At 36.3% G+C, this 69051-nt stretch overlaps 4 protein-coding genes across 6 annotated transcripts in view; 2 read left to right on the top strand and 2 right to left on the bottom strand.

The window, feature by feature from the left end:
- LOC110113383 (SCARECROW-LIKE protein 7-like) overlaps positions 1–4 on the top strand; it is a 2153-nt gene extending 2149 nt beyond the window's left edge. Inside the window, exon 1 of the mRNA XM_020845944.2 lies at positions 1–4. This exon is cut by the window's left edge and continues 2149 nt beyond it. The gene's annotated coding sequence lies outside the window, so the exon portion shown is untranslated.
- Positions 5–13019: 13015 nt separating this feature from the next.
- LOC110113380 (uncharacterized protein At1g01500) lies at positions 13020–17052 on the bottom strand. 3 transcript variants are annotated; one of them, XM_020845938.2, is made up of 3 exons: positions 16887–17052; positions 15040–15834; positions 13020–13518 (listed from the first exon to the last, which is right to left on the bottom strand). In XM_020845938.2, exons 2-3 carry the CDS (start codon positions 15733–15735, stop codon positions 13282–13284), a joined length of 933 nt encoding a protein of 310 aa, XP_020701597.1. In that variant the 5' UTR covers positions 15736–15834; positions 16887–17052; the 3' UTR covers positions 13020–13281. The 3 variants fall into 3 exon arrangements, with proteins under 3 accessions (XP_020701597.1, XP_020701598.1, XP_020701596.1); XM_020845939.2 differs by lacking the exon at positions 16887–17052 and adding an exon at positions 16731–16870; XM_020845937.2 differs by lacking the exon at positions 16887–17052 and adding an exon at positions 16709–16864.
- A 14401-nt stretch (positions 17053–31453) lies between these two features.
- LOC110113376 lies at positions 31454–48403 on the bottom strand. The gene is made up of 3 exons (XM_020845934.2): positions 48164–48403; positions 47956–48077; positions 31454–31766 (listed from the first exon to the last, which is right to left on the bottom strand). The coding sequence occupies exons 1-3, from the start codon at positions 48277–48279 to the stop codon at positions 31747–31749; spliced, it is 258 nt and encodes an 85-aa protein (XP_020701593.1). The 5' UTR covers positions 48280–48403; the 3' UTR covers positions 31454–31746.
- Positions 48404–49689: 1286 nt separating this feature from the next.
- Positions 49690–57390, top strand: LOC110113381 (AP-3 complex subunit sigma). The gene is made up of 5 exons (XM_020845942.2): positions 49690–49835; positions 49995–50037; positions 50130–50191; positions 56738–56834; positions 57236–57390. The coding sequence occupies exons 1-5, from the start codon at positions 49767–49769 to the stop codon at positions 57373–57375; spliced, it is 411 nt and encodes a 136-aa protein (XP_020701601.1). The 5' UTR covers positions 49690–49766; the 3' UTR covers positions 57376–57390.
- Positions 57391–69051: the final 11661 nt, after the last annotated feature.

Raw genomic sequence — 69051 nt, forward strand, 5'->3', positions numbered from 1 at the left:
AGTATACGTTTCTTTTTCTTTTTCTTTTTCTTTTTTCCTAAATAGTTTTCTTTTACCCCTTTTTTTTTGCTTTTATTTAGCGGAAAAGAATACTCCCGCTCTGTTTATTTGAAGTTTTTCTTGTTATAGCCAGCTGAGAATCACTGGTGAGTTTGACTTCATTTGGACAGTTTTCTTTAACAGTTTTTATATAACAGCTTTTAAAAAATCTATTTTCACATCCCTCATCTTGATATGTTGGTTGAAAATTTTTTGCTATTAATTAAGGCTTTATTTGGGATTTTTTTTTTCTTCTTAAAATAACTTTTCAGTTTAAAAATTAAAATTTTTATATTAGAAAGCTGCTTTAAGAAGCAATAAGAAAGTCGTTCCAAACAAAGCCTAAAATGTCTTGGATTTGAAACATGAGTATGTGATGTGTGTGTTAATTTGATTTAAATAAGCAAAGAATGTACAATTAAGACTTTGTTTGGGACGATTTTTTATTATTTCTTAAAACAGATTTCTATTTTAAAAATTAAAATTTCTTTACTATAAAGTTGTTTTAAGAAGTAATAAGAAAATCATCCCAAATAAAACCTAAATATAATTTAAAGTGTTAAAAATAAGAAAGTTTTGTTAGTATAGCTTGTTTAGTTGATAAAAGTTTTAAATTTTCAAATTTGTTTTTAAGAACTTAATTACGATACTTTTTGTTCAGATCAAATTTGTGGTTTGGTGCTCTCAAATTTCCAAAAATAAAAAAGGACAAATTATTAGGCATAATTTGATTGCATAATTAATCTCCGTTGTGTAATCATTCGGAATATTTTCGCCTATATATTCATCTTAGTATACTCATCAGTGTAACACTCAACTTAATTTTATTATTCTCTTTTAATTGCTAATATTAGCACCATAAAGTATTATAGATTTTACCGTCATCTTATAGAATTTTTTCTTGATTCTCTGACAATTTAATTAAAAAAATATTTTTTTAACAAACAAACAATAATTGAATGAGAAAATTTTGAGATAAACAAGATGGTAATAGAGATTACAAAGTCGTCTTTATTAGTTGTGGAAAATCTAAATAATGTGGAAATGGAAAATCTAATTATTTGGAACTTATCTTTGGCTTATAGAACTGCTGTGTATGATTGTAAGTTAGATTAATGAAGTTCTTTTGAGAAAAAAAAAATTTACATAGGGGGTCAAATCCTGCAGCAAGGTAAATTTTTAGTAAGTTGGTGGTCCATTACGAATTGAAGGAACTTTCGTTTTCCAGACTTGCAGGAAAATGAAAACCGGAAATGGAACAACTTAACAAAAAAGGCTTTACAGGTGCGCAGAAGCTTAGAATGGGAAGTCACTTCCGCGATTTCAGCTAAGAAAAATGTCATCTAACTCGGCCTGGCAAGTGGACTGGACGTCTCATTTTTCCCTGTTTGGTGAAAACACCGAACAAAGGCACATTACTGTTTGGTTTTTTTTTTTTGGACCAGTAAGCCACCATGTGAAAATTCCGTCGATCTTGCATGGCAACCGCATCAATTTACACGGCCAACACTTAAGGCTTTCACTGCTTGCCAAGGGATTCGAACTAGGGACATAGGCTTTAGCCAACTGGCTCTTCACCATCCAAACAGGCAGCGGTGGATACTTGTTTGGTTTGGAAACCAACATTTTATTATTATTATTAAATTTTGGTTATATGGAGTAGAGGCTTAAATTAAATTACATTAATTACATTTTTATAAATAAATTAAAATTTTATTTTATGATTCTCCTGGAGCAATATCTATAGATCAGCTTAATATATTCACCAACTTAACTTTTTTAAGAATATCACCAAACATAAATTATTATTTAGTAAATGATTGGATGATCTTAAAATGTTATATGATTAAATTGATAATACCCAAAAAATAATGGATCTATAAGTTTAGCATTTATAAAGCAGTGGCGGAGCCAGCAAGTTCCTGTAGCGGGTGCAAAATAATTTTTACTGTTTCAGCGTTGTGATCAGTGTTAAGGAGACCATTATTGTAAATATTTGAGTTATGTTTTTTCCCGCTTTTACTTCATCTCTGTAATTATATATATGTCTGGTTATCATCTGAATAAGACAACAATTCTATTCTTCTCATTTTCGGCTTCTCTCCTCTTCTTTCCCGTTCATCCTCTTCCAAGAGTTCTTTTCCAAGAACTCTAACTTGGTATCAGAGCTCTTCGCTCCACAGCAATTCTTCTTCGTCTTCTCCCCATGGCAGAAGAAGATTCGGCCGTGTCTCGCCGGGCCACTCAGAGCTCCACCGGTCAAGAAGCCGAGCTCATCATTCCTCCTCATCTCAAATTCTTGATCTCCAACATCAAGAATCTGGTTCCCACTCAGTTAACAACTGAAAATTATGCAATCTGGCGTCTGCAGCTGTATCAACATTTTTCTGCGAACGGGTTCGAAACGCATCTCACCGGTCTCTCGGTTTGTCCACCGGAAATCGACATCAGCGCACACAACCGATGGAAACTGATCGATAGGAATCTCACCTCCGCAATCCTATCGACAATCTCTGCAACCATCCTTCCATATGTTCTAACTCTTACTACCACTCAAGAAGTTTGGGAAACTCTCGAACGTCGTCTTCAACCAACGAACCGATCAAGAGTGATACAATTGAAAAGCGAACTTCACCAAATCCAAATGAGAGATCAGACAATGCAGCAATACCTTGATCAGATCAAGAAAATCGTTGATAGCATAGCAGCCGCTGGATCCAAGGTAGATACCGAAGACATAGTGCTGTACATCCTAAACGGATTACCGGCGACATACAACTCGTTCAAGACGGCCATTCGCACGTCTTTACAGCCCATCAGTTTAGACGATCTTTACTCCCTACTCTGCAGTGAAGAAATAAATCTTCACAACCAAAGAAATCAAGAACTGCAGCAATCTGAGAATGTTGCTATGTTTTCAAATCGAAGCAACAGTTACCGACCCAAGAACCAGAAGTTCAGAGGAAAATCCTCTGTTCCTAAACCGCAGAACTCAGCTGACAATTCCGTCCCCTCAAGAAATACCGCCGCCCGCCCACAATGTCAAATCTGTGGGAAGTCCGGCCACTCGGCGCTCAACTGCTGGCACCGATGTAATCTTACATACGCGCCTCCGTCGAATTCTCGAGCCCTCATAGCGCAACAGCAAAGTTCTTCCGCAAACGAGTGGATCATTGATTCCGGTGCCTCGTCGCACTTAACGCCGGACGTGGCTAATCTCCAACATGCTTCTCCATACAATGGCATGGATTCCGTCTCTACAGCTAACGGAAGCACTCTTCCGATTCATAATACGGGTCAAGGAATCTTGCCTATACCTGATTCCCACCGTAAGCTTTATCTCCCAAATATTCTACATGTGCCCTCTGCTTCCCATAATCTCTTATCTGTTGCGAAATTGACTGCAGACAATAACGTCTCAGTCTCGTTTAACGCTAACGAATTTGTTGTGAAGGATTTACAGGACAACCGCCCTCTTCTCCGCGGTCGCAAACGCAATGGACTGTATCGTCTCAAAGCTCCTACCCCAACTAAGCACATGGTGCTTGCGGCGGCGAAACCTTCGAGCTCGCTATGGCACGCACGGCTTGGACATCCAAACTTTCGAACGCTGCAGAAATTAGCTCGTCTTGATTCTGAGATTAAATCTAGTTCTTGTTCTTCTTTATGCATTTCTTGTAACATTTCCAAGAGTCATAAGCAACCCTTCTCCTCTAGCACGTCAGTCTGTACAAAACCGTTTCAACTTGTACATTCGGACGTCTGGGGACCAGCTCCGGTTGCTTCCATGAACGGTTTTCGTTATTACGTTCTTTTCTTAGATGATTTTACTCATTTTTCGTGGATTTATCTGCTGCATTCTAAAAATGAAGTTTTCTCTAAATACCAAAACTTCTGTGCAATGGTTAAGAACGTTTTTCAAACAAACATACAACATTTTCGATCGGATGGTGGCGGGGAATTTACAAGCAACGATTTTCGGACATTTCTTCTACAACAGGGGACTACTCACCAACTGTGCTGCCCGCACACGCCGGAGCAAAACGGCACTGCCGAGCGAATGCATCGGCAGCTCATTGAGCTCACCCGCACTCTTCTTCATGCGGCCTTTCTTCCCTCGAAATTTTGGGCAGAAGCCGTCTCTACCGCCACGTATCTCACTAATAGGCTGCCGTCTTCTGCCATATCTCACACCACTCCTTATTTCCGCCTTCACGGTCACAATGCGTCCTACAAACATCTTCGCACCTTCGGGTGCCTGTGTTTTCCTTGGACTCGCCCTTACGCGGACAACAAATTGGCTCCCCGCTCTCATTCGTGTGTGTTCCTTGGCTACTCAACGCAGCACAAAGGCTATAGATGCCTCGACTTAAATCAGAATCGAATGTACATCTCTCGTCACGTTGTTTTCCATGAAACAACGTTTCCCTACCAACAACCTGAATTGAATCTTTCCTCTGCTCCCGCTACCAGACCGTGCCCTCCTCTACTGCTCATTCCCAGCTCCACGATCACACCTTCCACATCCATCATCGTCACTCCAACGCCCTCGGCTTCTGCTCCCGCGCCTTCTATTTCAAATAAGGCTTCTACTCCGTCGTCTTCAGATCAGCATTCACATCAACCTGAGTCGTCCTCGTCCACAGCTCTCAGCCGTCAGAACCAGATCCCGGTCTCTTGTCATCCAATGCAAACGCGACTTCGATCTGGAATTGTGAAACCAAAACAGGTGTTCGATCTATCTGCTGTTCAAGAATCACCACCAACACCAACTTCCTACAATGAGGCAGTCAAGCACGCTAACTGGCGTTTAGCAATGTCCGCCGAATATTCTGCTTTACAAAAACTAGGCACCTGGTCACTGGTTCCTGCTCCTATAAATAAACCGGTGCTTGGTAGTAAGTGGACGTTTAAAACAAAACAGCTACCAAACGGAAACATCGGTCAATACAAAGCCCGTCTGGTAGCTCTGGGATGTTCGCAAGAATTTGGTATTAACTTCACGGACACCTTCAGTCCAGTCGCGAAAATGGTAACCATTCGCATGCTCCTTACCATTGCCTTGCATCACAACTGGACGGTGTCACAGCTGGACATCTCTAATGCATTTCTCCATGGCGACTTACAAGATGAAGTGTACATGAAGCAACCTCGTGGTTTTGAGGATTCTCAGCATCCTCAATATGTTTGCAAGCTGCATAAGTCCATATATGGACTTAAACAATCACCTCGTTTATGGTATCACAAATTAACTCAATCTCTCATACAGATCGGGTTCGCCTTCAGCAAAGCGGACCCTTCTCTTCTTCTACACAGCCAGGCGGATGCTCGGGTATTTGTTCTCATCTACGTTGATGACATTCTCATCACCGGTAACAACAAGTCGCAAATTCAGATAACTCTACAGCACCTCCAGTCCAACTTTCGCCTAAAACAACTTGGCGATATTTCGGTCTTTCTCGGTATTCAGGTGACTCACACCACTCATGGCTACTTCTTGAATCAAACACACTACGCCAATGAAATTCTTTCAAATGCAGGTTTTGCAAATTGCAAGCCCTCCAAAACTCCGGCAATAACCAAAACGACGAAGGCGCCAGACGATGCACCTTTCTCCGATCCTCAATTGTTCCGGAAATTAGCAGGATCTTTACAATATCTAACCATCACTCGGCCAGATATCGCCTTCACCGTCAATTCCATTTGCCAGTTCATGCATCAACCAAGAAACTGTGATTTCCTCGCCTTAAAGCACCTTCTCCGCTATATCAAGGGAACATCTGAATTTGGACTGCCTATCACGCGTGGATCCCTGCACTTGCGAAGTTTTTCGGATGCAGATTGGGCCACTGATCCTATTGAACAGAAGTCAATGTCCGGGTACTGCACCTTTCTCGGTCCTAATCTTGTTTCCTGGTCGGTCAAGAAACAAACAACAACTGCCCGGTCATCAACAGAAGCCGAGTACAGGTCTTTGTCCTCTGCTATTGCCGAAGTCCTATGGATCCGACGCCTTGCAGCTGAGCTACTCATTCCACCGTCCACTCCCACCATAATTCACTGCGACAACACTTCGGCTATAGCCCTTGCGAACAACCCGGTTCTACACGCTCGCACAAAACATATCGAAATCGATCATCATTTCATCCGTGATCATATCAAGAACGGCAATATCGACATTGTTCACATTAGTACAACGGATCAAGTTGCCGACATCCTTACAAAATCCCTTCCTAGCAGTCGCTTTTCTTTTCTCCGATCCAAACTAACCATTTGCTCACCAAATGATTAGTTTGAGGGGGGCTGTTAAGGAGACCATTATTGTAAATATTTGAGTTATGTTTTTCCCGCTTTTACTTCATCTCTGTAATTATATATATGTCCGGTTATTATCTGAATAAGACAACAATTCTATTCTTCTCATTTTCGGCTTCTCTCTTCTTCTTTCCTGTTCATCCTCTTCCAAGAGTTCTTTTCCAAGAACTCTAACTTGGTATCAGAGCTCTTCGCTCCACAGCAATTCTTCTTCGTCTTCTCCCCATGGCAGAAGAAGATTCGGCCGTTTCTCGCCGGACCACTCAGAGCTCCACCGGTCAAGAAGCCGAGCTCATCATTCCTCCTCATCTCAAATTCTTGATCTCCAACATCAAGAATCTGGTTCCCACTCAGTTAACAACTGAAAATTATGCAATCTGGCGTCTGCAGCTGTATCAACATTTTTCTGCGAATGGGTTCGAAACGCATCTCACCGGTCTCTCGGTTTGTCCACCGGAAATCGACATCAGCGCACACAACCGATGGAAACTGATCGATAGGAATCTCACCTCCGCAATCCTATCGACAATCTCTGCAACCATCCTTCCATATGTTCTAACTCTTACTACCACTCAAGAAGTTTGGGAAACTCTCGAACGTCGTCTTCAACCAACGAACCGATCAAGAGTGATACAATTGAAAAGCGAACTTCACCAAATCCAAATGAGAGATCAGACAATGCAGCAATACCTTGATCAGATCAAGAAAATCGTTGATAGCATAGCAGCCGCTGGATCCAAGGTAGATACCGAAGACATAGTGCTGTACATCCTAAACGGATTACCGGCGACATACAACTCGTTCAAGACGGCCATTCGCACGTCTTTACAGCCCATCAGTTTAGACGATCTTTACTCCCTACTCTGCAGTGAAGAAATAAATCTTCACAACCAAAGAAATCAAGAACTGCAGCAATCTGAGAATGTTGCTATGTTTTCAAATCGAAGCAACAGTTACCGACCCAAGAACCAGAAGTTCAGAGGAAAATCCTCTGTTCCTAAACCGCAGAACTCAGCTGACAATTCCGTCCCCTCAAGAAATACCGCCGCCCGCCCACAATGTCAAATCTGTGGGAAGTCCGGCCACTCGGCGCTCAACTGCTGGCACCGATGTAATCTTACATACGCGCCTCCGTCGAATTCTCGAGCCCTCATAGCGCAACAGCAAAGTTCTTCCGCAAACGAGTGGATCATTGATTCCGGTGCCTCGTCGCACTTAACGCCGGACGTGGCTAATCTCCAACATGCTTCTCCATACAATGGCATGGATTCCGTCTCTACAGCTAACGGAAGCACTCTTCCGATTCATAATACGGGTCAAGGAATCTTGCCTATACCTGATTCCCACCGTAAGCTTTATCTCCCAAATATTCTACATGTGCCCTCTGCTTCCCATAATCTCTTATCTGTTGCGAAATTGACTGCAGACAATAACGTCTCAGTCTCGTTTAACGCTAACGAATTTGTTGTGAAGGATTTACAGGACAACCGCCCTCTTCTCCGCGGTCGCAAACGCAATGGACTGTATCGTCTCAAAGCTCCTACCCCAACTAAGCACATGGTGCTTGCGGCGGCGAAACCTTCGAGCTCGCTATGGCACGCACGGCTTGGACATCCAAACTTTCGAACGCTGCAGAAATTAGCTCGTCTTGATTCTGAGATTAAATCTAGTTCTTGTTCTTCTTTATGCGTTTCTTGTATATAATGGCAAAATTAAAATACATTTAATTATTTGTGCTCAGTAGGCACGTGATGTAGCAAGGAACGGCGCGCAACGACAGGAAAAGGACGCTGAATATGCACCCTAAAATACGACCGCACGCTGCCCGATCAGCTCTCGTTTCTGGACCACGCACCCCAAGACGGACTTCTGACGTCATCTGGTCCCTTAAGCTCAGTGGTCCCCATATTAAGCTGCTACAGTCCTGGTCAGCATTCTTTTGACTAACTTTCCACATGCTTGCCTTATATATATTATGCAATGCCTAATTTTTTTTTTTTTTTTGGTAAACCCGGGACAAGAAGTTCATATATTAAAAAACAGTGTTCAAAGTACAATAAATCTGTGGGAAGGAAAGAAACTAATCAACAAAAAACTATCAAAATTTACACAAAGATAATAACAACCAAATGGCATCAAAGGGAAAAAGACAATCCGAAGACTCAGAAATAAGGCCAACTCACAATCATCTAGAAAAAAAAAAAAACAGATGAGATCACATAATGCCCAGGCTGAAGCACCGATTGCTCGTTATAATCGAGAGAGACCCATGCAAATTGAATTAGAAACTGGCCATCACAGCACCTCCAGCCTGCATAAAGAAAAATCACACGAACGAGCCAGGTTGCCCCATAGGCCATCCATGGCTCAAAGAGACTGGCCTTGGTCATCATCGTCTGAATGTCCAGCAACCCCCAGCAATGCCAACTGTTGTCTTTGTAGTATACCCGACAAATGATAGGATGATAATCCACAAACATACTAGATCGGGGCATAAGGAAAAAATGGCCAAAATCCCAAAAAACATCTTCCTAGGTCTGAAGAGTAAAGAAGAACAAAAAATGGGCCAAAAAAAGTACAGTCCCGAAGATAGAGAACACATCCAGCCAAAAAAGAACTACATGCGGCCTTGAAGCTGTAAATAAACCACTAGCACAACAGGTATACCAGTAGAACTAAATGCCCGGGAACCTCTGCAGTATTAAATTTCTATTTTTCCATTTTGATACTTTGAATCCGATAGCCTCCTTAATATTACAAATGATCTTAAGCACATTGTTTCTCACAGAAGAGAAACGTCGTTTGTTTCTTTCTCTCCAGATATGGTAAATAGTACAACTTATAATAAAAAAAACAAAGATCCTTTTTTGTTTTACTATAACACACAGAATTCTCATAGAATTCAAATAACTGAAGTAAATTGGGTCTAAGCAAAAAAGCCATTAAGATCCGATAAAACAGACTTGAGTATATAAAAGGAAAGATCACATGCAAAATATAAATGGGAATGAGTCTCCATATTACCAGAGCACAAAGAGCAGTTCATAGGCACCTGGATCCCTATAAAAATTAGGTTATAAGCAGTTTTTAGTTCGCCAATCACAGCCATCTAGGTGAAACAAGCAAATTTGAGCGCATGATTTTTGTGACAGATAGAGGAATGCCAATCTACCTTAGGTATAGTAGAATGAAATAGCTCGGTAAAGTTTTTAAATTTCCACATTGAAGAATCATTCCAAAGTATCTCATTTTTTTCTGTAAAGTTCATAGCCACAATGGAGTTAGACATAATCGTTGGAATAGAGGTTGGCAAAGGCCAAATGCCATTGATAATGAAATCTCCAACCTGCTTATCATCAAATCCTTGGTAGTTAAAAGCCTCAGAAATCGATCTCCCATTGTACCAAGGATCCCACAAGAAGGAAAAATCACTTAATTGAGACACAAAGAAAGAGATCACCTCCTTAATCCTGAAGGCAGCATTAGAAATTCTATGCCAGAACTTGGAGGCAGTAGGAGAGGGAGGTTTCCAAGGGGTGGTGTATTTGGCTTTGTACCAGCAACTTAAGAGATTTTGAGAGTTATAAAATCTGTCAATAATGGAACAACAAACACCAAAATAAAGAGCATCTAAAGAAGGTATACCGAGCCCACCAACAGCTTTAGGTAGGGTAACTTTGGACCAATAAATAAGATGCAACTTTCTATCCACCAGATTGTTGTGGAATAAGAATCTCGAACATAGCTTATTAATAGTCGCACAACAACCCTTGGGTATAATAGAACCTCTGATCCAGCAAGCTATGGTGTTGGAGATGGTAAATTTAAGGAATTGGACCCTACCTGCAAAAAGAAAGAAACTTGTTTTTCCAACCAGCAAGTAGAGCAGTAATTTTACTCAGTAGTGGTTGGAAGTGAGAAGATTTAAGTCTTTTTGGGGAGATGGGGAGACCCAAATAGGTGAGGTAATAATTGACATGTTGGATACCAAGCTCGTCACAAATAACTTAATTTTCAATATCACTTTTAGAGAAGATAATAGCACTTTTATTGGCATTAATGTGGAGGCCAGATAAAGAGCCAAAAAAGTGTAAATATCTTTTAAGATGAACACATTATCTCTAGAAGAATCTCCAACTATCAAAAGATCATCAGCATACATCAAATGATTGATGTAAAAGTCTTTGCAATTGATACCTTGAAAGCTGAAGGAGTCAGAATTGTTGGTGAGAATATTGGATAAGCCATCCATAACAATGCAGAATAACAAAGGAGAAAGGGGGCAACCTTGTCGTAGACCAGTAGTAGATTTAAAGAAGCCCTTAAGAGAACCATTAAGACAAACAGAGAAATAAACATTAGTAATGCAACCTTTGATCCAAGCCACAAAAACTTTCGGGAATCCCTTTTGAAGCAATCTATCAATAAGGAAATCCCTAGAAACAGAGTCAAATGCCTTTTTAATGTCCAACTTAGCACATAATTTTTTATTGGAACCCTTGAAATCTCTAAGAATTTCGGATGCAATGATGATGTTATTCGTAGAGCATCTATTTGCAATAAAATCAGATTGGCTTTCATGAACAATAAAGGGAAGAACCAGTTTCATTATATTAGCAATGATTTTAGCCACTATTTTGCTTGCAAAGTGATAATGGCCTAAAATCATTGATGTTTGAAGCATGAGAGCACTTAGGGATTAAAGCAATAGACGTCGCCTTAACCCCTTTAGGAAGAGAACCAGTAGTAAAAAAATTGTTTACCGCATTGAAGGCTTGCATCCCAAGAAGATGCCAAGATTTTCTATAAAACGCATAGGTAAACCCGTCATGACCAGGTGTTGTGTTCTCATTCCCATCAAAAACCGTTGTTTTCACTTCCCCAAAAGTTAAAGGAGCCACCAATATGTCATTAAAATGAGAAGGAACCAAATTTCCAAGAGGAATTTCCAAAGGCAAAACAAGATTGGAGTGGGTAGTGTTAAACAAGCCCTCAAAATGTTTAACAATAGCATTAGAAATGTCACTAAAATTGGTAAAATGCCCATCAGTAGTAGTAATCTGGCCCATATAAAACGACAACTTCTCTTTAGCTCCATATAAAATATATAAGGCAGCAAGACGATAAATATTATAGAGTTTAGGGTCTCAGCCATGAGAATAAGGCTTTCTTTGGGATGACTTTCTTGTTGCTTCTTAAATCAATTTTTTAGTCCAAAATTTTTAATTTTTATACTAAAAACTATTTTAACAAACAATAAAAAAAGCTGTACCAAACCAAGCCTAAATGATTAATTGATTCTGGATGAGAATTGCAGAAAAAATAAACCTTTTGGACATAAATATTAAAGCATTTAAGCACAATAGCAATTTTTTAATATTATGGCATTCAAATAGAAATGTATGTTTTTTTTTCTCCCAGCAGTAGCCAAGCAAAAGCTATCCAGCCTATCCTCTTATATAATTTATATTATAATTTATTTGAAATAATTTTTATTCAGGTAAATTGATTAGTTTCGTTCAAATTTTAATTTGATTTTATCTAAATTTGAGAATTTGTACTAAATATATTATATATTGTTTAATTTAGAATTGAGATTTGAAATTAAATAGTTTATCATCTATTTAATTTTTAATAATACAGCTCATTAGTCCACACACCATAAGAAAAAGGAATGCTAATAAAAATATCAACAGTTATGGGGTTGATAACCATAACTATTGACTTCGATATGATACAAAAAAAAACTAACAAAAAATATATTCATGTTTACAGTTAACCAAAATCAAGCATTCTCTTATTTTCTTAGGCTTCTTTTCGAACGGCTTTCTTAAACATTCCCTAAAACTCGTATCAAAATCTATTGATTCACACAGCTCACCTTGGCTTGTTAGTTGAGAGCTTATACTTCCAACTAAGAGATTTTGGGTTCAATTTTTTGTGTATGCGTTGTGTGTGTGCGTTTGTCTTAAATGACCTAAATGTCTCAAAAAAAAAAATCTATTGATTCTCTTTATATGACCACAAACATAGATGAACATAGCTAAATCAAAGTTATTCTTTCTTAATTTTTTATTCTTTTTCTTGTTAATTCTCTTACTCTGGTTTTTTATTGCTCTCAAGCTTACACCTTTTACCAACATTTTTTTTTTTTACTTCTTTTGCTCCAACACAAATCACAATCATTCCTTGACTGTTCCCTCCAAAAGTTTTATCAAACACAATGAAATTATCCAAAAAATCTCCCTTTCCAAACCCTCGACCATCTGAACTTACTGGATCTTACCTGCATTAGTAACAGCTTTCAGAGAATATATATAATCTAATGTAGAACAAACTCATTTTCATCCAAAGATAAAAAAGAAAGAAAGAAAGAACATCAAAAGCTGGAAAAATTATTCTGTGCAGATCTCAAATGGGGTTCAAAGACCAACTAAAATATGTCACATTACTTTTTTGTTCGGTACTGATACTCGGTACCACTGTGTACCAAATGATGTGACATGTTCGGTCTCCGAATGCTGAGACAAAAGGATGGTCCTTGGCCAAAATTGTTAACTCCACAAAAAACAGTTGAAACTGTACCAAATTGGCCAAAACTCAACCATTATTATAACTTATAACAAAAGAATGAAAGTGGACATCAAAGGTGAACGCAGAGACTATTAAAGCTACAAAAAAGTGGAGAAATCTGAATTTCTATGACAGGGCCGAAGCGAGTTTGAAAACCTTCATTTCATGAACCATTAATACCAATGAAAAACAACTCTATATTACAGAAAGAAGGTGCAAAAGGCAAGCAAGCAGTTAGCAGTGGGAGCTAAAGCAAATGGACAAATACACACGTAGATGGAGGACAAGTGAACATTCAAAATTTTGAGTCATAAAAAGAAATGCAGGTGAAGGAGTGAAACTGAAGGACGATTGTCAAAGAAGCCTACTTCTGAAATTTCTGGTGGTGGCTTTGTACGTCCTTACAAGCAAACCAACTCCTATGCCAACGCCAAGACAGATACCAAGGCCAAGTCCTACACCCACTCTAACACCAGCATTGAACCATGTTAGTTCCCCATCCTCTCCTTCCATGTATTCTGATCCTGTGAATATACTGTTGTAGTCAATGTCCACATCATTTTCTGGTGCAAAGCCTTCATATTCAACCAACTGCAGAAAAAACTCGTAATATTAGAAGAAAGAAAATTTTACATGTGCTACGTTTAAACAAAATTAAGGTTTCATTTGGGACTACTTTTTTACTGGTCCTTGAAGCAGCTTTTTAGTATAAAAATTAAATTTTTTTTACTAGAAAATTGTTTTAAAAAGCAGTAAAAAGGCGTCCCAAACGAAGCTTAAGATCTTCTTCAAGTCCTATAATCCATTATTTTTAAATCAACAACAGCAGTTTCTTAAGCTGAAATTCTTTGGAGGGTAAGTTGCATCAATTTTTTTTATATATTTTATGTGCACTGTAGGCCTCTTGCATCCTTTTCATGAATGCTTAATAACAGCAGACCATGGCGTAGGAACTTGTGAGGAATCTCATTAAACATTTTGGAGAATAGGTAAAACTTAATTCATACACTAAAAGAGAAAAAAATAATAATAAAGCATAAACGAAGATCAACACAAAAAAATAATTTTTTTTATAGGCTCACCCAATTGATAACTACAACATATTACCACCATTGCAAATGTCGCTATGATTTTTATTGTGAAGAATTACAACACAAATTCTTTTGATATAAACAAAAGACGGTGCCCCCTCTTTATAAAGAAAAATCTAAGACTCACAATTTAATAAAATTCCCAAAACTTCGTTTAAGTCGATAAGTGACTAAATCTATGCAGCATATTTTATTCGTTAGCGCATCAAACCCAACTTTTGTCCACTTTGATCCATAAACCCAAACAAAATGTATTTAGAGCATAGGGCTTAAGATCAAGTAGTTCATGAAACTTGTGGCTCTCATGCTCCATGGTTGCTTCCATCATGGTTGAGCAAAGTTCAAGAATGTAACTCTCAACAAAAAACAGCTTTAATTTGATGGATGGTGATGTGAACTATGGAAAGCTTTTATGTGATGGTAAGATTATTTAAAAATGTAGAAGTTATGTGTTTAGTTTAGTCTTACAACATATAGTTTAGTATTACATCAAATATATATATATATATATATATATTCAAAAAATACCAATTGTTTGGCCTTCTCCCATATATTTAAACTTATTGGGTCCAAAATGGTTTTGATCATTGCTGTAGTGACCCCAACTTTAACTCACCTTTGATCCCTAATTCCCTACTTCCAAATACATGCTAAGAAAATGTGTAAGAGAATCATTACACTCAACAAAGAATTCAATGCTTGGGTAGGTCACATCGCATCTATGGCTTTTTGACCCAGGTTGTGAAATTGAACCCAAAAAAAAAAAAAAAAATCCATTGGTTAAGTTTGCAAGCATGCTCATTTATTGAGCAAGTTGATTGATTAGAGACAGATAACATGCTTGTTTTATTATCTATTTAGTAAATTAATGGCTATCTTGACTAAGGCACATTTGTGCAGATATAAAGGTAATGGAAATTTCCAGTTAGTTCCAGATCTTCAGGACATCTAATTATAGAAAAATCATCTAAGCAAAACATGAAAAGCATGCCCATAGCCATAGAAGTTGGGTATGAAGTACCTGTTGGGCTTCTTTATGCAACTCTTCTTTCACCACTCCAGGGGCCTCATTCTCTGGAATTGAATCAAGAGCCAATCTCATCTGTTTTCTCTTCCGAATGCCAAGCTGTAATGTTTTGGTCAAAATAATAGCAGAGCCCGAGAAACTACCTGCAACATAGACCTCAATTGTCGGCAATGTCGCCTCTGGACTCATATACTGCTTACCCTTCAAAAAGAATGATCCATCAGACATTACAGGCTGGCACTTCATACTCCACTTCATTGCCCCCTTTTTGGGCTCTCCTGTTGAGTAAGTGCTCTTCAATAGCTCCAAAACCCCTGACAACAACAGATTTTCACTATCATGGACCTCAAATCTTACATTTCCTGACATCCTTATACTATCTGTGCTCACAAAAATAATTTCTTCTGCTTTCTTATCGACTCTGTCCCTTCTAAGGATTGATGAAACAAATTCAGTGCTGATGCCACTTCTTCTGCCATTAACTTCAAGAACGGTGTCCGGAGTAAGTGGGATATGATAAAGTGTGAGATGCTCTGGAGCTGATTCACTTGCAAAACAATTGCTCAATCTCACATAGAAAACCTTCAAATCAAGCCATGCTGATGACCTGGGAATGTATAGAGGGTGCATGATGATGTTTCGTCCAGGACTAGTTGAACTCTCCTGATCTGTGGGATTACAAGAGCCCATCGAAGGAAAGGAATTCACTAGCAATTAATCTTCTTACTGGTCAATTGATGAGTAGAAAGATTGAAGTTGATAGGGAAGAACTACAGTGGGAGTAGAGTTCTGCATAAAATGTTGGAAACAGTTAGTAATCTCCAACAAGCAAACTAGAGCTTCTAAACTGATAAGTAGAAAAGATTTTGCATAAATATGTTTGTATAGTACGCATTAGAGGCCCTAACATCAAATATAAATCAGCAGCAGAAAGTAAATGAAAATTTTGAACTAGTTGTACAGCAAGCTCTCATCATCGGCCTTATCGGAAAACTACAAGGATTTGGCAAGAAAACATCAAGAAGACAACTTTTTTTGGAATTTCTTTCCTATGAAAACTGTTAGCCATACGAAAATCTAGAATCCGAATAGATCACTACCACTAAGCTTCTGTATATGAGAACCTAGCACTAGAAACGCCGTTTTTAATCGAAGCAAATAGCATCTTTTTCCAAACCTTCATCCAACAAGAAGCCTAATTCGATAAGAAAAACTGAAAAAAAAATAAATAAAATATAAAAAAATTAGGTTATAACAGTAGGGCTGCCAAAGAATAGAACCGAGAAAAGTGGAAAGAAAGCCCTACAAAATCCCAAATTGAGCATAACAGGCAATCATACACACAGGGAAAGGCTTATTCTCCCCCAATACCATAATCAAAACAAAGCCTCGTTTCCATTTCGAAATCTCAATAAAGAAACCCTAGCTGCAGGAAGGTACTTCACACCTCCAGAAGATTAGAAGAAAGCAAAAACCTACTACCAGGAAGGTTCGCACTTCCAGAAGACAAACAAAACGCAAATTTTGAAGACAACCAATCGATCCACAAGGAACCGCATCAACAAAACACTACAGAATATGCTAAACAACAGTGAAATATCAAAGACAAAATTCCCCAGCTAAAAAATTGAAAGAAAAAAACAGCATAAGTGCTAAGAAGAACCTCCACAAGCCACCGTCCTTACAGTTGCATTGGGTAAACTCGGTCGCCATAAAATGCAGACCACCAAAGATCATGTTCTTCGTCGACTACTAATCAAAATAAATATGGTCTAGAAAAAAAACGAGCATAAAATATTCGACGAAATACCGCAGCCACAAAGTACAAAACAACGGCTCACCGGACAAATTACTCTCTGTTACAAGGTGGCGCTGGCTCCGCCCGTCGCTTTCTCCCCGCGTAGAGATGAGCTGAAAGCTAGCTATAAAATAATGCGAACTGAATCTCTTGGCCACGTTTGTTGATCTAACTCTTACAATCACCCTCCGTCGCTCCTCCCTCCCTCGTTCTTATCGTCGGAAAAAGAAGATGAGGAAACACCCACCGGGTCCTCCTACACACGCTTTAACTTATATAATTAATACACAAAATTTTATTATTTAATATTTATACCATCTAACACTTCATTAATTTTATTACTAAGATTTTATTTGAAATAATTTTTTTGGTGCAGATATTTTTTTAAAAATGGCAACAAAAAAAAATGATAAAAAAATGTACCAAAAGGAACCTAACTTTGAAGACCTAGCATCATTATCCCACCAATTAGGGGTGTCAATATTGGACGCCATCCAAAAATCCGACCTGTTTGCCAAATTGGGTCGAGTTCGGGTTGACCCGGCAACTCGGGAATGACCCGGAATGACCCTGAAATCTGCCTTGCCCGCTCTGCTTGAGACTGCCCGCCTGCCCAGCGGCCGCGCCTACCCCGGCTGCCCTGCGGCCCCGCCTACCCCAGCTGCCCCGCGACCTCTTGCCCTGGCTGTCCCGCCTGCTCCACATCCCACCATCGAGTTACGTCGCGTGACTGCTCGGGTTAGCGGGTCGCATCATGCCCTCGAGTCGACGCTTGCATCAAGCTCGTTGCCTCGCCGGCACTGCCGTTGCTGCACCGCTACTACTGTCGCATTGCGTGCACCGTGCTGGAACTCAGAAAAATCAAATTGAAACGGGTCGGATTCGGGTCTGAAAAATCGACATGTTAGCAAAAACGGGTCGAGTTGACCCGAACCCGAATAATATCGGGTCAGTACTAACCCGACCCGTGACCCGAAATTGACACCCCTACCACCAACACCATCTCCTAGCAAGCTAGATCGCACCTTTGAGCTCTCGCACGAGAAATTATTCTGTGCGGAGTCCGAACGGGAAGAATCGTTCAGACATTTGTACAAAGTGTGTATCAAATTCAGTGTACACACTGTTTGTACACAGTATGTATACTCACAATCTGGATGATTCTTCACGTCCAGACTCCGCACAACTTAATTTCTCCTCTCGCACACACCGTTGACGTAATTTCTCTACCCTCTACACCACTTAGATTCATCGATGTTGTCGGTCGACAGAGTGTGTCGAAGCCTCGAAGGTGATGGAACTAACAAGCATGACCATGAGGTTTAAGGATTTTAACGAAATGTTTTTTATTTTTATTTTAAATGCTATATATGTAAATATAAAAAAAAAAATTAGGTGTTTCATATGAATAAGTCCAACCCGAAAAATTGCGGAAAAGGATTAAAATTTTAATGGCAATTTCTCCGATAAATAAATAAAATTAAAAGGGATTAATTTCAATAACTAAATAAAATGTCTGTTTTTTTTTACTTTTTTTTAATTAAATTATAAAGGGGATTTATCTCAAATTTTCCTTCCATGGCAAATATTCTATAAGTAAATTATCAGCCCTAGACAAGAAACTTGGTTCTTTTTGGCTTTATTTAACATTCAATTTTTCTAAATATGAATACATTTCTATAAGAAATTGAAAAATTTTTAGTGGTAAAAAAGGTTTTATGTAATGATATTTTATTAATATTTAAATGTTTTTGGAAATAAACATCAACAAATAATAAACATTTAACCACAACTGATTTTTTTTAAAAAAAAATTATTAAATGTGTAATAAATTATTCTTTGAATACCAAATATCTATTAGCCGCGGAATAAAAATTTATGATGTGAGGAGGCGAAACAAAACATAAAAATGTATCGACGTATTTGCCCGAGACATGCTTGCTATATCATCCAAAATTGAATTTCATCGACAAGAATCTCGATGCATAGTTGAGTTGAATACTTTCATATCCAAATTCAGAAGTATCATAAATCTGATTTCAACAAACTTATAGTTGAAATAAATATATCAATAAGATAAACCTAACGACAAAAAAAATGATCCAATTTAAATTCCGAATGAATCCAAATGGTGCATTTAAAGCATTAAAAAAACTTTTAGATATTAATTGTATGACCAAATGATCTTCAAATCTCACATGCATATAATCAAATCTAGTGTTTCAACAAAATGAATAAAAGAAACCCTGACGTAATTAAGGCATCTAAATGTTGAAAGAATAGTATATGATCAAATGAATCAATATGAGTCATCTGATGAAGTGCCCTTGATTTTAACTATATGAGCATACCACTATCAAAATTTTGTCCTTTCACTCTCTACATGAAAGGTGGCTTGGTGGCCTTGATAATAGCTTGAGATTAAAGAGAGCTGAGAGACCTGAAGAAAATCGGAGCTCCACTTGAGCACCATCGCTCAACCACAGTTATCAAAAACCTCTCGCTCCAATTTGACTATAAATTTGTTGAAATCAAAGTTTGAATAGTTCCAAATTTAATTCTAAAAGCTTTCCATTGATATTTGCATCAAAATTCGTGCCCAAACAAGATAATTTCTCAATATGTAAATTTCTTGGACTTTAAAACTTGTGAAAATAATTGTAAAAGTCTGCATATAAGACTAAAGGTGTAACTTTATAAATGGCCAATAAACTAACCAGTCAAATCTGAACTAGCCTCAAATCATCAACTTGACTAATTTAAAAAATATTGATTGAAATATAAAATTATAAAAAATATTTAAAATTCTAATTTTCTTTTTATTTCAAATGATTTTTTATTTGATGTCTTATTCATTATATCATATTATTATAATTTATAATAAGTACTTGAATAAACATGAACTCCTCTCTTCCATTATAAATGAGAATCTTCAAATTAGTATAATTAATCATGAACTTAGACTCAATTAGTTAATCAAACACATGCTCAAGACAAAGGTAGCTCAAGCTCAAGCTCAAATCAACAATTAATTATTCAGTGCGGACACCGGACGGCTGGAGACGAATTAGAGCATATCATATCACTTTTTTGTTGTTTGCCAGTGCTATATACTGTTGTGTACAGAGTAACATGGCAGGCCCTCATTCATCTTCTGACGGTCCGACATTTGCACAGAATAATTTCTTCAACTCAACACATGTCTACCTCTAGCTAGGGTAAAATATTTAGTGGGTGCATGAAAATATGGTGATAAGATTTCTTTTGTTTTCTGTGGTCCATCTATATAACTATATTTTGAAATGTGTCCCGTCATTTTCAAACAGATTTTAGGCAATTTTGCTCGGCACATTTAATTTATGCCTTTCAACCACCACGGGTTGTCTTGGTGGTGAAGAACTGGCTGGCCATAGGCCAGGTACCGAGTTCGAATCCCATGGCAATTCGTGAAAAGCCTTAAGTGTTGGCCCGGATGTGTATGGGGTGGGTTGTCCGCTAGGTCGACTGGAGAGATTAGTGGCCGAAGGCCGATACTCCCTGTCCCAAAAAAAAAAAAAAAATTTATGCCTTTCATTGCCATATCAACCGTTGAACAACATATAAAGATATTTCAATTTTTTTTTTAAAAAAGCAGAACAATAATAATTAAATTATTGATAATGTTAATATATAGAACCACTTGACAAAAGTAATACAAGTTGGATTTTTATTTATTGTTCAATGCGTTATGAATATTCATTGCCTCAGATGCTGTAATATTTGACCTACTTTAGAAAAGCCAGTTTATGAAAGCGATGCGATCCTCATCCTTTTCTTTCATATCTTCATTTTAATTTTCAAAAAATATTTAGAATTTCATCAATACCGCTAATCAGTATTCTGTTTTCTGTATTTCTGCTGATTTGGGGAAGAATAATATTTCTCATATCCTAAAGCATTACAAGAAAAGGAAAAATTATTAGGGAGAAGAGTTTGCGGACAATTTTGTTACTGATTTATTTTTTATTTTGCCACAATTTTTTAAATTAATTTCAGAACATTTTTATTACAACTTAAAAAAAAATTCTTTTTCCACAATTTTACAACCACTTTTATAAAAGTTGCGACCATTACAAACATGATAAAAATTTCTTGAAAACAATGCAAAACACAATATCCAAAAAGTTGTTCCAAACAATGCCTAATTTAAAAAGAGCTCAAAATTAAATAAAGAAATAGGTTCAAGAGATCGAGATACATTAAAACCCATTAAGGTGTAAATGAGTCGAGTTAAACTGAGTTGTGGATTAACCGAACTCGACTTGTCAGTCAGAAAATCAGCTCGAACTCGAGCTCAAAAGGCAAGCTTGAACTCGAGCTCATCCCACTATAAAAGAGCTCGAGCTGCTCGCGAGCGACCGACAATCTGTGCCGCCTTCTGCAAACAAGCGAGCCTCCGCAAATCTCCGCCTTCCGAGTTCCGAGGTCCAACAGCTACAATTCGCCTCATTCCGCAAATTCACAAGCAGGAATTTAAAAACCATAGGCAATATTTTTTATAGTGCATGCGAGATTTTTAAGTTTAATAAAAAAATAAAAATTATTTCAAAAATATTAATAATGATTCAAGATGGCTCGTGAGCTCACGAGCCGAGCCTCATCAAGCTCGAGCTCGAGCCGGCTCAGGCCCACTTACACCCCTAAACCCCATAATCCCTCTTATCAGCACAACTAAATATTTACTTACGAATCAACCAATAATTAATTCATTTATACTACCTACCCATCAGATATATACAGAAATATAGAAAAATAGCTAACTGTAAGCTCAACAATCAACAAGCCTGGAGTCCATTTCAAACAAACTCTTTTTTTTTTTTCTTTTTTTCAAGAGTTCAAATCTAGAAATAAATAAATACGAAGCTTCATACAAAGTTCAAAAGCATGTGAAATATTCGGTAATTAGTCCAATCTCCACTGGTTTCAGACGGCAAGATCAATATTTTGTTCTCCAAAGTCAATAAAAACAAGCCCGAGGAATATGGTTAAAAAATAGAGTAATCTATGGGAACTTAGTTAGTAGGCCACCAACCTTACAAGTAGTTTTATTTGAGGGAAAAAAATACTACCACTTGAATAAAATGATATCTAAAAAATCTAAATGAAAGAAGAGAAGACATAATCGAAGCAAATATGATACACTTAGCTGGAAAAATGAGAGAGAGAACATAAAATTGAGCTTAAATAACTGGAGAGATTATTACGTGTGGAGACTGGATACAGAAACCATTCGGTTGTCTCTGTGAACTTTTTTAGAGATAAAACCGAACTGTTCTCTATGTCCGGTCTCTGCACGTAATAATTTCTCAAATAATTGTGACAAGTTGAATAATGATGAAGATGATAATGCTTAAGAACAATAAAAATATAATTAGTCATATTAACATTATAAAAAACTACAAACTATTAAGTATATGTTTAAAAAAAGTATGAAAGATTTTGTCTCTCCTCATCAGGACTTACTACTCTTTCTAATGGAAGGTTTTCAGAATTTTCCACCATGAAACAACACTATGCTTATTGAGCACAGGTTTTATGGGTCCAACTATCGATCCAAAAAAACTACTATCATTTTCCTTCAGATGAAGAAAGTTGCCATTCTTATCGACTTTGCAAAAAGAAAACATCTAACTTCATTAAGCATTGGACAGGACAGGAATACAAAATGGAAGATTAGGGTTAAATTTGCAAAGAGAACCAGCAATGAACAAGATGTAGTTGGTAAAGGTAATATAATTAGTATTTTGTGTGTGTGTGGTGGGGGAGAAATTATTCTGTGCAGAGTTCATGCAGGAAGAACCATCCGGATTGATACATATTTGCTGAGTATTTATAAATAATACTAAGCAAAAACTTAATAAATACGCAATAAATTAGCAAATATTCAACAAATACTTAACGAATACTCACAAAATACTCATCAAATACTTAGTAATACTCACAATTGAGTATTTATTGAGTATTTATAAATATGCAGCAAATTCAGACGGTTCTCACTATTTAGATTCCGCACGTAATAATTTCTCGTTTGGGGGAGGGGGGTTGGGGTTGATAAAAGATATCTCATATAATACTCATTTTCATCATCATTAGCCCTATCCCGACTATCCCAAATATTTAATTAATGATAAGGTGGGTAAAATGTTTGTTAGATATTGATCCTAGATTTAGGTTTGTATTTTTTGTTTAGGTTTCTTGTATGGCATGTATGTCGTGTAGATAGACACTTCTTGAGAAGGGAACAGGGAACAGAGTAGAAATGGAGAAGAAGGTAAAGTAAATGAATTCTATTAAATTGTATTTTCAGTACAGCAGGTAGGTATATATAGAAGCAATTACAAGTAACGGTAATAAAAGATAGTACATAAAGAAAGTACAATGTAACGATCTAATCTAAGCCGTCCACGTGTATATAGCTAACACCCCCCCTCAAACTGATGTCTTCACCGAAGAGATGAGTTTGCTGGAGAGAGTTTGAAACCTTGCTGAAGTGAGCGGCTTGGTGAATATATCGGCCAGTTGGTCGTTGGTACAGATGTGATGTACTGATAGTATCTTTTTGGAGATGCAATCGCGTATAAAATGGCAATCGACGTCGATGTGTTTGGTTCGGGAATGAAATATTGGGTTGTTTGCAAGAGCGATTGCTGATGTGTTGTCGCAATAGATCAACGTTGGTGATTGTTGCGGAATGTTGAAGTCTTCAAGTAGTCGTCGAAGCCACAATATTTCTGAAGCTTCGGATGCGAGAGCACAATATTCGGCTTCAGTGGAGGAGCGAGCTATGGTGGTTTGTTTCTTTACTTGCCAAGATATGAGGGAGTCACCAAGGAGATTGCAATATCCTGAAATGGACTTTCGGTCTTGAGTGTCGCTTGCCCAGTCGGCATCGACGTATCCCCGAAGAGTGAGATTGGTTTGATTGAGCTTGATTCCGATGTTGGTAGTGCCTTGAATGTATCTAAGTAGGCGCTTGAGAGATTCATTATGTATGTTGAGGGGTTGCTGCATATGCTGAGACAACTGATGAACCGCAAACTGGATATCAGGTCTGGTCAGCGTGAGATATTGGAGTGAACCAATGAGTTGCCGGTATAGATTCGGATTGATGAAGACAGCGTTCGAGTTTTCCCGAATCGTGTATTTGCATGCTAGCGGCGTGGAGACGGGTTTGGAGCTGCTCATGCCCGCACGTTCTATGATTTTACGGGCATATGGCTGTTGATGTAAGAGTAATCCTGTTTTTGTCTTGACCGTTTGAATGCCCAGAAATTGTGAAAGAGATCCAAGAAGACGCATCTGGAAGGTAGACTGAAGATTAGTAAGTAAGCGAGAAATTTCAGGTGGAGAGTTACCTGTAAGTAAGATGTCGTCGACGTATATCAAGATGTATAATTGAATATTTCCATGTTTGTATGTGAGGAGAGATTGATCGGAATTGCTGATCTTGAACCCGTACCGAAGCAGGTGAGTAGATAGAGTTGAGTACCATTCGCGTGGGGATTGCTTGAGGCCGTATAGGGCTTTCTTCAGTTTGCAGACGTGGTTTGGATGAAGGGAGTCTTGAAAGCCCTGCGGTTGCTGCATATAAACGTTTTCGGAGAGTGTACCGTGAAGGAATGCGTTGGAGACATCGAGCTGATGAATGTTCCAGTTGTAGTGAAGAGCGGTAAGGATTAGAACACGGATAGTTGGCATTTTGGCAACGGGACTGAACGTTTCTGTGTAATCTATCCCGTGTTCTTGATTGTAACCTTTTGCGACGAGTCGAGCCTTGTAGCGAGCGATGGTGCCGTCGGAGTTGAATTTGGTACGAAACGTCCACCTGCATCCTAGAACATTATAATGAGGTTCAGGTTTAACCAATTCCCATGTACCTTGTGCTTGCAGGGCCTGAAATTCTTGTGACATCGCTTGCCGCCAATGCTCCGTCTTGACGGCCTGAGTGTAGGAGGTCGGGTCATCCGGGTGAATGGTGTGGAATAGATCGAAGATTTGTCTGGGAGTAGATATGCCGCTTTTCAGCTTAGTGGTCATGTGATGCGTCGATTTGGTTTGAACGGGTGCAGGGGGTTGTGATGCGTTAGTGTCGGCTTCGGATATGGTATGCGGAGGAGTATAACTGGGAATTGGAGTGTGAGAATCAGTAGCAGATTGAGATTGAGTGCTACTAGTGTGTATGCCGTGAGTGTTGGTGAGTGTGGAGGGAATTTGGGCAGTGGGCACGAGAAGCAGTGGAGGTGTAGATATGGGAGAATTGGATTGAGACGTATTAGTATTAGTGACGTGAGAATAAGGAAAAATGTTTTCGTTGAAGACAACATGGCATGAGGTGTAAACTTTATTTGTGTGAGGATCAAGGCATCTATACCCTTTTTGATTGCAGGGATAGCCGATGAATATGCAGGGAGTAGATAACTGAGATAGTTTGGTAGGAGAGTAAGGTTTGAGCCATGGGTAGCAAAGACACCCGAAAACTCGCAGATTTTTGTAGTCCGGCTGAGTGTGATAAAGAAGTTCGTAGGGAGATTTATTTTGAGTATTGGGAGATGGAAGCCGGTTTATGAGGAAGGTTGCGGTGAGCATCGTGTCAACCCAGAGAAAGTGAGGCAGAGATGCTTCAAGGAGAAGGGTGCGGGTGGTCTCAATAAGATGGCGGTGCTTACGTTCCGCGACGCCATTTTGAGACGGGGAGTGAGGGCAGGAGGATTGATGAATGATGCCGGTTTGTGTGCAAAAAATTTTAAATTTGTCGTTAATGAATTCGCCGCCGTTATCAGTTCGAAGAATATGAATTTTGGTGTTAAACTGACGTTCGGTGAGATGTTGAAATTCGACAAATTTGTTAAAGACTTCAGATTTGCGAAACAGCGGGTACACCCAAGTATATTTAGAAAAATCATCGATGAAAGACACGTAATATTTGTATCCTTTATTGGAAGGAGTTTGAAATGGACCCCATACATCGGCATGAACCAAGAAAAGAGGTACAAGAGTGACAGTTTGAGAAATATAAGAGGGCAGCCTGTGGCTTTTAGCAATCTTGCAGTTGTTACAGAAATGCTGTTTGGTTTCTGTTTTAATGTCCGGGTGATTGTGAGCAATGGTGGCCAGGACCTGGCTGGACGGGTGGCCTAGTCTTCGATGCCAAAGTGCTGGAACATGCTGAATGGAGAGAAGAGCGAGTTGCTGATGTTGTGGATGTGAAGTACCGATGTGATGAAGCGGGTAGAGTCCGTTAATACACGGACCCGTGAGAAGAAGGCATTTGGTCTTCCGATCCTTAATAGCATAACCAGATGGAGAGAAAATAATATCGCAATTGTTATCCTTGGTTAATTTGTGCACAGATAATAAATTGAAAGCTAAATTAGGAACGAGATTTAATTGCGATAATTTTAAACTACCTGCGGGCGTAGGGAGTAATCCCTTGCCCGTGGTGTGGATGGGGATATGGTTACCATTCCCGAGCGTCACTTGAGCATTGCCATGATAAGGTTGCGGATGCTGTATTTGAGTTGGATCGGAAGTCAGGTGAGAGGAAGCGCCACTGTCCAAGAACCATTCGGAAGAGGGAGACGGGTTCGGAGATGTGAACAGTGCTGCCGGAGGATCGGTGTTGTACTGATCGTCGTGACGGTGCCAGTACTTGATGGCGGAATGGCCGAATTTTCCGCAGATTTGGCAAGTGATGGAAGGACGATTTGATTTTCCTCCTCGAATGGGCTGGTTGAAGGTTCTGCTGTCATTGCGTCCCCTGTTGTTGGTATTTCTTCCTCGACCGCGGCCGCGGGTAGCGGTGAGGGCCGTGGAATTTCCAGATATTTGGAGAGACTGCAGATCTTTGATATGTTCGTGAGCAAGATTAAGTTCTTCGCTGCAGAGGAGAGTGTAGAGTTCGTCTAAAGTAACCGGGCGTAAGTTAGTGCGGATCGCGGTTTTGAATGCTTGATAAGTGTTGGGAAGACCGTTGAGAGTATAGTGGATGACGTCTTCAGTGTGGAGCTGCGAACCGGCAGCGGAGAGTGCATCAACTTTGGATTTGACTTCAAGCAGGTATTGGCTCATAGTTTTGTCCTTCATGGAAAGAAAGTGTAGTTCATTCCGCAGTTGGCTGATTCTTGAGCGAGTAGAGGACTGGAGGCGGTGATCAAGAATGGACCAAATCTCGGAACAGTGGTCCACCGAGAGAACATAGGGCAGGATTGCCGGTGATATGACGGAATAAAGTGCTGCGGCGAGGTTTTGGTCTATCAAGATCCATGTATTGTGAGAGGATTGAGACGTGGTGGTTTGAAGATCTTGAGGAGGGCATTGTGCTGTACCGGTCAAGAATCCTTCGAACCCATTTGCGCGAAACAGCTTGAGAACTTGAGATCGCCAAAGAGCGTGGTTGTCTGCTGTAAGCGGGTGAGCAATGACGTGTTTGACATTGCTCATTAGGAATTTTAGAGAGGAAGGAATTTGAGGAGAGAAGAACTCATCGTGGGGGACCGATTGATCATCGGTGGATTGCGTCGCGGAGTCAGGCATGAGGACGGATCAAAAACGGACTTCTGATACCATGTAGATAGACACTTCTTGAGAAGGGAACAGGGAACAGAGTAGAAATGGAGAAGAAGGTAAAGTAAATGAATTCTATTAAATTGTATTTTCAGTACAGCAGGTAGGTATATATAGAAGCAATTACAAGTAACGGTAATAAAAGATAGTACATAAAGAAAGTACAATGTAACAATCTAATCTAAGCCATCCACGTGTATATAGCTAACATGTCGGACTATGGCCAATAGTGCAGCTTTTAGTGTTGCTTTTGTGCCTATATATAGAGGCCTTATAGGTTGTAATAAGGATGGTCAAGCAATAATAATTTTTGCATTCAGCTCTCTCCCTTTCCCCTTCTCTCTCCCTCCTACTCTCTCAAGATCAAGAAGAGAAAGTGCTTCTTCGTCTCACAAGCAAGTTCTAACATCTAATATCAGAGCCACGGTGGTGGTGATCTCGAGGTGGAGGAGAGGAGGTTTTTTGTCTAAAGAAACTGATTCAGATCGGAAGAGGGCGGTGTCGGCTTTGCTCGCGTGAGGGTCCTTCGCACAGGCGTTTGGGCGAGTCGGAGGAGACTTCGGCAGCCGGGGGTGAGTGCGAGGCAGAGCTGGTGGTGCGGTGGTCCAGAGCAGTGCACGTGGGTTTCTTGATCGGGAGGAATAACAGACCGGTGCTGCAAAAGGGAAGCGGGGTCGCGAAGCTTAGGCCGAACGCACTCAGGGAGCTCGGACGCGCAATTGCGAAGCAAGTGGCAGCCGATCATGTCGTCCGCTTGGAGTCTTCAGTAGCCGAGCGGTCGCAGAAATGGATTGGTGCCGCGATAGGCCAGATGCACTTGCAAGGAAATGCAATGTACTCTTCCAAGAACTGAGTTCTTGTGATGGGAGTTGTTCTTTTGCTGAACCAGGAGTTCGGTTTCACTGTTATCAGTAGAACCATTTCCTCTCAAGCAAGATCCGAGCTGGGAGGTCTGGCACTAACGGCGGCAGAGGCAGGAGGTCCGTTCCAGATAGATGTTTCAAGTGGAGAAGGAGGCTAGTATTCGTGGAACGGAGCGTAGGCTTCTGGCGGCATTGGGTTCTTGCTTGCGGTTGTAGGCTTGGCAAGGCTTGTGATTCTTGAAGGTTCTGAGGGGAGTTTGGGAGATTGATGGGTACAGATGCAGACACGTGATTTTGGACTGGATGTGGTTGTTGTCAGTAATTCTTGAAGCCTAGTTGAGGTGATATCCTCATGGAGGAAGGTTCGAAGAAGTGAAGCAGGGCACGGTGGAGATTGTGTGTGCAAGGCTTGGCCGAAGGCAAGGCAGGTTGTCCGCAAGTGATAAGGCGGATCACGGTAGATTCAAGATTATTGTTCTTGATTAAAGATAGGTTTGGATCGTTGAGGTGGAGTTGGCATGTTCTTGAGGAGCATTGCCGGGAGTGCGGGGGGAGGTGCGAGGTTTTGCCGTACACAGGGAGGTCACATAGGAGCGCAGGGCACTGGTGAAGGACACGCAGGGCGCTGGTCGCACGCGGCAATGCATAGCGTGGGATTGTGACGAGCAGGGCGCAGGTAAATGCGCAGGGCTTGGTGCACGGGTGAATACGCCCAGGATGTGGTTGGAGTCAGACCACATGTGTGCAAGGCACGGGAGCGGAGCAGGAGGCTCAGGGCGCGGGCGCAGGGTGCAAATCGATGCACAGGATGTGGAAGCGAGGCACACAGGGTGCTCAGGGAATTGATTGTGTGGGACGCAGTGCGACAGGAGAAGATCTGTCAGGAGATGGAAGCTATTGGCGGGGAAGAATGACGGGGTTGTTCTTTGTGGACAACAGTTATCTTTTTGTGTAAATCTGGGATCAAGGTAGAGATTGTTAGATATTGATCCTAGATTTATGTTTGTATTTTTTTGTTTAGGTTTCTTGTATGAGCATGTATGGCCAATAGTGTAGCTTTTAATGTTGCTTTTGTGCCTATATATAGAGGCCTTATAGGTTGTAATAAGGATGGTCGAGCAATAATAATTTTTGCATTCAGCTCTCTCCCTTTCCCCTTCCCCTCTCCCTCCTATCTCAAGATCAAGAAGAGGATGTGCTTCTTCCTCTCACAAGCAAGTTCTAACATTTGGTATCAGAGCCATGGTGGAGGCAATCTCGAGGAAGAATGAAGGTTCTTGCATCCAAGGAAGAGCGGGGCCTTGCATGGGAGCTCGGACGTGGTAGGTGGAGCCACGGAGCAAGATCAAGCATCGAACCGAGCGGAATTAGACGCGTGCAAACGAACATGGGTGAAGGCAAGCGGGTCAACTCGTGTGGTCAAGGCGAAGCGGCTTGGTGCTGCGATCAAGTCGGAGGCGGGAAGGCGAAGCGGCTTGGTACCGCGATCAACGGAGGCCGGAGCGGCTGGCGTGAGCACAACCATCAAGGCCGCGGGTTATCCACAAACTTGAGGCATTAAACGCGGTAAAAGGAAAGCACAGAGGGCTTCTACGGCTCTTCTTGGTGCAGCAGGTGGATCATGCGTTCAACGGATGCAAGCAGACTGAAAGTTTCATTTGGCTCTGGCAAGCAGGCAATGTAGAGTTTGGGAGTTGTCCGCGGAAGAGATACTCTTGATCTTGGATTCGATCAAGGTGGAGAATTACAGGAGCCGTATTCGAAGACCTGAGCACCTAATCCTTAGTTGCGTTCAAGACCAGTAAATGGATTGTTGAGCTGTCATTTCAGAGAATCCTGTAGAGATGAGGTCATGGTGACATTGGAAGTTGCAAGCAAGAGATTGAAGGTAATGGCTCTCGGTTCAAAGGAACAGTTCTTGATTAAAGATCTGGTTAGAATTTTTTGAGGTGGAGTCCGGGCGACAAAGGGTAGGTAGTGTGATTGAGGCAGTGGAGACAACAACAAGATCAAGAACCACAAGGCAGCAAGATGGTTGCGAACTTGGGATTGGACGGGTGGATCATGCGAAGTCGCAGGTCGGAGCGCACACGGGCGTCCACGGCGATCAGTTGGATTGCAACAAGTTCGAGTTCTTGTGACGAGTGGTTCTTTATTTTTTTTATTTTTTTATTTTTTTTGTAAAACTAAATCAAGGTGGAGATTGTTATGAATTGATTTAGTATTAGGTTATGTTATTCTTGCAGGCTACCACATCTATGTAAATCTCTATAATAGAGATTGTATGTGATGTAATATTTGGGGGAAAATATGAATAAAGCTTAGTTTTATTCAGATTTTTTCCCAAATATTACATCACATACAATCTCTATTTATAGAGATTTACATAGATGTAGTAGCCTGCAAGAATAACATAACTTAAAGCTAAATCAATTCATAACAATGTTTATTATAAATTTGTTGTGGGCACTAGACTAACACTAAATTTAAACACAGAGATAGGAAGAGAAATGCTTCGTGCTACATTTGTCAAGTCGCGGATCCAAAACCTATATCTAAAAATATAAAAAATAACCCACTCAAGTAATAAGATCTTTTGGTGCTAGAAGCTGCTACTGAATACTCTGCAGTTTCTTAAGTGCACTGGAGGGATGCCCATTGCAACAATGATTCTTTGTACCAAAATAAACAAAAAAATAGAGCACAACATACTACACGATACGCAAAATGATAGCTTATTAAAAAAAAATTCAATTGCATGCATCAAAATGTCTTAAAAAACCTCTGCTCGAGCAGGAAGAAAATAGACGAGAATATACTAGCCACAAGAACGTATATTTAAAACGGAGATGAAAGCAAAAGGTCTGAAAGTTACTTCTCAGTAGTCAAGATAGTAAATGAATAAAATCAACATGCAGAATGGTTTGTAGTAAAAGAATTCCATAATCAACCGAATGATTAAGGATTCGTTTGGGATAACTTTCTTATTACTTCTCAAAACAAATTTTAAGTACAAAAAATTTCTCTTTTTATTATAAATCTGTTTTAAGAACCAGCAAAAAAGCTGTACCAAACGAAGCCTAAGTTATGGTAACTGATAAAAACACAATTATTAGCATGCATTGTACATTTATTGCAAGACCTATTTGTTTGCTTCAGTTTAGATTTTATAATTCTAAATGAAAATGTCTTTAAAAATGTATATTTCGACAGAATACAAAATTTAAGAATGTTATGCATCGGAAAGTTGATTTTCATCTTTTTTTCAGCAAATACTGTCACAAGAAGATAAAATTCTCACAACCGGATAAAAACAAAGATGATACTTGCATTACTTGATACAGAATTCAAGGTTCCTCTCAGCTTAAGAAAATGTCCTCTTCAAAATGATAGGGCAGCTCTAGAAATATGTTTCTCCACATAAAGCAAGGACCTTGATCATAAAGGTAAAGCACGTCCTATATCCAAAGCATAAAGCAGATGTCAGGACAGTGGAGAGCTGATATCAATAAAAATGCATATTACTAAATCACAACATCAATTTATACGAGATACAGAATTTCCTCAAAAAATTTTAAAACCACATGAGAACATGATTTCGAATTGATGTTCTCTCTATTTTTTATATATTTTAAAAAAATATATAAATATATGAAAATGTCTCAATCAAGAATCTCAAAATTTTAACTTTTTGAATAAGAAATTTTTATCACAAATTTTTTTAATATTAAAAATAAGGAAGAACATAAATTCAAAATGGATCAAAAAAAAAATAATGACCACTAACAAAGTATTTTCAATTATTTTAAGAGTGATGTTAGGATTTGAAAATATAATTATTGGAATCTTTTCAATTCATTATTTCATTGTTTATGTATTTGATTTTTTATATCAAAAGAGTGACAAAAAAGATCAGCATCTCTCATATCAGCAATAGTAACATGGTTACAAGATTTCTTATCTAATCACATATTTGACGCATTTATAACTATCATCACGGCATTACTTCAATTCCCTCTCAGCGCCAATTCTTTCTAGCCCTAATTAACTAAGTGATTGATGCTAACCATCTCAGAGTATATCTCCCAGAGCAAATTTAGGATGAGTTGCAAAAACAAGCATACAAAAGATCAAAGTTATGTAGTTCATGACTCTCAATTTAATTTATTTTGATGCAAAACTTCTAAATAATGATTTAAAATTTTCAAATATAAATTTGCAAGAAAATCTAAGATTGAATGAATGCTAACATGGCAATCAGGATTCACACGCCAGAAAGAAAATATTATAAAAAATTTGAACAAATGTCAATTACACAACAACAACAAGCCTTCATCCCACTAAAAAAGGTCATTATAATACTTTGAAACAAATCTTTTAGGTCTTTCTCCATCTTGCTGAACATAGGCCGAATCTAATACATCTACTCTTTTAACATGGTGAATAGAAGGAAGGCTGAAATTTTAAATGCCAACCATCTAACACTGACTCTCTCTAATCTTATATGCCACTTGAGCAAACTCCAACATTTTCATGTGCATACTCATTTCACATTCAATCACACGTAAACCAAAACTTGAAAAGAAAGAAAAGAGAGATAAACGTGAGAAACCATTGAAGAGTTACTATAAGTCTCAAACTGATACAAGGAGTCCCCAAAAAGTGTTTACAAGATTTGCATCAAACTCAAAGAAATCACATGCAATTAGCACATATAAATTTGATTAGAAACATATTTTTCTTGAATTATTGAACCATTGAACCACAAATTACAGACCCTCTACTCAAGAGTCAAACCCTAAAATTAAGTCTAAAAAGACCTATAATTGGAAATTTCTCATAATCCCTAAAATCAAGTCTAAAAAGGCAAGTTTTGATTTCTATAAACTTGCAAACCCAAATAGCAAGTTTTTGGACACTATCAATCAGCGTAGGACGAGATCTCATAGAAAAAGTTTCGAACTTCAAACTCTACATACAATCTCCAACTGAACATCTACTCCTTGGTAAGATCACATAGTCATGGTCTCAAAAAGGAAGTATGGTCTAAGAACAAATCAATTTTCACGTTCAATTTGGGATACGCATAGCATTCGACCACTCCCAATCAAGATAAAATCAACCCCAGAGGGATTCAATTTGACCTACAGAAATGTTAATGTCATTGAACAATGCTCTGACAAACAACCTCATATAACTATCAATCTCTTCCACACAAGTTAATATTATTAAATAATGCTATGATAACAACATCAAATATATCAAACATCCTAAGTGGATTTTTCTCAATATGTTTCACATAGATTAACATCATCAAGCAACGCTCTAATAAATAATATTTGATATATTAAACATTTTTTTGTAGATTTTGTTGACCTTATTATTCAAGGTCAATATTCCTTGTGCCGACTCTTAGCACTTAGGTTTTCGTAACCTAGCATAGACGTCGCCTATATGATTTCCCTTAGGTGGATACCTAATGATGTAGCATGGACTCAGCTTTTTAATTCGACCCATCTCGAGTTAATCACTACAACTTTGACTTTTCTTACCTTCCTGTACTTTTCTTATTATTTTATTTTATGCATATATAATATAATTAGAGGTGAGAGTAAGCAGATTTTTTTCTAAAAGCCTGTAAGATTGAAGCACTGCATATTAAATATTAATTCTACTATTAAATTTAAGATAATCTGTCAATTAATATATGCTTTCCTATTTAATTGGATTTGGATGGTAATGGAAATAAGAACATCATCATAATGCTTTCTATAGTCTCATTAAATAATAAATTCACATCAGTTACTGTAAATGTAATGTAGCCCTCTCAAGTCAATAAAGTAGATTTCTTATTTATCTAATTGAAAGAAAAGTAAAGTAAACTTTCTTTACCTTAGCTCTTGTATTAAAAGTTTGAGTTCATTAAACTTTGTCAGGGTCATCCGTAACTTTCGATAGCATTTTTATTTTATTATTTACATAAACCATGCATATTTAGTGTGAAAATCCTATATAACAATCATGTTTCTTAATGACCTAAAGCTTATAAAATTGTTTAAAACTGAAATTCTTTGAAGTTAAAATTGATAACGACATGCATTCAAATATGTGATATCTGTTCATTACTAACTATTTCAAATAGGTTTTTTTCAATAAATAAAAATATCATATTATAAATGATATGACAGTAACGTTTGTATTGCATTGACTCATTAATTCATTGTTGTACCCATATTTGCTTCATGTATCACCTATGACATTTGCATACACATAAACTTAGAAACTCAAATTAAATGCACTCAATGCTACTACATGTTTCTTTCGATCATTTGTAAGGTACATATCTAATACATATTTTACAGTCTTAATTTGCATGAACTGCGAGGAACATTATCAATCAACAAAGCAAAGGGGAAAAGAAACAAATGCATCAGTAGCCCCCATCTAACAGGGTAAGGGTGCTACAGGCGAAAATACCGGACATTGGCTCCCGTACACTGTAAGTATTCTAAAACTTAGAAAGTCCTTAGGAGGCCCTTGGTGTGGTTTGTGGGAACCCTTCCCCTTTAGGCCCCTGTAGTAACTCCAATTTTATTTTTATTTTATTTTAGATCCTTAAATTCCTTTAAACGTGCGCAATGTCCTAAGGGTTAGTGACTTAGTGATAACAATTTTTTTCATTTCATATAACATTAGTGACATTTAAGGATAAAAATTAAGGACTAAGTCTTATAAAAAATAAACTTATGATGCATGCACCTTTTAGGGAGAAAAATATTAAATATAAAAAACCTAGTAGCACATCGCTTTAGGATTAATGAATATCTTTAACCTAAATTTAATCAATTCAAAATAATAATCAAACAATTATTAAAATTCTCTTTTAAGAATTAGAAACTACAACAATAAACAATAATTTCAACTAATTTAAACCAAACTTATAAAACGATAAATAACGTATATTTGTTTAATAAAAATAAATCAACCCTTAAACTGAAAAATAAAATACCAATGTAATTGAATATTGAAATCACAAATAGAATTAACATAATTCGATAAAATATTAAAATCATAAACTTATAACCAAAATAATCTTAAATAATTTTTTAAAGAAAGGTTAATAAATTCCAATCAATTAAATAATATGAATAATAAAAAATAGAAATAAATTTAAAATTTTAATAAATCATTAAAAATTAAATAAAATATTCAAAAATTTAATAAATCATTAATAATTTAATAAATCAATTAAGGATTCAATAAATCATTTAAAATTAACAAATTATCGAGATATTAAATAAAATCCTTAAAAATTCAATAAAACATTAACACTTTAATAAATCATTAATAACTTAATAAATCATTTTAAATTTAATAAATCATCTAAAATATAATAAATCATAAAAAAAAAAACTCAGGAAATCATTTAATTAAATAATCTAAATATTAAAAAATGGTTAATTAAAATACACTAAAGAACAAATTCTATTAATCAACCTTATGAATTAAAATTCAACCTAAAATGAACTCCAAAATTATTAAAGGTGCTGAAACTTAAACCTGAACATAAAACCTCATTTGACGTTTCAACAAACTAAATTCAATCAACTAGAAAACTTCAACCAACAACTGATCTAGGATATATCTAAACCACACAGTCTACTGCACACACTTATATTTGTTTGCTAAGACAACCGACTCTGGCTTTAGGTTATACAGGTATTTATTTTTTTGCTACTGTGTGACGGGCTTTCTGGATTTTTACTGCATACTGTTTGTGATTGATGTGAGTACTTATTTACTTTTAAAGCTCTTTGGGATATGATTTGATTGACGATTAGATTACTCATAGGTTAGGAGCGATCTGGTTGTTCATAGAATTTTTTGCAGGTAGCCACACTCGTGCAAGGCATTAAAATGGGGGTTAATTAATTAATTATTATATAAATGATATATGTACTTCAGTTGTTTAGCCCCCAAATAAAAAAAGAGATGCCAATTATAGCTGGTGAATTCAATTTAAATGTGAATATATAACTGCTTGGGAATGACTTTATTATAAATGCTTAGGATAACCCTACATGTGGTCTAGATTTTCTTTTTCTTTCTGGGATATAAATGAAATGTAAATGTAATTTGTTAAAGTCAAACGTTGTGAAAATGATTTAGAAGTGGGATATCACATCCAACCTAAATTCCAAAGAAAAGAGAACGACTCTTAGGGGAGTGTTCCCTTTTTATTTTGAAAGCTAGGTTAAAATTATTCTAATATCCAAAGGGAAAAGAAAATACCCCTTCGGGAATGAGTTTCTTTTCATTTGGATATCCAGGCTCGGCGGATCCAAAGAACTCGTCGAAGAAGAAAAGATGAAATGAGGAGATGAAAGGAAGAAGACGAAGAAATGAAGATAAGAAAAAAAGTATAACCCATTTCAAAATCACTTGCGTCAGTCTCAGGATTAGAATATGGGTTTGTTATTAGTGGTTCCCGGCCACTTTACTTTTTCAGCAAATTATGGGTGTAAATAAAATGACACTTGTTATATGGACATTGGACAATGGACATTATATTTTGGATAATTTAATTTGATTGTTACATTGTTTGCGCAGTAGAATTGCCTATTTTTTCAAGTTTTCTTGCATGTCATGTTTTGTTTTAGCCTGAATACGAACAAAGTTTTTTTAAGGGTACGATAAAATTTTTTATAATTAAAATCCTAATAAATTTTTTATGATCACATAGAAACTCTAATGATTTAAGAAGTAAGTTCGGGACCGCCAAGAGTCAACATATGCATATTATTACCTTATATTTCTTGCTAGGCACCTCCTCGCTTGCAGGTTCTGGCAGACCACATGGCCTATGAGGGTGCAATTCTGTCAAGGGGATGTTGTGCAATCTATAAGAAAAAATCTATTTTCTAAGTCTAAGTTTAAAATTGATTCATGAATAGTTTATGTATTCGAGTCAATTAGCATGCATTGCATTAGATACAAATTAAAAAAGTCTAAAATGTTAATTGCGTTTTTTTTTCGGGCATCATTCACCCTACATAAGTTGAGAAGCCAATTAGGGTATGTCTTAAATGTCGGCCCCCAATTCCTTAAAACTTAAACAATGTCTCTACCTATCTTTCATAAATAGACCGAACACGTGGTTCTAAAGCGCCTAGGTGGTTAGTTGGCTCCCCAATCCACGCCGGGGTAAATTCAGATTTGCATCTCATTAGAACTTGTTAGGCATCTCCTCGCTTGCAGGTTCTGGCAGACCACATGGCTTATGAGGGTGCAGTTCTATCAAGGGGATGTGCAATCTCTAGGAAAAAATCTATTTTCTAAGCCTAATTTTAAAACTATTTCATAATAATTTTATGCATTTGAGTCAATTAGCATGCATTACATTAGATACAAATTAAAAGAGTCTAAAATGTTAATTGCATTTTTTTCAGTCATCATTCACCCTACATAAGTTGAGGGGCCAATTAGGGTATGTCTTAGATGTCGGCCCCCAATTCCTAAAAATTTAAACAATGTCCCTACATATCTTCCATAAAGAGACCAGACACATGATTTTAAAGCGCCTAGGTAGTTAGTTGGCTCCCCAATCCAGGCCGGGGTAAGTCCATATTTGTACTTCATTAGATAGGTTTGGGTCACTACTTTGTAGTACCTAATTTAAATTTAAGTTCTGAGGTAGATTTTTAAATCTTAAGTCCTCACCCTCCGGGAATATAGTCCCAAATTTCTAATAAAATACAAACTCAAACATAAAAAATTTTCTCCTAAAATGTAAAGCCAACATAGGGTAGACTGAGGTTGCCTCTAAGCTTATTAGAATCTGACTCCTACTTTTTCTCCTTTGACTCATTAATAATTGTTCAACATTAAGCTTTTTCTTTAGAAAATCCTTACTTTTGTTCCTTATCTTTTACTTTGTAGTAAAAAAATATAAAATCACTGTTTTAATCAAGAGTTTTATTAGGAGCATCTCTTCTAAGATGTAATTAACTATAGGGGTTTGCCCCTATAGGGATTTGAGAATCCCATATTAAAATAAACCTTATTTTATTCATATAAAATAAGGGAAAAATCTTTGAAAATGCATCTGTCTTTAAAACCTCATTTCTAGTTTTAAATATGTTTGTAGGATGTTATTATTGTCTTTTCAGATAATATAATATCTTGCTTGTTATATTCAACTTTGGAAATGATGAATTTTATAAAACTCATTCTTGCTTTTGGATGTCTTGAAGAATGTTATGTTCGTCTTTCAAGATGATATATATTATCCTTATTATATCTAAATAAAAGAATAGATAAATTTTTCAAAAAAACCTATTTCTATTTTTAAACACATTCTATAGAATTTCATGTTCATCTTTCAAGATGATATATTATTCTTTGAATTGTGTTTGATCATAAAAATATCATTTTATAAAATCTTATTTTGATATTGAATCCATTGAATAATATTGTGTCAGTCTCCCGAGATTGTACTTTATTCTCAATGCATTATTCGATTACAAAATAGGAGAAATCAAAATCTGTGGTGGCGTCACATTTTTCCCCCAACAGATTTATCTTAGCATCTTCCATATAAGTTAACGTCATCGAGCATCGCTCTGACAAACAATATCTAATATGTCAAACATCCCTGGCGGATATCGACTTCTTCCATATAGGTTCATGCCATCAAGCAATGCTCTAACAAACAATATCAGTCCATAGGATATATCAAGCACCCTTTGTGGATTTCTCTCAACATATTCTACAAAGGTTAACATCATCGAGTAACACTATAACAAACAACCTCTAAAAAGCTCAAACATCATTAATGGATTTCTCTCGACGTCTTTCACAATGAGTCTTACGTGGCACTTCACCTAATAATCTAAGATAGAAGTATTTAAAAAATTTCTTTAAAGCCCTCCTTAGAACAGATTAGGAGCTTGGTTAAAACTATGTCATTAGTAAATCTTATTACTATCATAATAGAGCCTGTACAATTATTTCGAGCAATTTTGTAACTTCTGGAGCACAATTACTTGATGATTTTTGCATTAATCAACGCCATAATTTCATTAAAGGCTAAATTTATATTTGAGGATATTTTACCAAGTTCAAAGCTCAAAGGGAAAGTTCACATTAACATCCACAAAGTGGTTAATTGGGCCTAATCATTTATTGAATTTGTAATATTTTACTACAAATCTTTTCGATGACATAAACATATATTTTCAAAAAACACGAGCTTCGTTTTCTAGAAATAGGAGGCAACTGATACATCATCAAAAATTGACTTGATCGAGCATGAATATTAATGCACATTTGAAAAGGTAGCTTCGATAATTAAATTCATAATTATTCAAACTCTAATTCCAATAAACTTATAGTCAAATTAAATATTGATGCAGTCAAGAGTTGTCATTTTATATTTTATTTATTTTCTACTTGTTTTTTTAGCTTTCTTTCTCGAATGACTTTTTTTTTCTATTGACCCTTCGTTTTTTCCTATTGACCCCTCGGTTTTCCAACTATCTCTCAGTTTCCCTGATGTCCACTCATTTTCAATATTATCTTCTTGTATACCTGTTGTTGTTTGATCTTCCCTACGTGCTATTTGGTTTTGCTAAGTGCTGCTGGCTTTCCCTATGCTGGTTGTTTTTCCCCATGATGTTGTCATGTTGTTGACTGCTCGTTTTCCCTGTTGTAGTTGCTCGGTTTCCTCTTTGTTGATTCATATGCAGGAGGCTTTAAATGTGGGTTATTTTGGTGGATTTAAGTGGTTGTTTTGGGGGCACATTTATGCAATCTATTAAATGTTATTCCCTCTTATTTCTCCTATAAATTAGGGTTGATTTTCTTTGTGAGAGAGAATTTGAAGAATTTTTTGAGTCAATTGGTGTTGGTTTATGTTTTATTGAAAAGAAGTGTTGTTGCATTCCTAGTGTTCTCCTACTTGGTTATAGAACTTAGGAGGCATCTTTATTGCAGAGCAAATTGATCTCATAAAGTTTCATTCAGATCGTGTTGGTTTATGTTTTATTGAAAGGAAGTATCTTGTTGCATTCCTAATGTTCTACTTGTCTATAGAACTTAGGTTGCATCAATTACATAGAGCTTTAGGTTTTACTATTAAGTTTCTAAAAGGAAGTGTGTTTTACAATTAAGTTTCATTCAATTGATGTTGGTTTATTTTTATTGAAAGGAAGAGTGTTGTTGCATTCCTAGAATTCTCCTACTTTGTTATAGAACTTAGGTTGCGTCAATTTTCTCTGTTGCTGATACTAAACGCACTTACTATTACATGGCAACTTAATAGTTAAACATAAAGCTCTAATACAAAATTGATGCAAACTAGAAACAAATTTTTCTCTAGGAATGCAAATAAAAACACACTTCATTTTTCATTTACATAAATCTTAAATAACACAAACAAACACAACAATAAAACAATAATAACACCACTTACAACTTGTAATAGAACAAGACACAACACAACTTATAATAAAATAGGACACGACACAATTTAAAACTTATAATAATTTTAGAGAAGGAATATACAAGTTGAATGGAAACCATTGAGAGAAGAGTAGATAGAAGTCCAAGACGAAATATAAGAAGGATAGGGAAAAGAAGATAGCAAGCTATGACAAACCCGCATGTTTTGAATGATCACATTCAAAAAATTCTTCAAAGTCTCTCTCTCTCTCTCACAAAGAAAATCAACCCCAATTTATAAGAGAAATAAGAGGGAATAACATTTAATATATCACATAAATGTGTCGCCAAAACAGCCCACCTTTAAAGCATCATGCATAAAAATCAGCAAAGAGGAAATCAAGTAGCCACAGGCCCACAACAAGGAAAACGAGCACCCAACAACAGGAAAACAACAAGAGAGCAGCATGGGGAAAAATAACTAGCATAGGTAAAGCCAACAACACTTAGGGAAGACTAAACAGCAGTTGGTATATGAGAAGACGGCAAAGAAAATGAGTGGACAACGAAGAAACTGAGAGATAGAGGGAAACCGAGGGGCCAACAGAGAAAACCAAGGGTCAACATAAAAAACTAAAAAATCACTGGAGAAAGAAAGTTAGAAACATGAGTAAAAAATAAATAAATATATAAAATGACAACTCTTGACTGCTTCAATTCTCCCATGGTGGAAGAATCTCATCTCCTGATGAGAAAGCTTCAGTAACGTGCCAGTAGATATCATGATGAAGAATCTATAACTCTTTAGCTTCAACCCAAAACAATCAGACAAAGGATTTAGAAGTTATGAAGAAAATCAAAGCGCCATTTAAGTAATTAAACCCATGTAATTGTTAATCTATTTGGAATCTATATGTGTCGATCAATTGGGTTGCATTGTTGCCTCATACCTCAATTCAATTTGTCGTGCTCGTTGGGGGGGGGGGGGGGGGGGGGGGGGGGGGGGGGTCCTCTCTCTGCATGGGTTCGGATGCAACTTTGCACCCGACAAAAAAATTTTATACGCCCCGGAGTTCTGTACTCGAGCGTCCAGGTATTGTGTACCGGAGTGCCCTGGCGTTATATACCCGAGAGCCCCGGCCCTGCAGAGTTTGTTTGGAAAAAAGAAAGAGAGTAGAGCGTTGTAACGCTCTAGATTCGGCATTGTATCACTGTGTAGTGCTGCAGGTTTGAGCATCGCAACGTCATGATGATAGAGGCGTGAGCGCCGCAGTGCACCAAACTAGTGGTGCAACACTTTGAGGCAGACTGTATAATTTTCTTTCTTGTTTTTCTAAAGGGTGATGTAGCTTGGTATTATTTCTTTTACTTTCTTTTATTTTTAGTGTGTGATAATCATGCAAAAGAGGAGAGAAGCAAAGAAAGAGTGAGTGAGAAGAGCGATCTGTACTTATTTCTCCTTATTTTCATAGTGATTTTTTTGGTGTGTTTTGACTATGTGGTTTTTTTCCAATAGAATAAGTCTGAGAATAATCAATAATTATGGGACTTAGTAAGAAAATGAATATATATTATAGTTACAAGATATTAAAGGATATATAAAGCATCAATGAGATGTAGAGATGTTGAAGGGTCCGCCCTCTGCATTGGTTTGGATGCAACTTTGCACCCGACAAAAAAATTTTATACGCCCCGGAGTTCTGTACTCGAGCGTCCAGGTATTGTGTACCGAAGTGCCCTGGCGTTATATACACGAGAGTCCCGACCCTGCAGAGTTTGTTTGGAGAAAAGACAAAGAGTAGAGCATCATAACGCTCTAGATTCGGCATTGTAGCACTGTGCAGTGCTGCAGGTTTGAGCATCACAACATCATGATGATAGAGGCGTGAGCGCCGTAGTGCACCAAACTAGTGGTGCAACACTTTGAGGTGGACTGTATAATTTTCTTTCTTGTTTTTCTAAAGGGTGATGTCGCTTGGTATTATTTCTTTTACTTTCTTTTATCTTTAGTGTGTGAGAATCATGCAAAAGAGGAGAGAAGCAAGGAAAGAGTGAATGAGAAGAGCGATTTGTACTTATTTCTCCCTATTTTCATAGTGAATTTTTTAGTGTGGTTTGACTCTGTGGTTTTTTTTCCAATAGAGTAAGTCTGAGATAAATCAATAATTATGGGACTTAGTAAGAAAATGAATATATACTATAGTTACAAGATATTAAAGGATATATAAAGCATCAGTGAGATGTAGAGATGTTGAAGGATTCAAAATCCATTTCTTAAATAAATGGTAGGGGGCCATCAACCATAGCAGCAGGAGGAAGGGAATTGATGTTCAGAGAAGATAAATGTTTGTGCTTATCTATCATATAGGGAGGAAGCACCTAGACAAGTGCAACATACCCATAAAATGAAAAAGCATGACAATAAATGTAGAGATTTGAGTGTTCTAGCGTTAAAAATCATATTCCTCTTGAGAAAGTATAACAACGGGTCCTCCCCCTGCTTGGGTTCGGGCGCAACTATGCAACCGAGAATTTTTTTTTTTTCATGCAACACCCCGACTTTGTGCCGGCGTTGTGTACCGGAGCGTCCTAGCGTTATGTACCCGAACGCCCCGGCGCTGCAAAGTTTTTTGGGAGAAAAGAAAGATAGTAGAGTGTCGCAACGCTCTAAATTCGGCGCTGCAACGTTGTGTAGTGTTGTAGCGTTGCGGGTTTGAGCATCGCAGCATCATGATGATAGAGGCTTGAGCATCACAGTGCTCCAAACTAGCAGTGCAGTACTTTGAGGCGGATTGTATAATTTTCTTTCTCATTTTTCTGAAGGGTGACGTTGCTTGGTGTTATTTACTTTACTTTTTTGTTTATGTTTAGTGTGTGAGAATCATGCAAGAGAGGATAGAAGCAAGGAAAGAGTGTGAGAGTAGTGAGTTTCTTTGTGTGGTTCTGTAGTTTTTTCTCGATTTCGGCTTTTTCAACATTAAATCTTGATGTCTTTTTTTTTTTATTTCCGCTGCATTTCTATTTTTCTTGTTTATTTCGTTGCCGCAATTTACTTTCATCCCCAACAACAGCCCACGTAAATCATCAATGAAGGCCACAACATATAATGAAAACCCAAATGAGTAAGGATAAATATTGAACCCCAAGCTTCTGATTCAGCCACTAAAATGGATAAGAATAATAACTGGTAGTATATGATGGAAATGACACAATAGTGTATACCAAGCTCAAATGCATGACAATTGAATTTTAATGTAGAGAAGGTACCATAGATTAAGTCCTTAAGTCCGTTAGGAAGAGGATGACCTAGTAGACAGTGTCAATGAAAAGGAGTAATAGTGGAAGAAAAAAGATGGCTCAATCAATAGTACCAATTAAAATGATATAATAGTGCATGAAAAAGTGAAAAAAAAAAAAAAACATCAATCATCAAGAAGTAGATCCCACTAACTTCAACGCCACCATTAGTTGCCCTCTTCAAGATGAGATGTAGAGAAAACATAATCAAAGAGACGGGAAGTTTAAGAATAATCAATAATTATGGGACTTAGTAAGAAAATGAATATATAATATAGTTACAAGATATTAAAAGATATACAAAGCATCAGTGAGATATAGAGATGTTGAAGGATTCAATATGGATTTCTTAAATAAATGGTAGGGGGCCATCAGCCATATAGCCACAGGAGGAAGGGAATTAATGTTCAGAGAGGATAAATGTTTGTGCTTATCTATCATATAGGGAGGAAGCGCCTAGACAAGTGCAACATACCCATAAATGAAAAAGAATGACAATAAATGCAGAGATTTGAGCGTTCTAGCGCTAAAAATCATATTCCTCTTAAGAAAGTATGACAAAAGCCAAAGAAGAGATGGTAATGGGAGAGCTATTAACATGAATAGATGTTCAATACCATATCATGGGAGTGGGAGGTAGCCAAATTTGGCTCGAAATAACACCAATGAATGATTAGTACAACCACAATAATAACATGGAAAAAAGGACTTCCCAAATTTGAACATAGATCACACCATATTTAGTCAAATGAAGTTAAACCCAAAGACTTTGTGTCTTGAGCAAGTGTACAAGTCTTATAGTTTCAAACGAGAGTCAAAACTCACGCCTAACACAACTAGGAGACAGAGAACTTTGAAACGCCCTTGGGCCTTGAGTCCTCTTCACAAGTCCTCCTGTTGTCCCATTTTCATGTTACCTTCAAACATCACTTAAGATCATCAAACCAGCATCCATAGTGCAACATGTGGTGGCAGAGATCAAGAAGCTTTGATAGAATAGTGTTAAATCATAATTTCATTTATTCAATGCCACAGTATGAGATTTGATGAGAAGATTAATGGATCAAAAATACCTACAAAAATGACTTGAGCTCAATTTATTATTATTTTTTACCTTAAAGCAATTTCATCACTAAAAAATTAGTTTAAAGAAAATGTTCACATATAAAGAATTTTTTATGGGTCCTTCGGCAAAGAAAGTAATGCCCAAACAATCACAACAAACTATTATGGAACAAAAATTTTGGAATAATTTTGAAAAAGACAAAAACTACAATGAGTTGAGTGTGTGCATTATGGGTGAATGACCTTGGCTGAGGGACAAATGGTCACTTGGGCATGATCCAATATAACATTAAAATCTTAATTATAATTAGTATTGAATAATAATTAGATGTTTAAGTTGCATTGAATGTGATTATACATTTAGTTGACTAGTAGCTAGCATATGATCAAGAAGCTTTGCATTTGCAAAATTTTATGATTCAAGTGCACACCATTACATGTAGTATTGTAGTTTATATGGATATGAAAGTAATTAGACTGTAGTTGAACATTTAAGTGTGGATGCAAAAAGATATATTGATTGTTAACATGAAAGTTTATAATTTAAATATCTTAATTTTTCTTCATACAACAACAACAACAACAACATCAAGCCTTTATCCCACTACGTGGGGTCGGCTACATGAATCCTTTTTCTCCATTGTGTCCTATTAAAAGTCAAATTCTCGTTTAAATCTAATAAAGAAAGGTCATTCCTAATATTTTCTAACCAAGTCTTTTTAGGTCTACCCCTACCTTTCTTAACATAAGTCAAATCTAATACCTCTACTCTCCTAACCGGGTCATCGCAAGGCCGCCGTTTTATGTGACCAAACCATCTAAGGCGACTTTCTCTAATCTTATCTTCTACTGGAGCTACTCCAACCTTTTCACGTATATGCTCATTTCGTATCCTATCTCTAAGGGTAAAGCCACTCATCCACCTGAGCATCCTCATCTCTGCCAAAAATTTTCTTCATGATAAAAGAAAAAGAAAAATGAATCATGGCACCCCAAGAATTTGGTTTACATGAAAAATAATAGGGCCTTGATTTTGAGATACAACCATCGTGAAAGCATTAATTAAATTTCTTAAGATAACATATATGATGCTAATGAGAAGTTAACAATGAAATCGAATGATGAATCGAATAAAGATATTGAATTAGCATTTCATGAAGAGGAGCTTACATATATTATTGTGCTGAAATATGTCCATGAAAGAAACTAAATGAACATGAAAAGGACGATAGTTTTATTTACAAATTTAAGGCCAATCACACTTGCAAGTGGACATGAAATTGATGAAGGTGATGAAAAAGATTATGACACGGAGAAGACTGCAAAGAATAAAAAGAATTTAAATATGGGATTTACAAATGAACTATTTCTTATGTTTTGAATCTAAACTTCAAAGTTTAATATTTTGTTCTAACATCATCAATCATTATAACCTTGATAGTTATAGTTATAACTTAATTTATTTCTTTGTCATGCTAATCATTCGTTAACCATCATGAATGTTAAAGCAATATCATATATTGTTATATATCACTAGTTGTGCTTTTTCACTCTAAGGATCTCCTCTCTATTGCATTTTTTAATTACTAATAACTTACTCATGATTTTTTTATGCTTAGCATAAATTCTAAAAAAAAGCATGCGTTAAATTATAGACTATGCACTAGTGTCCTAAAAGACTCCGGTGACAAAATGCATGTTTTATCATTATTTTTATTGCTTCTTCTATTCTAAATTCCAACATGAGTCCTTTCACCAGTATTTCCTTCACTGGAATGCTCCACTTGGTCCCTATAGGATAAAGACAATGGAGTGTTCCACACTTTGGCCAATCCAAGGAGGCAACGGAAATATCTTCTTGTTCAAGATTGCCTAACCTAAATAATAAATTTGAAGTCATCATATTCATTTTCAATCAGCCTCAAGGACAAAGGAGAATGTCTTCATATTCATCTTCAATCAACACAAAGAACACAATGCCAAGGTCTTCATGTTCATCTTCAGTCAACCCAAATGACAAGGTGTTAAAATATACATGTTTATCCCCAACAAGCCCAATGAACATGGTCCTCTAAGGTGGCACTAGATATCACGTGGATGGAAGAAGAACAAAAAGAATGATAAAAAGAGGGTGAAGATTTTTTTTTTAAAATCTCTACTTCTTCTCCACCAAAGCTCCTTTTTTTGTTTTTTCTCTTTCCCACCCTCCAACAGGCCTCTCCTATTTCTCATATATTTTAGTCTTTCCCACCCTCCTCCAACTAGATCTTTGCTCTTTCTTTTAATGGTTAGTTGGATGGTTTCTCACCCAATGGCATGTGCTGTTAATGCCTATAATACCTCCATTGCATTCTTTTATCATTCCATTTAAAACTGCATGGAATCCATGAATTATCGTAATCATTAATTTAAAAAACAAAAAACTAATATGAATGCTAGATTGCACTCCTTAGAAGTCAACCTTAAATGCACACAGCACATTTAAACTTAATAAGATAATAGTTAAAACTCACGTTAACGTCCTTCATAACATGCAACATTTTAGAATACCGTAAATTGATCCGTTTCAAATGAGATAAAACATGTTTTTTAGAAAAAACCTTGAGCAACCATAATTCACACATTAGCACTCAATATCTGCTCTTCTTATATACACTGCAAACCAATCAAAGTAACATGCGACCCCCTACATTGCTCCTCGGTTATTATTATTCCTTTAAAGACTGCAGCCCTCACAGAACTCTTACCCAAAAACTAGCAAGCACCTAAATCTCAAAGAGCTCAGCTTCCAAGCTACTTGCATTCTCAAATAATTTATAAAGAGTACTAATTAAAACTGCGTACCTTGAGAGAGCCAGCTCCAGCAGGAAGAATCGACCGCTATGTTCGATATGAGACGGGCGGCCGCAACGGCCGTATGCAGAGGCCTCAGCGACTCAAGGCATCCAATCGCCGAAGAAAGCGGCCTTATCGAAAGAAAACACAGGAAGTCAAACTCCTAAAAAATAATTGGAGGATGAAGAAGAGATGGATTCCCGTAACGTCTTCTAACCTGGAAAAGGCAGGAGTGATCAATCTCGAACTCGAGGGCTTGGAGAGCACCGCCATGGATCGGAAGGTTACGGATCTGGCGGTGGTCACAGCAGCAGAGCGGTAGATCGATGCCATTTTTACTCGCCTTGCTCCGCGAGAACCCAAAAAACCGCTCTAAAACCCTTATACAGTGAGTCCAACACAAGTCGAATCTGAGACGGACGACTCTTTCGGATCAGATAATCAATCCATGGCATGGCATTATAGCATGTTTGAAAGAATTATGTGATATAAGAAATTGTAATATAATTTTTTGATATTTAGAATAACTTTATACTTGAACTCCTCGATTCTACTATATTTTAAGTGCATTTTATAGTAATATTTTTTTAAAGAACCAGCTTGCAAGCTAATGAATCGAGTTGAGCATGTTTATAGATTGGTTTGTTAGTTTATCGAGCTTGGCTCACAAATCTTTTATTAAGTCAAATTCGAGGGAGGTGGTGGTTGAGTTTCAATCGTTCTATTAGTTCCTAGGGTGTCACGTGAATATTGGAGGAACGTAGTTAAGTAATGGTGGTCGGATGATTATAATCTTGTGATGAAGGTCGAATCACTGTAGCTGGATAAGCTGTGGTTGCAGTGAAGTAGTCGGATGATAGTGACCAAAGGAATATAGTTTGGTGACATGTGATGGTGTTTAGTGAACCATAGTTGAGTGATAGTGGGGTGACAATGATAGTCGGGCAATGTTCTGACGCGGGGCAATGAGGCAGTGGCTTGGCGAGTGTTCAAATAGAGCTCCAAAATTCTTAGAGCCTTTAAGCTCTTAAATTTAAGCACAATACCAAGATCTAGATCCTCTATCATATAGAGAGTGAAAGCCCATTTATAAATTTTTGTGAGTGACATGCATCGTAATTATAGCTAAAATATGAAATAGTCAATCAGACTACTCATATCATTCCCACTATTAGACACCTCATTCAATGCTAATGTGTTTTAATGATATCAAAATTAAATAATCATGAACTCATTAGATTTGACTTGTCAATATGCTTGATTTCATTTTAAGCATGAAATATTTGAATATGCTTTTGATTATCTAATTAATGTCTTGATGTTTTAATTTTACTTCAAATGATTGATATAAGCTCATTTCAAAAGGATTGTACCACTTATGGCATCTTTGGGTTCGTTTTATTGAGATGATCAATTTAGCCATAAATTTATTGAAATTGAAGTTCAGATGGTTCTAAATTAACTTAAAATTTTTTTAATTCATATATGCGTCAAAATTTTTGCATGATCAAATATATTTTCTTCTAAATTCTTATATATTTACCTATATAAAGAGTGCATATTTGTATTTTAATACAATATTTTAATTTTAAAATCACATTAAAGATATTATTCACATGAACTTATCTAAAATACAGTATCTATTTTTAATTTTTTATGATATTATATAAATAAATATAAAACTATAAATGATTATAAATTTAAATAGTTATTTATACGAATTTTTGCTTCTTTAATTCATTTTTCGGTGCCGGCTCTTCCTTGGCCGATCGACGGCGAAGTTCTTTTCTAATCTGTGGAGTGCGAGTGACCCATAAGCCATGATTCGAGCGGTCATAGTGATGAACACACAGGGAAAACCACGCCTGCTTAGATTCTATGAGTTCCAGGTTTCTATCATTTTCTTGTTTTCCTTATTTCTTCGAGTACTGCCTTTTACCCTTTTTTTATGCTTTAGGGCATGTCTCCTTCCATAATTCCCTCTATTACCCCCATCATTCCATCTTGTTTTCTCTCTGTGTAATTATCACCTTTGATCTGAAGCGCAGCCGCCAGAGAAGCAGAAGGAGTTGATTCGCAGCATTTATGGAGGTGTTGAAAGCTATTCCTTTTTTTTTTTCTAGCTTATTTCTTCCTATTTAGCAAATTTGTTGTTTGCTTATGCATTTTCATTCCCCCTCAAGTTCTGAGCAGCAGAGCAGATAATGTAAGCAACTTTGTAAAGACGGATGCAATTTTTGGTCAAGTATGATCCTAATCTTACCTCATATTTGTTCCATTTACATTGACCAGACGATATTTTGTTTCATCTGTCATAGATAGAAAGAAAAAATGATCTTCCAATAAGTGAAAAATTCACTCGAGTCATTTATGGCTGTTTGAAGGTTGATTTCTTGTCCTTCCTGAAAGGAAATCATTGAATTATTGTTGTTGCCACATTTGAAGAACCATTAATAATGCCGTATAAAGGAATGATCCTACTACTGTCTATTAATGGCTCAATCTCCTAATTATAGTAGGTGTTAATGAGGTATTAAATGGGGTTATTGGCGACCACTGGTGTTATAAAGATTATTATTTACCTGTACTACTGTGGGATGCATGTTAGGTGTTAAATTGAAATTTGTTTGTAGATCATACCGTACCCTTACTAACAAGAAAGACAAGACAAAATGACAACAATTAGAGAGAAAAAAAGAGAATATAATGTTAGAAGCTCTGAGATTTAGATTTAAAAAAGTACAAGGCTTTGAGCTTGAATGATTTGATGTCAGTGGCTCTTATTTTAACTCTCTATTTATAGGCTTGGGCCAAGGCTCAATGCTGTAAGAAATATAATATTTTGGCCAAGTAAAAAATATAACAAATCTTAACAATTACTTACTGTATTTTCCTTATTAAAAAGATTCACCAAGGTATACTAGTTTTTATTTCTAAGAAGAGAGCTGACCTACTATTATAAATATGGCATCCGTTTGTACAACTTAAATGTGTTATAAAAATAAATTTTTTCGATGTTTTTTTTTTTTTTTTAATTTTCAACTTGGTATATTAGTGAGGGAGAACTCTACCTAAGTCCTTCCATGCTGAAGCACGACATGGCTAGTACCTCCAATAGCTCAATGTTGTAGTGGCCTCCAAATCCAAGTGCTATCTTCTTCAACAACCTTAGTGGGAATGAATGTCCCATCCTACAAATTATAAGACACATAGTTGTGGCCACAACTTCATCCAGTGGTCACAATCCATCATGATGTATGTATGATGCAAATGTAAAGAAAATGGCCTCGCTAGGGTTGCCACACCTTCGATTGTCAGAGACCCATGATTCAAGATCTGAATGTTAGAAAACAGCATGATGATGTTATAGTGGGTCAACTTGATGGCAAATGAGATGGGGGAAAACTTTATGTATTACAAAACCATGCAAAAGATACATGATGCAACAAAAGAATACTTCCAAAGTCTTTGAACCAAAGGCTTGCTTCCATGACTTAAGGCAAGGCAATCTTTCTTTAATAAAATACTTTAGTATTATTATTTGATGTTGAAAAACACTCGATATCCTTGGAGACTTTGAATTGAAGTTTTCAGAGGATAACTATGAAAGTTCGTTAGGGATGTTAAGCCCTATAGAACTGGCCCAATGCTAACAAAGAGAGAGGTGAATTGGATAACTTTAAAACCAAAGATAAAACTCAAACCAAAATCACCACAAAGAAAATCAAATGTAGAAGCAAATAATAAGAAAGAACACACCGGATTTATAGTGGTTCGGTCAAACCTTGACCTACGTCCACTCCTTGGAGGCACCCTCCAAGTATTGCACTAAAAGATGTGTCTCTCCTTTAGCCCCCACAGCAAGGCGGAGAAGCCCTTACAAAATCACTTCCACCTTCCCCGGTGCGTTTGAGTCGCCGGGTCCTTTGACACCAAAGAGATCTTCTTCTTTGGTGAACTTCCCTCGAGACAAGCCTTGAATCCGACGGTATTAAGGTGCAAAGCTGCCGGAGCAACCGTGTAGAATCCCCCTCCACACTCCCTTGAGTCCCCCCTCACAGGATCTTCTCCCTCTCTCAGACTTCACCCGTTCCTCACTCCCTTTCAAGCTTTTTCTTCAAGTTTTTCCCCCAAGAACGAAGCTACAGTGGCTGCCAAAGACACTTAACAAGTGCCTTGACAAAGCTTAAATAGAAGTGCTCAAAACGAGCTCATTAATGCAAGTTGCCGACATTATCATTCAGGACGATAGGCATATCTTCCTGTACGATTAGTACAATTTCAGCTCATCAGCCCGGGACGATTTGGGACGATCAAAAGAAAATTGGTTACATCGTCCAGGCCGATTAGTTTAAAATCGATTTCAATCGTCCTGATCATCGCCCTGAATTCGAGCTGTCCGATGTAGATCGTCTAGGACATCGTCCCAGCCGATCATGAGATCGTCCCGTACAATGTGATCGTATCAATCAACTATTAATGCTTTCCAAAGATACCAGATCAATTTAGGCATAATTGAGTTAATCGGCCTGGACGGTATAAATATCGTCCTGGCCGATTTCCTAAAACAAAGAATTCCTAAACTGATTATGGCGGTTGATTCTTTCTGAATTAAGACTATCGTCATGGACGATACAGGTATCGTCCAGGCCGATCAGCTCATGACGGCTGCCTTAATGAGGATGCCCTAATTAGGGTTTCTGTTTTTGGACAGATCGTCCAGGACGATATAAATATCGTCCCGGATGATGTTACCAAAAAAGAACTCTTTAGGGAACAATAGAAAATCTTCCAAGTTATAAATCATCAGGTGCCAAACTAAATATAACAGACTCAAGAAAGGAAAAAGTGTACAAACTGACTCAGACCTAGTCTACCCAATCTTGAGCTGGTTCTAAATTGCACTCTGATCGTATGGACCTGAAATGTTAGTACAAAAGGCAATCGTAGAGAAATAAGAATATTTGCTATCATCAAAATCATTGACCATAGATCCACAACAAACTAAAGTTATAAGAAAATCATTGAGAAGGGATTTGTTCTAAAATTTTTTATTGGGTTCAGTATGGAGTTTGATGAAGCCCTTGGGAGAATCCTAAGCAAGAAACCTCTTCCTAGCACTTGAGAAGCTTGTTTGGACATCAAAAGAGAAGGCAGCTGGAATAAAGTTATGTTAGGAGCCCATCTTAACTCTGAAAATCTTGCACTTGTTTGTAATACCCACGTCCTCAATGACAATCATCAAAATAGCTTGTGATGTGAGCATTGAATGAAGAGTAGACACACAAGAGAAACATTTTTGAAAATTTAGGGCAAGCTTGTTGATTGTAAACCACATGCAACATTTGAAGAGAACGACCATTCTAGCAACGTTGCTTCCATAATTGTAACTCTAGTTATGGTGTTGTGTCTATTATATATATAAAGATCTACTGCTTAACTTTGTTCTTTTGGTTTTAAATTGGAATTATAATTTGTTGTATGTAAGCAAACTAACGAGAGATTTTAATTGTATTACTAAGTTCTTCTCTAATATGCATGCTTTTCAGGTCTTAAATTTGGGGAAGATCATTGACAATGCTAAAATGTGTGCAAGATTCAACCACTTTGAAATTGAGTGTCTAGGAAAACATTTAGAAAATGGCTACCAAAATCTATCCTTCAACATCAATTAAGACTATGCTATTATGTTATCAAACTATCATTTAGGTTATCCTAGCTCCATGTATCTAGGATAACTTCTCTCCTCATTATTCAATAAATTTTCAACTATTTTCAGTGTGAAATATGCCAATTATTTAAACTTGCTCGAAGCTCTTATAAAAAATCAAACCTGTAAAGTTTATCGTCCGTAATCATTAATTTGTGTTTACATAATGGGTTTTTATAGAATTAATAGCATCACTTGTTCTAGTTGGTTTCTTATATTCATTGATGGTCACAACAAAATTACATGGTTTTTCTTGCGAAACATAAAGTGGAGGTTAGTCAAATATTCCAAAACTTCAATATCATGATCCAAACCTAATTTCAAACTACTTGAAATCCTTAAGGCTACTAAGAAAAGTGAATGCTATCACTATGTCCTCGAGGAATATCTCTTAAGTCAAGAATAATCTGTCAAAGTTCTTATGTTGACACCATCATCAAAATGGAGGGTCTGAAATGAAAAAGTAGCATTTTTTTTAGAAGTTGTTAGATCTCTGATGTTGTCCACTCATATTTCTAAATAGTTACGTGGAGAAAAAGCTTTGACTGGTGCTTACCTCATTAATAGAATTTCCTATTGTGTCCAAAAACTTCAAAGCATTATGTCAAAAGCTCCTTAAATCATGTCCAACAATTTGTATTAGGTTCACCATACCTGTCATTTTTTTTGCTTTACAACCTTTATACACGAATTTAACCTTTAACATGACATAATGGAGAAAAATGATTCATGTAGCCAACCCCATGTAGTTGGACAAAGGCTTGATGTTGTTGTTGTTGTAACCTTTGTAAACTGCACCAACAATTTTGGAGCAAGCTTGACCATATATGCCAAATGCATAGTCTTGAGATATTCCTTGAATAAAATAGGGTATAACTGTTACTTGTCTCCAATAAAGAAATTATACACCTCCGTGGATGTGACTTCTTTTGAAAATCAACCCTACCCTAAATATTCTATTTAGGAGGAGAATCACCATAACTCGGGAATATCAACTTTGTGAAGAAACAATTACCCCAACAAATATTCTTAATGTCAAATCTTATTTTGATATTGGGTTTACCATCATCCCTACCAAACTCAATTCTCTCTAGAATGTGATATATTTATTAAAAAAGTTAGGAAATGTATTAGAAGCAAATATGTTAATTGGATAACTGGTATTATAAATTTTATGACCTTATTTGTAATTTGTGGGTTGCATGTTAGGAAAGGTACTAGAAGCAAGTCTACCCTACATTCATAATTTCCTTATTGGAAAAATTCACTTAGGTATGCTAGTTATTCATTTCTAAGAAGAGGGTTGTCTTATTGTTATAAGACCTCCATCTATTCAGTTTGAAAACACAATGGAAATAAAACTTTCTATTATCTATTTTCTAATTTTTTAGAGAATATAATTATGATTAAAAGATTATGGATTAAACCCTCCATAGGATTTTAATATTTTCAAATAGCTTATAAGAGCCATTCGGAATAAGTAACTCCTTTAATATGTGGATTAAGAGATTAAAATCCCTCTTATGCATTAATCTCTTTCATCCAACTTTTTACTTATGAACTTGTAATTGTAGAGGCGGAATAGAGAGAGTGAGACACCCAGGAGAGATAGGATGTGGGAGAGAGAAAGAGAGGCTGTGCAATTAGGCTGATTAGTATACTAATTTGTCCAATCAATTTACTAGTGATAATTCATTACTCCTAATTAAATTATGAGGACCATAATTAGCCCAATTGCAAACCTATTAATAACTTACTGGATTAAGTTATCATCCTATAATTAGTCACTCATTATGTGAGTGAATCACATAATTCGTGCCTAATTAAACAATCAAAGTATAATTAATCCATAATAATTAGCCCAATTTAGCACCAATTAATCAATCTTTTAATCTAGTTAGTACATATTCATCTTACCTTAACATCTTAACCAATAAGATAGTGGGTCTAATTATTATTTTTTGTTTTTTATATCTAATTATGTATTGTTAACCCCATACAGCACAAATAAAAACTAAATTTGCTTAGTGAAACCCTAATTAGCTTAAGTTAACATTTAAATGAAAAAGCAATTACTAGTCACTTAAGCAAATAATCCCTGATGAATAAAGTATTTAATCTATAATTATATTGGAGCTTTAATTGTTATATTACAGCTCAACTTGTCTAATTTTAATTTAATTATTTGTTAATTATCTTATACTCTTATTGTGAGTGAACATTTACCGAGGAAAAAAAAGGATTAGAAAAAAGAATATATTTTTTAGATTGTGGGTTTAAAATGAGAAGAAAAGAAAATAAATGAGTATAAAGATTTCCTCTATGATAATGATTTTGCTTTCTCTCAAAATGAGCAGAAAAGGTGAGAAAAATTTTGCATAAATAAAAATTTAATAATATCTAAACTACCCTTGCTTTAATAAAAGAATAAAAGTTTATTTCTTCTCAATATGACTATTTTTCTTTTCTCATTTAAAAATCCCAATCAAAATGAAAAGAATCCACATTATTTTTTTTCCCTTTTTTTAAAAATTTCCCCACTCAATTCCTTGATTTTTTACCCATTCCAAGTCTAAAGAATCCATATCGCCTTTTTTTTTTTTCTCTCTCTCTTGTTAAATAGCCTACTGAATTAAATCACCTCACAAATCTAATACAAAGCCCTTAGACCCTCTAACCCTTTCAATCGCATTCAAAGAATTCTTAGGTTTTAACTCAAATTAGAGATATTGGCATTCAAATTGTTTTCACAGGATAAAACCTCAAAATTTATAGAAATCCAGATTTATAGGATTGTCTAGGCGGGTATCTTTGGTTGTTGTGTTAATTCTGAGCTCAACCATATAACTATAGGATAGATTTGTTCCTAATCCTTCCAGTGAACTCATTCTTTTGATTATTATATCAAAGATATAGATAATAAAATCGGAAAGAAAGGATGAATTTAAATGGTCACAAGAATTTCCAAGTTTTTCTTTTAAATGACATTTTGGATCTTCTATAGAATTATTTCTTTCTCATATTTCATTTTTGATACTACTTCAGCTGAGATTGCTTTTTCATGAATTCATCTTTTTGCAGGATACACGGGTGGTATACAAGCACCTAGCAACGCTGTACTTTGTTTTTGTATTTGACAGTTCTGAAAATGAGCTAGCCATGCTGGACCTCATACAAGGTATGCTGAAAACTAGTTAAAATATTACAATTAAATTACTAGGAATCAAAGTGTCTTCCATGAGAATGCATATAATTTTATCGTGTTAGGGTTCATTTGGTCGTTTGAAGTTTGAAAACATGTTCTAAAAATGATGAATTTGTTGGATTCCATCATTTAGTTCGGTGTAATTAGAAATAAATATTGGTTTTAAACTTCAAAAAACTTCTTCAAAACTTCTCAATTGTGATGATTTCTGTTGCACTCAGAATGAATGAAAACAAAATCATCATTTTCTAAAATATATTTTTTCTATCTTCAAGCAACCAAGTGAGCTATTATAGAAAGTTTATTTATCCTTTATAATTTCTTGATTTTTTTGTCAGTTTTGCTTTTATAAGTGCTAACAATATTTATTTCAGTTTTTGTTGAAACATTGGAAAGATGCTTCAAGAATGTTTGTGAGCTCGACCTTGTATTCAATTTTAGCAAGGTATTGTTAGCTGTTCTGGACAATTTTAACTTATGCAACTGGCTCAAGAAACTGCTATTTGACAACTGATTTGGTTGCTAGAAGTTTGAAAACTTGTTCAGAAAAATGATGAACTTTTAGATTGCCATTTTTGCTGGGTGGTGTTAGAAATTAATATGGATTTTCAACTCTACAAAGAAACTTCAAAATCATTATGAAGTGAGGATTTTATATTCACACTTTAAATGATTGAAAATAAAACCATACTATGTTTTCATCTACAAGCAACTACATGATCTTTTATATGAATGCATTTTCACTTGGCTAGATTCCTGTAAACTCTTTTTTTTTTCCTGGTTTCATCGTGCTTGCCATATACATTTACACTTTACTTTAAGCTGGGAAGGAAGTCATATAAGAAATGCAGAATATACGGCTAATGGAATTCTAATTTATTAAAAGGAATATAATGGTAAGTTAATAGAGCTTCCTAAATTTTATGCACAGGACAGAAGAAACTTAAACCAGTTTTTCGTAAGATAGAAAGGTAATGTTAGGTATACGAAGAAAAATAGCAATTGAATTTCAATTTTTTCTGTGGCGTATCTAGTATTAGTGTATTACCATACAAAATGACAAGCTTTTAAAATAGAAGGTAAGTTATACTAGGTACAGCAACTGTGCCTGAACTCTGGTAACGATATAGTATATGAATTGGCCATGAAGTGAAGAACTTTTTTTCTGCGTACTGTATTTAATTCACGAGTATCATAGATCTTATGCACGAAGGAAAAGTTTGCTGTATGGGCATATGGGATTGTTCATCAACTCATCTTCCTCAGGTCATAAGGCTTTACCTATTACATACATGACAAAATGATGCAGTTTTATGCTCATTCAGTTATTGACACTGTGGTGTAGTTTTAGTGATAATTTTTCTTTTTCTTTTGCTAACCTTCCTTGTTTGGTTTGTTTTTTCCTCTTAACTAAGGTGCACTTCCAGCCTTTTCTATTAATCTTCTTCTTCTTTGTTGTTCTGATAATCTATCAATGTCACTTAAAGGCGTCCAACTATCTCCAAACTTCTGAATACATTTACATATTGATAAATTTTTTGAAGAAATTATTATTTTGCCAATATGGAAAGATAACATGTTAAGGATTCCTTGTTTTTCAAAATCTTGGACTAGGATCACTAAACTTCTTTTCTCGTTCCAGTTAGTTGCTTATATCTAGTGCCACAGCATTTGTGCATTTAACAGATTCTCATTAAATGTGATTCTGTTGAAAAGTAGACAAGGTTTAGTAAAATTATCACTTCTAAGTTACCTGCCATAATTTAAGCTTCTCCGATATGATTTGGTAATATTATCTCTTTATTTTCTTCTCCTTATTTATTTCGAGCTTGGTTATAAAGTTTGTGAGCTTGTTGGACCGCCATGGACGCTAATGATAGTTTTGATGTTCTTCGTAGTATACTTATTCTTCTTTGATTTTCTTTTACTGATATAGCATCTTAAGCTTCTCCGATAAGATTTGGATAGTTGTCCTATGTGTTGCGAAGAGCTAGGTTCCTATTTGGTAAGTGGTAACAGTTGAGGGGAGGAAGTATTTGGATGATGACCAGCCTGTTGTCTAAGCACTGCTTTGATATTCGAAATGAACCTTGAATTTTGTGAAAAAAGTTGCTGTAAAAGATTTGAAGATGCACCTTCACAGCTTCTTACTATTTGGTGGTTTTTTATTTTCATTTTGATAGCAAGTGGATGCAATTCCCTCGAAATCAGCGAACGACAATATGAAATAGGAAGAAAAAACACTATTTTTATTACAAGATATATGGAAGAAAATAGCAAGATACAGTTAGATCTTCAATTGGAGAGGAAAATCCGACTCTCCCAAATCCCTAGCCGCCGGCTAGAGCCCAAATAACCTAAGAATAAACTAAATTCCAAGGCTTTGAAAACCGGACCGGTCAATGAACCGGAAGAAGGAGAGGTTAGCGGTTTGATGGTTCGACCGGGGTCGAAACGGGGTCGAACCGGATGACGTAATAAATATTTCTTATATTTAAATATTATAATAAAATCATATACACAAATTAAAACCCAAGATAAAAAATTACAACATAGAAATATGCAAGATAGAAAACTATGCCAGATAGAAAATTATATGGTAGAAAACTGCAAATAAAGCTTTCTTTTTCAACTCACTGCAAAGATTCTCAAAGAAGTGAAAGAGGGGATGAAAGAACTTTCCAAAAGCTACAGCAACTTAATAAGAAGCATTCAAAAAACAAAAATACAAACAATTTTCAAGTTACCTCACTGACTGCAGAATGAGCATGCCTAAAAAATTGGGAATGAGAGCAGGTATGCAGGAGTAGACAAGGTTGACTTTTTTTTTTCAGTAGAAATCGATAAGAGAAAACTTGTTTGCAATGGAGAAAACCTTGCTTCCGACTTTCCCTACATTTGAAATTTGTAGAATATGAAAACAGAGAACGTTCAGATCCAATCTGATTGCAAAGCAAGAGTATGAAAACATAATCACTAATTTACCAAGTGACAGCCGAACGAATCTTGCTCGAAGGCAGTCGGCTACCTGTACACGAGACCGAAGAAGGGAGACGCGAGCAAAGGTTCCGGATAGATCCAAAAGAGAATCTCGTAACCACTGACGAGGGCTGGACGGCGGATGCAACTGCTGAACCAGGCAAAGGCGATGACTAGGAGAGCCTATGTGCTGTGAGAGGCGAGAGCTTTCTGAAGCGATGAAGCCAGAGCAGGCCAAACTTAAAACCGTAAGAATGGGAAGACGATCGAAGCTTGCTCTCGCTCGACGAGCGATCTTGCCAGTCGGATCTTCGTTCGGCCTCAGGCCGCGATCAACCAACAAGCCTCCAGTAGCCGACCCGCTTTCTACAAGCAAAGTTTGTTCCTCTGTTAAAGCTCGAAGCCGAAGAGTCGAGCAGCACGAGCAGACGTCGATGCAAATGAGGGTTTTTTTTCTTCTCCGCGTATAACCTTTCCGGCCGGTTATTTAAAACCGGGACCGGTTCGGCGGTTCGGCGGTCGAACCGCCGGTTCGAGCGGTTTTATCCCGGTTTTCTGCAAAACAGGTTTTCATTTGAACCGTAACCGGCCGGCCGACCGGTTCGCGGTTCAACCGGTTGAACCGGCCGGTCCGGTCCGGTTTTAAAAGCATTGCTAAATTCAGCAAACTCCCAAAAAATATATCCTGAAATCACCCTATTGTTAGCCTTAAATAGGCTTCCATAATTCCCTCCCAAATCAGCCCCCTTTTCTTAAATAATTTCCTTTCATATTTGAATTCAAATTAAATTTATTTTCCTAAGTAATTCTCTCCTAATTATAATTAAAACTCTCCTAAACAAATCCCCCTTAATTCTTCTTCCTTTTCCCAAAAAAATTCTCTTAGATTTTGAATTCAAATTAGATGTTTTGCTTAAACAATTTCCTCCCAATTGTAATTTAAACATTCCTAAATAATTCCCCTTTGATTCAGAACCTTTCTAAATAGCTCTCTTTTGATTTCCACCCAATCAAATCGGCAGGACCATCACTTTTCAAATCAGTATTTTTTTTTTCGGGGCCGTTTAGGGATCGAACTAGGGCCGGCGGGAGGCATTGCCTGAGCTCAATCACTGAGCTACCCCCCCCCAAACATCTGCTTAGACAATGAGAACTACACCACAACATACATATCAAATAAAAATAAAATAAAATAAACCTAATGATTTTTCATTTTCATTGAAGGAGAATTTTACCCATTTATCATGTATAAACTTTGCAATAAAACAATAATATATGGAAATAAAAAAAAAATTTACAGCAAGCAAAACTTGAGAATTTTTTTTATTTTTTATTTTTCACATTTCTAAAAGAAAAAACCCCAAGAACATAAGCACTATCATTGCTAGAAACATGATGGGCAATCATATCATCTAAAGAAGAAAGAATACATATTAAACATGCCCCACCAACCATTGCATTTGGAAGATACTTCAACTTCAAAATGTTTCTCCAATGTGGTTCATTATTAGGGGAGAATGAGGATTAATGTCCTACTATGACTTCAATAGATATTACATATTAAACTTGCCCCACCAACCAGTCTTCTGAACATGTTTAGCTTATTCCATGTCAATTTGATTAAACAATGGACATATTTTCTTCTCTTATCATTATAGAAAAAGTAACATGTATTTATCTTTTAAGTTTTACACTTTGGCATTGTTACCTTATGAAAAATTGTATCATAAAATTAATTTTTGTATGCTTCAAGATATGCCGATACAATTATATTTTATAGATATGCAATAACTTGTTTTATATTTTTAACAATGCCAATAAGTCTCTAACCATAATAGTATATTCAATAACTACATATATCTATTAACAATTATTGTAAGAACTTCATTATATTTTTAGCATATCACATATTTTTGATAGGTTGAGCACATATTTTGGCCTAGAGGATGTGTTGAACATCTCATATCATTCTTAGAGGATGGTTTTATTCCATCTATGCATCTCATCTCCAAAGGTTGACTTTAATCTAGTTCATCATCTCATTCCAAAGGATGATCCTAGGCCAAATCAACGAAAAATTATTATGTGCGGAGTCTGGAGCCGTCCGGACTCCAACCATGTGAAAACACGTAGATTTTTTTCTCGTGTACATAGAGTATGTACAAGTGAGAAAATTTACATTTCTTCAAGTGATTGGAGTCCAGACGAAAAGCTACATTCGGATTCCATACATAATAATTTCCCCAAATTAATAGTTTGCTAAAAGAACTTAAAATTCATAACAACTCATAATAAGTAATGTGCGTCCAAGAGATGCTCAAATTAACAACCTTCAATTCTAGAAAAATCTTATAAAAATTATATTTGACTTTATTCTAGATTTACATTTCACCTCCAAAGGCTGACTTTAATTCATTTCATCATCTCATTCCAAATGATGATCCTAGGCCAAATCAACAAAAAATATTACATGCAGAGTCTAGATGTCGTTCAGATTCCAACAACGTGAAAACACGTGGATTTTTTCTATTGTACATAGAGTGTTTACAAGAGATGTAAAATCCATATGTCTTCATGTGATTGGAGCCCAGATGAAAAGTTACGTTCGCACTCCGTATTTAATAATTTCTGCAAACCAATAGCTTGCTAATGGAACTCAATACTCATAATAAGCAATGTGCATTCAAGAGATGCTAAATTTAGGGCCTTTGATTCTAACAAAATCTTATAAAATATATATTTGTTTTTATAGCTTAGAACTACACTTATAAAATGTGGATCTTGAGGCCTAATACGAAAAAGCATTATCATATATTGTTAGACCTCTTTACAACTCTATTCCTTAAATATTTCTTGTACATTTAATACAACCTCTTAAAAATCTAAGTGTCAAGTGAAATCTCTTAAAAAATATCTAGTTAACATAATTGTAAATTGTTTGAACTAAATGTTATGTTGCGTGATCCTCAAGTAAGGTTGTTAGACTCCATCGAATAACTTTGGATCTAAAAAAAAAAATCAAATTACAATAACTATTATACCTCTTGTGTCATCAAAAATTCAATTTAATCAAGTGCAAATTATGGAATATTAGAATTGAAAACTTTTAATATTAAATTTAAGATCACCTATGTTTTAATATCAACAAACTTATAGTTGAAATCAACATTTTATTAAGATGAGACTAATGAAGCCAAATGTGACTTGGTCCAAGTTCAAATGAGCCAAAATCAAGTTTTTAAAGTGTTATTAAAAACTTCATAATACTATTTATGGGACCAAACAATCTACAAATATTGCATTTATAAAGTCAAAACAAATATCTTGATGAGATAAATCCAATAAGCTATCACTTAATTCTAATTTCATTTAAAATTTTAAAAGCCTAAGGAACAACCTATAAATGAGGGGATCAATAGGGCTATTTGATGGTATGTTTGGGATTTTTTTGTGAGAAAATTCAAAATACTAGTACAAAATTATGAAAAAAAACCCTCATTCTTTGTCGAAACGGGACATTGAAAAAATTTTGGAGAAAGCATAGAGATTCGAAAAACTCTAGAATCCTATGCAACAATTGATGTTGATGATCGTCGTCAACAATTAATGTTGTTGGATAGCCATTGCTTGATAATTATTATCCAAATGTCGTTGCCATGTTGTCTTTATCTGGCCATGATTACCTAGTCAACATCATTTAACTATTGATGTTTAACCGTCATCACCTAATCATCATCACTGGATCATCATCACCCTACCATTGTCTCCTGACCACTTTTGCGTAAATTTAATCATCAAATTAGTGTTGATCGATGGACATTTAAATATGTAAAACTCTCACTCTAAAATCATGATTATTCTAGCATAAAATAATACTTAAATATATGGATTATATGTTTATAATTTTGTGTTGATTCGATAAATTTTATATATAATTAAGCTAATAGAAAAAAAATGACTTAACATATATCCACCCATCTTTGTTATGGAAAGTAAATCAATGGACGATGTCATAAAAAAATTAATGATAAGGAAATTGAGTGGATTGAGGACTCATTATTTGAAGGTAAAGATGTGTAAATGGTTTGAAGGTTCAAGTGATGGATGATTGAAGGGAATCTATGTGTTCTAACTAGAAGGATCAAAACATCGTTGCAAGATGAGCATTATTGCATGCCAGAAAATTCATGGTAGTAGAGCAATGGTGAGTTTAATGCCCTAGCATTATACAAAGATCCAACACACATAAAGATAAAAGAGAGGGGTGCAATAATCATAATAAACTATAAATTTTAATTGAAACACTTGAAAAGGGGAGAAACTATGCGGCCTTGCCTAGTTGAAATGAATCCACTAGTATTTGTTATTAATTATAAATGATTCCCTTCCTAGGGGAAAGGCGTTGGCTCAACATAAAAAATATAGATCATGTAGAGCATATAATATGTTTGGAATTGGAAGAATCTAAATGGCATGAGAATAGCCACACTTATTTTTTTGGTAAGATAATAGTTGGGCTATAGAGGTTAGAGGGACCATAGTAGGTGAGCGATGGTGGTAGGAGGGATCGTAGTTAGGCAACGGAGGCTGGAAGGATCATAGTCGGGCAACTAAGGTCAAGGAGACTATTATTAGGTGACAGAGATCAGAGAGACCATAATCGACAGGCAACAGAGGTCAAAGAGACTATATTTGGGGGATAACTGTGGTTGGAAGGTTCATAGCCAGGGAATGAAGGTAGAAGGGACCGTAGTCAAGTAATTGAGGCTATGGGGATTATTGCCATGTGACAAAGGTCATAAGGATCATAGTTGAGCAATGGAGGTCCAATGGATAGTAGTCAAGTGATTGAGGCCTAAGGTACCATTATTAGGTGACGAAGGTCGAAGGGACAAAATTTGGTAGGCAACAGAGGTCAAGAGGATTGTAATCTTCTGATAAAGGTTGAAGGACCATACTCAACAAGAAACTGAGGTAGGAAGGACCATATTCTGTCGGGGATGGATGTTGGCTTGACTATTGTCATGCAATGAAGGTTGGAGGGACCATAGTCAACCATAATGGTCAAAGGTACTACAATCGGGTGACGATGGAAAGTGGGACTTAGTTGAAGGGCGATAGAGGTTGGAAGGATAACAGTCAAGCTATGAAGGTGAGAATAACCAAAGTTAGGTGAATGATGTTAAAGGACCATAATTGATGGGTGATGGAGGTCGAAAGGATAATAGTATGATGACTCCTTTCGAAGGAATATAGCTTGATAATCAAAGAGACCATAGTCGATAAGTAAAGAAGGTGAACATTTTCATCTCCCTATATTTTTTTATCGCATAGGGATCTTTTGTAAGTTGTTGAATTCACCTCATAATTTTCTTAATAAAGTAGTTCATTTTTATAGCTAAAATGTGTTTGCTTTAGTTTTTTAAAATTATAGAAATGTAGCATAATTGTTGAAAAGAAAAGAAACACAAAATGAGCTCAAAGCTAAAAAAAAAAAGGCATAATGATGCCAAATTTAGAAAGATACACAAAGTGTATCAAAAAATTAAAAGATGAGCAAAGTACGCTGAAAAAATTTAACATGAGGCATAAAATGAGCTCACAAAAAATAAGCTTACCTTTTTGTACTTCTTAAATCTTAAGAAAATCCTTTTATCTATTGATATTTTTTATGCTTGAGTTTGAAAATCATGATTCTTGATTCACTAATTATTACATTAATCTTCTATTAGATATATTTCATGAAAGGAGTTTTGAAAAGATTAGTATTTATTTTCTAATTTGTTCCTTGATTTAGATATTGGCTTAAAAAACATTTTAGCCTTTAAAAGAACTTGAGGTTGGATTAACAATTTTTGAATTTTAAACCTTTTGGATTATGCATTATCAATACATTCCTTACTAAGTTTTTGAATAAAATCAAGAAATAACTTTCTCATTTCAAGAATATTTAAAATTTCAAACTTATTATTTTTAAAAAAATATCATTTTCACCAAATTAAGGATCATTTTAACTTTTAATCAATTTTTTTTCTATTCTAGTTTTCTATGCTCCTCTTCTTTTTAGTAATGTCAATGGAGGAGAACGTACTGTTTTATTTGTATCCATTTTAATTTATCTTGTTATCTAGTTATGTATTTTATTACACTTTTTTAAAATAATAAAAAATAATAAAAAATCTTATTTTCCCCTATTTTTAAATTTTTATTTTAGTGAGGGGGAGATTATGAGAAAATATTTTTAAATTTGTGAATTCAACCTGTAATATTTATCATCATCAAGGGAGAGATTGTTATAACTCAAGCTTATGAGTTTATGTTTTTGATGGTAACAAATATTGTGGCTTACATCCTATGGTCGACTTGTATTTGTAATATATTTTTATTTGTGTATGTACTAACTTTTTAGGAATGCCATGCTCCATATAATAAAGATTCAAGGCTCAAGATTTGGTAGAATATGTTATATTGTAACAATTTTTGTAATATTTATTGATGTATTTTTTATTTCTTGAGTTAAGTCCTGTAAAGGTGTATGCTTGCTTGGTGACCTTGCACAGACACATTCAGGGTGAAAAATTTTATAAGCTTAAGAGTTTTTATGTTCTTGATCACATCGTACAGGACAATCCAAAATTGTCTTGGATGATCAGTTAAAAATAGAAACCCTAATTAGGATATCCTTATTAAGACAACCAAATTAAACAAATCGTCCTAGATGATATTAAAATCGTCATGGACGATCGGCTCAAATTAGAAAGAATCAGCAGCCAACTCTTTTAAGTATGTAAAGTCTGGCTGAACAAAATGATGTTCTAGATAATATTTATTATTTTGAACTAATCGTATAAGATGATCTAAGAATCATCTTGGACGATCAAAAAAAGAATGCTTCTAATCGTCTAGCCCTCCTAGATCGTCCAAGTTGTATGAGCTGAAAATTTATTGATCATACAGGATGATATATCGATCTATTAGATGATCTTTTTCTGTTTGTTACAATTTAGGACAAATTTGAAGCCCTTCTATATAAGATCTCTTATTTACTCAAGTTTGTATCTTTTGATTCTATCCTGACCTAAGAGAGCCAATAGAAGGAGAGGGAAAGCTTGGGAGAGAGAGAGAGGATCTTGTGAGGGAGGGTTTGTGAGGGGTTCACAAAGGTTGCTCCAAGCAAGGATTTGAGTCATCTTCTTCAGTCATCGTCTCTAGTTCCATAGAGGTTCTAGAGAGTTCTACTTTAGTGATTGATCAAGGTTCTCTACCTACTTCAGGAGGAAGTAAAAAGAGGCCGAGGTTTTCTACCTACTTTATGAGGAAGCAAAAGGAGGTCGGGTTCTCTACCTCATTGGAGTCGGTGGAAAGGAGTTTGTAAAGGCTTCTCCTCCTTACTGTGGGAGTAAAAGGAGAATTAATGAGTTTAGTGCAATACTCGGAGGAGAGGCTCCGGGAGTGGACGTAGGTCAAGTTGACTGAATCACTATAAAATCTGGTTTGCTCTTTCTTATTACGTTTTTCCATTTTAATTTTTGCACTTTATTTTTATTTGGGTGGTTTAGATCGTGATTTTTGTTTGAGAATTTTTAAAACACCAATTCACTCTTCCTCCCTCTTGGTTAGATTTGAGCTAGTTCATAAGGGCTTAACATCCCTAATAAACTTTCATATAGCATATTAAATTTTTAGAGTTGGAAGAATCTAAATGGCTTAAGACATGCCCTATTTATTTGGTCGGTGGGATCATAATTGGGTGATAGAGGTTAGAGGGATCATAATCGATTGATGAATGAGGTCGATGGGACTATATTAGGCGAGCTATGATGGTAGGAGGGATCATAGTCAGCAATGAAAGTTGGAAAGATAATACTCATGCAAGTAAGGTTAAGGGGACTGTAGTTAGGTGATAAAGCTCAGATAGACCATAGTTAGCAATCGGCAGAGGTCAAAGGGACTATAGTCATAGGGCAACGGGGGTTGAAAAACCAATAATTAGGTGATGAAGATCAAAGAGATCATAGTCAAGTGATTGAGACTAAGGGGACCATTATCATGTGACAAAGGTCAGAAGGACCATAGTCGAGCGATGGAGGTTGAGTGGATGGTATTCAGGTGATTAAGGTATTTGGGATCATTATTAGGTGATGGATGTTGGAGGGACCATATTTGGCAGGCAATAGAGGTCTAGAAGACCGTAACCATATGACAAAGTTCGAAGGACCATAGTTAGTAGATGATGGAGGTAGGAAGGATCGTAGTAAGTGAGTGATGAAGGTCAACTGGACTATTATCATGTGATGTAGTTGGAGGGACCATATTTGAGCTATAATGGTCAGAGTGGTCTATAATAAGGCGACTGTGGAAAGGGGTACCTAATCGAAGGGCAATGGAAATTTAAAGGATAATAGTTAGGCTACGAAGGTGAGGAGAACTATAGTTGGGTGACTGAGATTGAAGGACAGTAGTTGATGGATGATAGAGGTCGAAAGGATAGTATTCTGAAAATTGAGGTTGAAGGACTATAGTCGGACAATTGGGGTGAAAGGGACTGTAGTCGATAGGTGATGAAGGTCAGGTTGAGACTCGGTAGTGGCCATATGAGGTTCGACAATGATGGTTGAGTGGAGGTTTAGTAGTCGTGGTCGGGCGATAAGGGTTTGTTGGAGGTGGTGCCTTGGTGGAGTTATGGGACTCTTCAAGCCCTAGAGCTCTCTTGAGTTACCAGTCCAAGATCCAAGTCTCCCAAATTCTCTTTCATGTAGAGAGTGGAGGTATATTTATAAATTTTGAGAGTGGCATACTCTATAAATATGGTGAAGATCAAGGGTAAAATTGGAGTGCTCCATCAAAGGGCCCATACTGATTCCCTTAATCATACATTCATTTGGTATTTAAGTACCTTAATGATGTCATAATTAAGCAATATTCGACTCGTTGAGTCGCTCGATTTGATCATAATCATTTGGTCATTTAATTAATGCTTTGAAGCTTTTAAACATACTTAGACCCCTTGATTTGGGCCTATTTGGGTACAGATTGAACCAACTTTGGTGTTATTGGGTTCATCTCATGAATATGTTCAACTTGACTATAAGCTTGCTAAATTCTAAGTTTGGATGGCCCCAAATTTAATTTTAAAAGTTTTTAATTTGAATATGTTTCTAGATTTGTGTCTAATCAAGATAAGTTTTTTTTTCATGTATTAGTTACCCCC

The sequence above is a fragment of the Dendrobium catenatum genome, unplaced genomic scaffold (assembly GCF_001605985.2).
Source record: "Dendrobium catenatum unplaced genomic scaffold, ASM160598v2 fragScaff_scaffold_800, whole genome shotgun sequence".
Taxonomy (NCBI): Eukaryota; Viridiplantae; Streptophyta; class Magnoliopsida; order Asparagales; family Orchidaceae; genus Dendrobium; species Dendrobium catenatum.

Coding starts and splice junctions, on each gene's coding strand:
- LOC110113380 (XM_020845938.2), bottom strand. CDS start 15,735: ATGGGCTCTTGTAATCCCACAGATCAGGAGAGTTCAACTAGTCCTGGA. Junction 13,519..15,039: donor TGCATAAAGAAGCCCAACAG/GTACTTCATACC, acceptor TTTTTTCTGCAG/TTGGTTGAATATGAAGGCTT.
- LOC110113376 (XM_020845934.2), bottom strand. CDS start 48,279: ATGGCATCGATCTACCGCTCTGCTGCTGTGACCACCGCCAGATCCGTA. Junction 48,078..48,163: donor ATCACTCCTGCCTTTTCCAG/GTTAGAAGACGT, acceptor TCTTTCGATAAG/GCCGCTTTCTTCGGCGATTG. Junction 31,767..47,955: donor CTGGAGCTGGCTCTCTCAAG/GTACGCAGTTTT, acceptor CTTTGGATATAG/GACGTGCTTTACCTTTATGA.
- LOC110113381 (XM_020845942.2), top strand. CDS start 49,767: ATGATTCGAGCGGTCATAGTGATGAACACACAGGGAAAACCACGCCTG. Junction 49,836..49,994: donor TTAGATTCTATGAGTTCCAG/GTTTCTATCATT, acceptor TCTGAAGCGCAG/CCGCCAGAGAAGCAGAAGGA. Junction 50,192..56,737: donor CGGATGCAATTTTTGGTCAA/GTATGATCCTAA, acceptor ATCTTTTTGCAG/GATACACGGGTGGTATACAA.